The 61,326-nt window shown below is 40.9% G+C and overlaps 1 protein-coding gene across 3 annotated transcripts; it reads left to right on the plus strand.

Annotated features, from left to right (window-relative positions):
* The first annotated feature begins 24,689 nt into the window (after positions 1–24,689).
* On the plus strand, positions 24,690–45,486 carry MMAA (metabolism of cobalamin associated A). 3 transcript variants are annotated; one of them, XM_060147709.1, is made up of 7 exons: positions 24,690–24,714; positions 32,672–33,175; positions 35,796–35,918; positions 38,714–38,884; positions 41,645–41,730; positions 43,924–44,073; positions 45,100–45,486. In XM_060147709.1, exons 2-7 carry the CDS (start codon positions 32,731–32,733, stop codon positions 45,385–45,387), a joined length of 1,263 nt encoding a protein of 420 aa, XP_060003692.1. In that variant the 5' UTR covers positions 24,690–24,714; positions 32,672–32,730; the 3' UTR covers positions 45,388–45,486. The 3 variants fall into 3 exon arrangements, with proteins under 3 accessions (XP_060003692.1, XP_060003691.1, XP_060003693.1); XM_060147708.1 differs by lacking the exon at positions 24,690–24,714 and adding an exon at positions 24,747–24,919; XM_060147710.1 differs by lacking the exons at positions 24,690–24,714; positions 32,672–33,175 and adding an exon at positions 24,753–24,919.
* Positions 45,487–61,326: the final 15,840 nt, after the last annotated feature.

Genomic DNA, 61,326 nt, shown 5'->3' on the forward strand with positions numbered 1-61,326 from the left:
CCTGTTACTAAGTCCAAGCTTGTACTGCTCGCCCACACGACAGGCTGATAAATTGAGAGACAAGTTGCTGGGGCAAGGAATAGCAACATTATTGGGAAAGCCAGCAGACCGAGAACATGGTGGAATAGTGTCCCAAAGAACCATCTCGACCAGGTTTGGCTACTAGTTTTTCTTATAGAGCAAAGAGAGGGAAGTGAGGAGGTAAAGTAAACAAGGTGATAAGCTGTTGCAAATGTTTCCTGGCTCTGGTCAGACTCAGGAGGGGATGTGTTAATTTCTTCTTTCCTGCAGCCGTTCCAAGGTGAGCCTGGTGAGGATGTTTCCTGTGAGCTTAAACAAAGATATTTTAGCTTAATGCTCAGGCACGGGGAGGAAGGGTTCCAGGAGATGGGCCATTATGTATACTTTAAATTATAGGCAACATCCACTTAGTGATTAACTTGTAGCAAAAGCAATAGAATACAAAGGTTAAAGTAAAAGAAATGGATCCAATATGGAGTCAGATTTGTTCTTCCCTGTTACAGTCCCAGTGTAGAAATTTCACAATTCTTGTTTCCTTCACTTTGCACTTAACTTCTCCCAGCCTTGTTACCTGAACCTCTGTTGGTAAAATGTCAAGGTTGATGGCATTTACACTGTGTTCCTTAAACAGAGTCCAGTCTCCTGTGATTTGCCCACAGGTTGATTCTATATGTTCCAAGCTAATAAACAATGTTTACTATCATAACTAGGTAAATAGTATCCATGCAGAGACAAGTGGTGAGCCTAGATCACCAGGCTTCCTCCAATATCACAACACCTGTGCCCCTGAATGGAAAATGTTTCTACAGTCAAGTTCAAATGGATTTTCCTTTTCTGTGTTCTACCATGTAATCAAAATAACAGTTAATATTAGTTTGCTTTTTACTTGGACCATAACTTTCTTTGTTTTTTTTTAGATAATCAAAATTTTATTTTATTTTTAAATTTTTATTGGAGTATAGTTGATTTACAATGATGTGTTCGTTTCAGGTGCACAGCAAAGCGATTCAGTTTTATATATATACATACATCCCTTCTTTTTTAGAGTCTTTTCCCATATAGGTTAATATAGAAAATTGAGTGTAGTTCCCTGTGCTGTCCAGTAGTAGACCATAACTTTCTGATGATGTGAATTTTTTTCTTGTAGTGTCTGATTCCTTTCCTTCTCTTTTATTTTGCCTACATGGAATGAGGTTTTTGATATGTCAGCTTGTCTAGGCTAGGGTTCTGTTATTCAGACTCTAATCTAGGTGTTGCTCTGAAGGGATTTTGATCATTAAAGTCCCCAATTAGTTGATTCTAAGTAAGGGAGGTTAAAGTGGGTGGGGTGACGTTTCCCTCAGAGAAAAAGAATTTCTTTGGACCTATGGACAACAGGTTCAGTCTGTGCCTATGGTTTCGAGCCTGCCATGATATCTTCTTCCCGATAACCTGGCCTATGGATTTGAGACTTCTGTAACCAGCCCCCGCAATCATGTAAGCCAATTCCTTTGTAATCAGTCTATCTATCCATCTCTCTACCTCTTTATCTCTCTATCTATCCATCTCTATCTGTCATCTATCTATCTATCTATCTGTCTAATCTGTCATCTGTCAATCTTCTATCATCTCAAACTGGTTCTGCTTTTCTACTTGAACCCTTCTGTTCCTTTATCACAACTTCAAAATTTACCAGTGTTTTCATCAGACTGTTTAGTCCACCAAATGCCGTGTTTGCTGGAGCCCTCCCTCCTGGAGCTGTTTCGCTCCCCTTCCAATCCACAGACATCACTCTCTAGCTCCTAAGGGACAGTCGCTTTCTCAGGACTTCCCTTCACTGCTCTCTCAAGTTGAACTTACGTTTCCTGGACTCATATCATCCCGTCTATTGGTTTATTTCCTCAATTTGTTGGAGTTCTACTACAAGTTATTTCCTTTTAAAAAAATGAAGGTAAACTTTGAGAAAATGTTTTACATTTTGCTCTCCCCCTTGATGGACAGTTTGGGTACAGAATTCCAGGTTGAAAATAATGTCCCCCTAAAAACTTTGAAAGCACTGATAGAGTTTTTCCGTGTTATCTAGGACTGCAGGTGAGAAACTGGTACCAGCCTGATTATCAATCTTTTTTAGATGACCTGTTATTTTTCGCCACTGGAAGCCTTTGGAATCTTTGTTTTTTTTTTTTTGCGGTACGCGGGCCTCTCACTGCTGTGCCCTCTCCCGTCGCGGAGCACAGGCTCCGGACACGCAGGCTCAGCGACCATGGCTCACGGGCCCAGCCGCTCCGCGGCATGTGGGATCTTCCCGGACTGGGGTACGAACCCATGTCCCCTGCATCGGCAGGCGGACTCTCAACCACTGCGCCATCAGGGAAGCCCTGATCTTATCATTTTGAGGCCTTATTACATAGGCAGGGTTGATTAAATCATTGGCCATTGACAACTGATGCAATCTCTAGAAGTCAAGGGGTGGGCCTGAAAAAAATGATATACTGCCATTTGCAGCCACGTGGATGGACCTAGAGAATGAGGTGAAGTGAGTAAGGGAAAGGCAAATACTATATGGTATCACTTACATGTGGACTCTAAAAAAATAATACAAATGAATGGTTCTACAAAACAGAAACAGACTCACAGCTACAGGAAACCAATTTGTGGTTACCAAAGGGGAGAGAGAAGGTGGAGAGGGACAAATTAGGGGTATGGGATTAACAGGTGCAAACTACTGTATATAAAATAAATAAAATAGGTAAGTAACAAGGATATACTGTATAGCACAGGGAATTATACCCATTATCTTATGATAACCTATAATGGAGTATAATCTGCAAAAAAACTGAATCACTGTGCTGTACACCTGAAACTAACACAACATTGTACATCAACTGCACTTAAATTTTTAAAAAGACACCTTTATCATTCTTATCACTTAGAAAATACCAGGGGCTTTAAGAGCTCTCTGCCAGAAATGGGGAGGAAAGCCAAATACGTATTTCTGATCACAGTATCACAATTCCTTAGGGCCAACCTTCCCCAGGGTGTGTTCCCCAGAACACACGTGCCACAAAATACCCTGTGAAAAAAATAAAGGAGGTCGACTTTAAGACCTACCACAATGTCAGCAACATTTAAGAAAGGACTAACCTGGAGTGGGAGGTACAAACTATCGGGTGTAAGATAGTCTCAAGGATGTATTGTACAACATGGGGAATAGAGCTAATATTTTGTAAAACTGTAAATGGAAAGTAACCTTTAAAAATTGTATAAAAATTTTAAAAACAAAAAGAAAGGACTAACCCTTTTGTCAATTCAAAGACCACTTTGGAAAGTTCTGCAGTGGAGAAACCTGCAGCAGCAATTCCTTACTGGACCACAGATACCTTTTCTCATGGAACACTTATTAGCATTCCATGGCTCACTCTAGGAGCCTGTCTTCCAGTAAAGGCCTAGGAGATGCTCCTCTTTAAGTCTCAAAGGCCTCTTGTTTCCATTACTGCAGTTGCCTAAAGAAGAAATTCCACAGCCAAAGGCGTTCAGTTGAATATGCTTAATGAGTTAAAGTGCAAAATAAACTATCAAACAAACAGCAACAAGTGTGCTTCTGTTGCCTGACATTGCACAGAATTCTCAGTGGGGAGGAAACCAAACGTTTAGCTTCTCTTTGGACTCCAGAGGAGAGTGGATTCTCCACAGCAAACTACCCGGGGCTCCAACTTTCACCTCCGGGCCTTCATTCTTCAAGGCCGCCTCCTCTTGGCCTTTGTCGATCAGTTCTCACTTCCTTTAGACTGTAGCATTGATGCTTCAAAAGGCATCAATAGTGGGAATGTCCAGAGCTGGCTTCCGGCATGTACGGGCTGCTCGTTGGGCGTTTGCTCCTCGCAAGACTAACCATGTGCGGTATGTTGAAATGCATTTTTATTCCAGTTTTAAAATAGGAATAAGGGAATTCCCTGGTGGTCCAGTGGTCTGACTCTGTGCTCTCACTGCAGGGGCTGCGGGTTCGATCCCTGGTCGGGGACCTAAGATCCCACAAGCCGTGCAGTGTGGCAAAAAAAAAAAAAAAAAAAAAAAAAAGATCTAAAATAGTAATAAACCATTGTTTTTCACTGTGGTAAAATACACACAACATAATATTTACCATTTTAACCATTTCAAGTGTACAGTTCAGTGGTATTAAGTACATTCACTTTGTTATGCAACCATCGTTCCCATCCGCTTCTAGAACTTTTCAATCACCCAACACAGAAACTCTGAAACCTTAAACACGAGCTCTCCACTGCCGTCCCCCCACCCCTGCATCCCTGGTAACTTCTAGTTTACCTTCTGTCTCTATAAATTATTCTAGGTACTTCATATAAATGGAATCATACAATATTTGTCCTTTTGGCGTCTGGCTTATTTCACTTCACACAATGTTTGCAAGGTTCATCTGAAACAAAATAGTTTCAGCGAACAATAATAATTATTGTATCAGGGAAAGGGACAATACTGTTTGTAATCTTTCACCAAGGTTTCGTTAACCCTCTAAAAGAGGGAGCACGGGAGGCACAGGTTAGAGTCCACATCCAGTCAGATTCTTTTTTTTTTTTGGCCACACTGTGAGGCTTGCAAGATCTCAGTTCCCTAGTCAGGGATTGAGCCCCGGGCCACGGAAGTGAAAGCCCAGAATCCTAACCACGAGGCCACCAGGGAACGCTCCAGATTTTTTTCTTACTCATTTCTACTGAAATAGAAAATCCTAACCATAATTACTGGTCATCAGAATTTGCAAAATTGTTCACGACCTCTGTCTGATACTTCTAAATCTACGGCTCAACCATATACCCAGAAAGTATGTTGTGGTTTCTCTCTCAGCAGTAAGTCAGTCATCAGGATAAAAAAAATTTTTAGGATAAAAAAACAACACCACCACATGTAATACCTGGAACGTTCTCTGTTGCAACGTCAGAGATGATGATAAATGGAGTAGGTCTCCACTTTGATTTCATTTGGTTCTGCAAAGTGTTTCACCAGGCTTGGGGACAGCAATTGAATTAGTTTCTTTTATTTATCTTATTTTTACGGATATAACACAGAAGCACATCCCATAATGTCTTGGATTTCTCCAATGAATGAAAAAATCACGTGTTAAAATCAAACTTGTTGATTAAGATATTTATACCATAGTTTGATCTTCTTAAGACATCCTGAGCGCCACAATATTTAAAATGATAAAAATTTATACTCTGACATGATAGACTAAGGGTCTTAAAAACAGAATATATCGTTGAAATATACTACTTGAAAAAACTACTTTAAAAAATGGCATTACTAGTGTCATGAAGAAATGCTTTTATTGCCTCCCTGATTTTAAAAGCTCGTTTAAACACCTTCATCTTGATAAACAGTTTATTTCTGTGTGGAAAAGAAGGCTTGTACTTACTGCCAATTTCTTCACAAAGCATGCTTAAAAGATAAACACTTGGTGACCACAGTTTAAACGTATTAACCAACTATGTTCTGGGGAGGAAACAAGGGATAGGGATACAAGCATTTTATCCAAATAGGTAAGCACTTCCTCCTTGAATTCATAACTGGCGCTGGCAGTATCCTTCCAGCCTACATCATGATTCACAAAATAATTGTCAACTACATGAAAAAATCTCTAGCATGGGGTGGAGCAATAAACTAACCAGTAGGTCACTGAGCACTTCCCTTTTATATATTTCTGCACATTTCTGCCAAGCATTGACTGATACTCAGGACATCTGATTCTTCCCAAATGTAGGCCAAATATCTACCAGCATGCACTCATGATAGACATGACCCTTCTTTGCTGAATGCCATTAATATTATACAATGTTCAACAGTCCACTTGGATTATGAAATTCCCAGTAGCTAATTAAAATTTCTTCCTGAGCATGGTAATTATCATTAGCCTTCTAGCTGGATTTGTAAACTTTTTAGCAATATGTGACTTCTATATTTGTTTTTTTGTTTGTTGGTTGGTTGGTGTGTTTTGTGTTGTTTGGTGTACAACTTTGATGAATGTTTCTTTAGTTTTGGTCTCTTCTCCACCTTTAAATGACAAAATTTATCAATTTCACATTAGAAAGCATTATTTTGTGCTTGTTCAGGAAAAACTCAATTGGTTTATCAGAAAGGTCATGATACTTTGAAAGCAATGCAAAAGCCTCTGTGGCTTCTTGCCATTCTTTAACAAAGTTTTGTAAGAGACAATGTAATAGAAACTAGAGGCAAATTGATTGCTGGTCTGATAAAATCCAATTTTCACATATTCATCAAGATTCACTTGTTCTAACGTATACAGCCTCACATTCGATATTTGCATTGGACTCCTGTTCACTGTTTACATTTACACTGTTTTTCTATTACATTACCGTTTTTATCACTACCTTTATATCTTACTTAACTACCTCTAAGCACGTGATTTATTTCAGTGAATTGCCTATCCTAACACACAATAAAAATGTAAAGTTAGATGTAAATAGCATTTAAATATATAAAATTTAATAGTCAAGGCAAAAGTGCACTATTAACTGAATGTTAGTTGAGATGAACAAATTTTAGTGATGATTAAGCATGCAGCTAGATTCCTATCCAAATGCTAAATTAATCTTAACTTTCAGATTTACAAAATGAACATGAACTAAATTGTTTCCTTGCTCTTTCCTTCTATAGAAAGCCTGGGAACACTGATGACCCACAGTCCGCCTATGACCAGCAGTTCCCTGTGGGGTGGGATTTCGGGGTGTTGGGAGGGCTGCCTGCCTTCCAGAATAGCTCATCCTCCAACTAGACTGATATCCAAAGTCCTCACGTCATTAGTGATTTCTCCTAGGAGCAAGATAGATGCAGCTCATAAAATTCAAGGCGATTTTTATTAAATATCATGAAGCCCACGGCATACAGGTGGGCTACAGGTACAGGTGGGCTATAGATACAGGCGATATATGAAACGGACACAGTCCCTGCCTTCTGTAGCTTACGATTCAGACCTTAAAGAAATAAACACACATAAATTGCAAACTACGGATTACGGTAAGTGCTGAAGGAAAAGAAGGATGAGAGAGAGAATAATAAAGGAGTGGGGGGGGGACGGGAAGTCTAATTTAAATTGATTGTTCAAGGGCAAATGCTCTGAGTTATTCTCTTTGAGATCCTCAAAAAGCAGAATAATCCACGGGTACTTAGTATATCCTCTTTTTTCTAACAACATTTGTGTAGTGTAAGAACACCTCAGGGACAACAGGCTTTGCTCTTTCAATTATTATTATCATTGTTAGTGTTTACTATGTTCCAGGCACTGTTCTAGGCTCTGGGTGTAGAGTTGTGACTGAGACAGACAAGGTTTCTGTTCTCATGTGGCTTAGAGTCGAGATGCTCCTCAGAATATGAAAAGATAAAAATATAGCTAAACTCTGGAGTAAACTATTGGGTTGGCCAAAAAGTTCGTTTGGGTTTTTCCATAAGATATTATGAGAGAACCGAACGAACTTTTTTTTTTTTTTTTGTGATACGCGGGCCTCTCACTGCTGTGGTCTCTCCCGTTGCGGAGCACAGGCTCCGGACACGCAGGCTCAGCGGCCACGGCTCACGGGCCCAGCCGCTCCACGGCATGTGGGATCTTCCCGGACCGGGGCACGAACCCGTGTCCCCTGCATCGGCAGGCAGACTCTCAACCACTGTGCCACCAGGGAAGTCCCTATGTTATATTTTTATAACCGATCAATAAATTGGCTTTCTGGTCACACACATTAATCTGTAAGAGTGTGTTTAACCTGAGTCTTTACCTGAGAGATTATAAATCAAGTCTGTGAGGTCAAGGGCTGGCTCTGGATGGAGTGTTGAGCACTCATCCCAGGTGGTGCCCCAGTACCTACCCGTCAGGGTGGCCCCAGGCTTTTTCCATGAGACCACCAGTTTTAGGGTAAGTTCTCTTTCCAAACCGCAGTTTGCATTAACCAATGATCATGAGATATTTGGAAGACACCTCATCAACTATCCCTAGGGAGGAAATAATGATTTAGGATGTGAGATAGGAAGTGGTTATTTCAAGGTTTATAATAAACCATTTTCAACAAAATTGACTGATATTCCCAAGAACTGTCAATAGACTAGAAAACGAAGGAGCAATTGAACTCACAACTTTTGATCCTTTTGTAAGTGTAGTTGCCTACACTTAGCAGTAGGAAGACAGGCTAACACAGACAATGGAATGCAGACGTTTCTTATTTATTCCAACAAGCTGAAATAGTACATAAGATCCAAAAAGAAACATTCAGCAGTTCAGTCTTGTCTCCCTTTCTTGTGAAATTGAAAGGAAAAAAAATAAGCACGCTTGAATTTTGTGTAAATGGGACTAAGAATATTTATCATAGACAGTTGAATATTAGTCATGAGACCAAAGCTACTCTTTCCAAGCTCAGCAGAAATAAACAAAGAATTTGATAAATATTGAATTATGCTAGAAGGCAAGGGCTCATACTTTTTTTTTTTTTTTTTTTTTTTTTTTTTTTGCGGTATGCGGGCCTCTCACTGTTGTGGTCTCTCCCATTGCGGAGCACAGACTCCGGACGCGCAGGCTCAGCGGCCATGGCTCACGGGCCCAGCCACTCCGCGGCATGTGGGATCTTCCTGGACCAGGGCACGAACCCGCGTCCCCTAGCATCAGCAGGCGGACTCTCAACCACTGCGCCACCAGGGAAGCCCCATCATACTTTTAACATAATCTGCTTTTTATAAATTTCTTTCCTTCTCCTTTGAAATAAAAGTCCGTCACCAAATACAAGTTAAAAAATACTACATTGAATTGCTTTTCGTCTCCGCTTAGGGAAGAGTTTTTACTTGCTTTCATACCATCATCTTTAGAAAGTTTTCTCCGAAATGAGAGGGGAAAAAAACTTGAAATTTCCAGAGAAATGTAGTGAAAAACAGGCTGCCTATACAGTGATGTGGTCATGTCACATATATCACTGTCCAGTTAAGACAATGTATTTAAAGACATCAGATTAGATTACGGTAATTATCTTGGAAATTTGATTTTTCATAACTTTCTGTAAGCTAGAGAATATTTAAGCACCTGAAAACATTGATCAGTTTTTCTAAGCTTTGCACATTAGGATCACTTGGTTGGGAGAGAGGTGGATGGTGGAGAGGGTGGGGAAGGGTCAGTTTTAAAATTACTGATACCCTGTTCCCCCCCGCCCCCCCCCCGCCCCGAGACTCTAGCTCCCTAGTTGATTATAATCTGACATCAAAGTTAAGAACTACTGTCCTAAGAAATAATTGTGGTAACGTAACCATCAAAATTCTATAAATTCAAAATGCGTTTAAGTTTAGGTTAGGTTGCCAGATAAAATAGAGGATGCTTAGTTAAATTTGAATTTCAGATAAACAACAAATACTGAATCTGGCAACCCTAATTTAGGCTTTGGTTTTTTTTTTTAGCTTAAAAATTCTTTGCAGTAAAGTTGTTTACCTGCTCTTAGGGCTACTTAGAAACAGACTTCTCTGATTTAAAACAAAACAAAGAAAAACTGGGGAAAGGTGTTAGATGTCCTCCTTTCCTGGGTCCTAAATCAGCTCATCTCCTCTTTACATTTCCAGAGTTTTCCTTTGGTTGTGTCTTGCCTTGTGTCTGGGGTTTATAGTTGTCCTTAGCAGGGAGGGGCAGGGAGAAACAAGGCTACATCATCATCTTGTTGAAACCAGAAGCAGAGTATGTCTCTGCTGTCATTATTAAATGTTACTTTTCATTGAAAAAAGTAAAAAAGTGCTCTTTGCTTATTAACTGAAAACATTATGAAACTGGGAGATAGCCACTGCTAACACTGTGTATTCCCTTCCAACCTTTAAATAACTAAACCAGATAGATGTAGATCTAGGAATCACACATTACTGGGAGATTTGATAACTGAGGCAGAAGACTCTCAAATCTGCCGTGCTTGGGAATGTAAATTGATACAGCCACTATGGAGAACAATATGGAGTTTCCTTAACTAAAAATAGAACTACCATATGACTCAGCAATCCGACTCCTGGGCACATACCCTGAGAAAACCATAATTCAAAAAGATACATGCACCCCAATGTTCATTGCAGCACTATTTACAATAGCCAGGACATGGAATCAACCTAAGTGTCCATCAACAGAGGAATGGATAAAGAAGTTGTGGTACATATATACAGTGGAATGTTACTTAGCCATAAAAAAGAACAAAATAATGCCATTTGCAGCAACATGGATGGACCTAGAGATTGTCATACTGAGTGAAGTAAGTCAGACACAGAAAGACCAAAATCATAGGATATTGCTTATATGTGGAATCTAAAAAAAAAGGGTACAAATGAATTTATTTACAAAAGAGAAGTAGAGTCATGGATGTAGAAAACAAACTTATGGTTAGCAGGGGATAAGGGGGGGAGGGATAAATTGGGAGATTGGGACTGACATATACACACTATTATATGTAAAATAGATAACAAATAAGAACCTGCTGTATAGTACAGGGAACTCTACTCAATACTCTGTAATGGCCTATATGGGGAAAGAATCTAAAAAAAGAGTGGATATATGTATATGTATAACTGATTCACTTTGCTGTACACCTGAAACTAACATAACATTGTAAATCAACTATATTCCAATAAAAATTAAAACAAAAAATCTGCCGTCTTCTCTGTTTTCTCCCGCGGACCAGCAGTGACAACCCAGCTTCACATAATGCCTTGCTGTTTCTTCCTTTCCTAATTAACCAATTTTCCCTAAACCATTGATTACTTAATGCTTCCTTTCCCCATTTATTTGTGATGCCATCTTTATTATGGACAAATTTTTTTTGATATTGTGAATAAGGCATTTTTTATTGTGCCTAATAACTAGTTTTGCTGTTATAAAGGAAAGTTATCAATGTTTATCAATTTGTTTTATTTTGGCTTTCTTAGTAAAGTTTCTATGTAAAAAGCTTGTCAGACTTACCAACTGCTACCCCTTCTTTGGTGAGGCCTTACTCCAGCTCTAAAATCTGGTCACAGTGTGTGGAAATTTTATGACACCAAGAAATGGAGACCAATCAAGGGATTCTGGTCCCCTTTTGTTCCTCATCAAATACGATCAGCACGTTCAGACAATCCCCTTCTTGCTTCCAGTCCTCTTGTGAAGAAGCGGTTTCTTAGGACCACTGCCTTACTCATCACAAAAAGGGGTTGTGCCGACCCCTGTTACTACGTCCTCTGGGTCACAACCTGTATGCTCAAGGTATCCTTCAGTCTCAAGACTTTTACCAGTGAAACGTGTTCAGCGGTGATTTCCAAAAACAACTTTAACCTCATTAGGGCTCTAACTTGCATACCTAAACTATAAGTGTTAAATAGCAAGAAGCATAATTTCTAGACAAATGAAATCTTTAACAAGAATATTTTAAACATTAAATGATCTTCTCGTGTTGCATTATGTATAATTTATTTTCTGGGAAGGAACATGCAAATCTTAGTGTGACTTAAGAATGTGTCACAGTTTATTAACTCCATGTGTTCCTGTGGGAAAGAATGAAGACTAACCTGATGTTGTTAAGGTTTATCAAGAGTCTCAGATGATACTCTCTAACTAATGGTTAGTTTTAAAATTAATTTTCTTGGTAGACAATAATACCATCAGGAAATAAAAATAGTTTGGTCACACCTTGTCAGTATTTATACCTTATAAATATAATGTAAGATGTTAAATCAAATAGATCATTGGAGAAAAACCATATGACCATCTGTTTAGATAAAAAATAAGACATTTGATAACATTTATCATTCATTCTTGATTATATTTTTAAACTTATAGTAAACAAGGAATAAGATGCTTCCCTAACATGACCAAGCTAATGTAGCTTTAATAGTCAACATTAAAATATCTTTGTATTTCTGGAATAAGCCTTAAGTTTTATGTTGGCTTTCAGTATCTCTCTTATGAATTGTGAATGTGGTGAATTACAATAATTGACTTTCCAATTAAAAGCAAATCTACATTCTGAGAGAACCTCAACTTGGTCTTGAATTACTGTACTTTTTATACATTGCTGTATTTGATGTTAGTTTCAATTACGATTGATGCATTTAAATTCATGTTTCAGACCGGCCTGTAAATACATTTCTTGAAAAGTTTTTGGTAGATTTTCATATCCAAGTTATGGTAGCCTATTAAAATTAGTATGGGGGTTTTCCCTCTTTCTATTCTCTGGGAATGTTTGTGTGAAATTGGATTTTTTTTTTCTGATTGTTTGCTGAAACTCACTGATGAAAACATCTGGGCTTGAAGGTTTGTTTTTTTTTAAATGGGAATATATATGACTTCTGGTTCAGTTTTTTCAATGGTTATAGGACTATTCACGTTTTCTATTTCTTCTTGTGTAAGTTGTGGTTATATTTTTAAAGTATTCATCTATTTCATTTAAATTTTCAAATCTGTTGACGTAACAGATAAAATGTTCACAATACCCTCTAATTATTATGTATAGTATCTTTAACCTCCTTTATATTCTATTTTATATTATTTGTATTGATCATTTGTGCCATATCTATTTGCTTTTGATCACTCTCCTCAGAGGTTTAGAATTTTATTAATCGTTTCAAAGATCCAACTTTTGCCTTTGTTGTTTCTCTTCATTGTATGTTTGTTTTCTATTTCTTATTTATGCTTGTCTTCTTACTATTTCCTTCTACTTTCTGTGAATTTATTTTGTTAGTATTGTTCTGCCTTCTTGAGGTGATGTATATAACTCATTAATCTTCACCCTTTCTTCATTTCTTATACTGAGTATTTAAGGCAGTACATTTCCTTCTATGTACAGCTTATCTGCATCCCATCACTTTTTGTTATGTACTATTTTGAGTATTATTCACTTCAAAGTATATTCTAATTTTCACTATAACGTTTTCTCCAGTGATTTTTTTGCAAACATATGGGAATTTTCTACTACTTTCTTTCCTTTTTTTTGGCTGTGCTGTGTGGTTTGTGGGATCTTAGTTCCCCAACCAGGGATAAAACCTATGCCCCTGCAGTGTAAGCGTGGAGTCCTAACCACTGGACCACCAGGGAATTCCCTCTACTACTTTCTTATTGCCTTCTCAGCTTAACTGAATTGAAATGTCAGAGGAACATGACCTGTATAGTAAGAAATATTTTTATTGTGAAATATAATATAAACATAGAAAAGTACATGAAATATATGTGTACTGATTAATAAATAATAAAAAGTGATGTAACTACTCATATAACCACCACTTAGGTCAAGAAATAGAATGCTCTCAGATTCCCAGAAGCCTTCCTCATTCCTCTTCCCAAACACAAACCCCTCCAACTCCTAAAGGCAACCATAATAAAGTTGTCCCTAAGTATTCACAGGGGATTGGTTCTAGGACCCCTACACATACCAAAATACTCAGATACTCAAGTCCTTTATATAAAATGGGGTAGTACTTGCACATTAACCTACACACATCCTCCTGTATGCCTTAAATCACCCCTAGGCTACTTATAATACCTAATACAATGTAAATGCTAGGTAAATAGTTGTATGGCTAATTCAAGTTTTGCTTTTTGAAACTTTCTGGAATTTTTTTCCAAGTATTTTTGATCTGAGATTGGTTGAATCCAAATATTGGAAATCCATGGATATGGAGGGCAGACTGTACTGACTTTAAAAAAATCACCTTTCTACTTTTTTTCTTAAATAGTTTTCCCACCCAAGTAATATCCATAAATTATAGTTTAATTTGCTTATTTTTGAACTTTATATAAATGAAATCATATAGCATAAAGTATTTTATATCTAGATTCTTTCACAAATATTACGTTTTCGTGATCCATCAGTGTAGATCTGAAGCATTCTTATGGTTACAACTTTTCAGAAATGGTTTTTATTTCCCATCCCTGCTCTGGTCAGAGCCAAGGCAACTTTCCTTGCAGAAGTGGGCATGTTCACTGCTGGCTCGTCCTTCCCTTTGGTATCTTGGCTTTATGGGGTAAGGATCTCCTTTTAGATCTTCACCTTGGGTAAACCCTTGGCTTTCATTTCTTTTTCCATGCTCTACAAAGCTACTAAAGCCAAAATTTCCCTGGTTTAGCAGATGTTCCTAAAGCAAAAGCAGGTCAAGTGCTCTGCTTATATTTCCGGGGTCCCTTCTCTATTTAGATTTTGGCCTGGAAATTTCTTATGATCCCATCAAATACCTGTTGCTTTAAAGAACTTGCTTTTATGTGCTATCCATCATTTTAAGTTGTTCTTCCCTCCAGCTGGGAGGGTTGGTCTAAGTAATGTAGCCTTCCACATTATGGGAAATGGAGGTCTTTTATAATTAAAAAAAAGATTATATTCAACCTGTGTTTCTATTCCCTTTCTCATTCCTAATATATTAATGTGTGCTTGCATGTGTGTGTTCCTTAATTAGAAATTCCCAGGGTATTTTTGTATTATTTTTCCTCCAAATATATAACTCTTGGTCTATTTATAATTCTACTAGTTTTTATTTCATAATTCTTTAATTTCTGGTTTTACCTTTATTTCCTTTCTCATTTAAAAAAAATTCTTTCTAACTTATTGATTTGAATGCTTAGTTCATTTACTTTTAGGCTTTTTTTTTAATATTGAAAATATTTAATAATGAATTTGTTTTTGAGTTCATTTTGTATGCATCCTATTAGTTTAATTATTTCATATCTTTCTTTTGTAAAGGATCTATGTAGTTTTGATTTCATTTTTGTTCTAAGACTTATTTGGAATAATTTCCTTCCTCAGTTTCCAAAGGATTGCTTTTTTCCTTCTTGTTTGACCATTTATTATTATTATTATTATTTTTAAACATGTGCTCTCTGAATCCATTTTTTTTTTTTCTTTTTTTTGGCTGTGTTGGGCCTTTGTTGCTGTGTGCTGGCTTTCTCTAGTTGTGGCGAGCAGGGGCTGCTCTTTGTTGAGGTGCACAGGCTTCCCACTGCAGTGGCTTCTCTTGTGGAGCACCGGCTTTAGGTGCACGGGCTTCAGTAGTTGTGGCACGCTGGTTCAGTAGTTGTGGCTCACGGGCTTAGTTGCTCTGCGGCATGTGGAATCTTCCCGGACCAGGGCTCGAACCCTTGTCCCCTGTACTGGCAGGCAGATTATTAACCACCGTGCCACCAGGAAAGTCCCTGACCATTTATTATTAATTTTGATTGTATTTTATTATTTTTAGAGAATGTGACCTGTTTAGTTTCAGATTTTTAAAAAATTTACTGAGTTTTTTGTGGCTTAATGTATATCAATTTTAACATATATTTTATAGATCCTTGTCAAAAAGAAGTAGTGATACATCGGGTCTAACATTCAAGATACACATAAACAGAGAGTTGGCAGGTAGATAGATAGATACCAATCTTTAAAATTATAGTCATCTGAGGGTTTTTTTTCCTACTTGATTTGTCAGGTCATTAATTCAAATGACACAGGTAATCTGCTTAGGGATAACATGTTTAAGCCTATGCTTTTCTAAATTTGAAGACATTTTCCTTTACATTACTTTAGAATACTTAATATTTTCATTAATGATACTGGAAAGAGTAAAGCACATGGTTAGTGTCTATAACAAGATTATTTTCTCTGTCAAATTTTTATTCCCTGTACCTCTTTCAAACTAAATACATATCAACTTTGCCACAGTTGAATACATGTCACCTATAGTCTTTCTGTGTCTTGTCTCTCCAGTAGGTAACATGACGACTGTGTTTTTTCTTTATGCCTTGGATGGTCACTGTGTCCATCTTTTCCTAGCAACCGTATGTTTAGGGGAAAAAATGGGCAAGAATGGTATCTCTAACTAGTATTTTGACTTCGGAAAGTCCCCCCTCTCTATTTCTTCCTTAATCATTATATTGATAAAATATAGGAATAAAATAGGAATTTAATAGGAATAACATGGTTTCTCATAGAAAATTTGAAAACAGCATCTGCAATATTAAGAAGCAGGAAAAAAAAAGGTACATATAATCCCATCACTCCAATGCAACCACTATTAAGTAGTTTTGCCTGTTTCCTTCTATTTTTTTCAAGAATTGTTTTTACACAATTGAGATCGATTTTGTATTCTGATTTTTCCAGTATTATATCATAGGCATTTTCCATTCTTAAAAACTATCCATCAAGCTCATGTTTAAATGCCTCGATAACATTCTACTGTTTACTAAATATTCCTTTAATGATAGACTATCATTTTCAGTATCTTTGTATTGTTAATAATGCTTTGATGAATTTCTTTTCTTTTTTTCCAGTAATACAGTGGACCTTGAACCTTCAGGTGCATCAGAAGCACTTGGAGAGCCCCTTGCCCAGAGTTACTGATTCAGTAAGTCTGGGGCAGGGCAAAGAATTCATATTTCTAATAACTTCAGGTAATGCTGATGGTGCCAGACCACATTTTGAGAGTCACTAGAATCACTGTAATTAATAGAATGTATAAGGATTTGCTTTAATACATTTCTGAGAAGCAATGCTTCTTCCTTCCACAGTAGGTTATATCTTTGATATTTCAGGGAAAAAATGGTAATGCTTATCCTGGTTGGAAAAGGAAGTAGTGATGTCTATTTAAAGGTTCTCTAAAATCTTTTAGTCACTGGCTTTTGCTAACCCATTTGCACTTACTGTGGAATCTTACTGGAACAGCCATCCATTTGACCCTGGAGCTCCATCACTATACAGCTGGTCTCTTTCTTTCTTTCTTATTTTTTTTGGTAAGTCACCTGCTCTCATTTAATTCATTTCCTTTTTGTGGGAAGCCTCTGACATCTGTCCCACATACTTCTTTATAAATACAAAGGCTCATCTTTTATCTTTTTATTTTTAACTTTTATGAGTCATTTACTCCTACCCTTTTTATAGTTGTGATCTTTTCATTCCTTATGTTTTAAAAAGACACTTTAGACTAATTCTTTATGGCTGCTTTTTAAAAAAAATTCTTATTTTTTTAACACCTTTAATTACATTCTGTTGACATTTATATTTTGGTCTGAGCCTAGTGTCAAATATTAGGATCACATGGCTTCTCACTTCATTGGCACCATCATGTGGTGAAATTGTGTATCACATTGGAAAATCTGCCACATATAGTGAGACAGGATGCCATATCACATCTTACATAGAGATAACACTGAAATTAGAGAGGTCATGATAAGTTGGGGGATCTGGAATAATTCTGTTAGTTTAGTAAATACACAGCAAAATGGGAGCTAATAAACACCAATGATTAAGCATGCGGATACTGGAGTCAAGGACATGAGCTCAAACCCTGGTTCAAACCATTTATAATGATATGACCTTGTGTGCCAGGTTAATCGCCTTGAACCTCAGTTTACTCCTGAGTATGGGGATACCAGGAGCATCTACCTCACAGGGATGTTGAGAGAAGCAGTTATTGTTATGATAATAGCACAATGGCCATCAAACAGTTCAATAAGATCATTAGCTGTTAACAAACCGTCACATTTGGTTTTCCTTTTACATTCTGACCCAGGATAGAAAGAGTATCAGGAAAGAATAATTCCCCTGAGATTTTTAGAACGTTATACCAAAATGGCATAATTATTTTTAGAATGATCAGAAGTAGCATGAAGGTAAAAGCCACAAAATGTTGATGTTGAAAGAAACATTTAAATAAAAATGCTTTTATAGAAAAAAGGAAGGGAACTTGTGAAAAAAAAGTCTTCTAAACTCTACCTACAAAGTGAAATTTGAAAATTATCTGTCTAAATTAACCATAATTTACAGTCAAAATAAACAATTGGCGGGGGGAGTGACTTAAAATCCTTTTTAAGGGTGGAAAAAAACTTTTAAATATTAAAAATGATTTATAGCCCCAAATCCTTTCAAAGTTCTATTAAAGAGAAATGTTTACTTTTATAAATCCTTGGAAAAGATACACTTAGGACAAACCTGGATGTTGGACATTTTTCTAGTAAAAATGAATTTTAATTATTTGATTAGAAAAATAGGATGAAAAGATACTTAAGATCAGTGAGAATAAAGTATGTGGGGTATTCCGCCCTCCACCTTAAAACAATGCATCATGATTGAATAGAATGGGAAATCTTGCCAGAACCAGAATCTTTTTTTTTTTAAATAAATTTTATTTATTTATTTATTTTTGGCTGCGTTGGGTCTTCGTTGTTGCTGTTTCACACGGGCTTTCTCTAGTTGCGGCGACAGGGGGCTACTCTTCATTGCAGAGCACCGGCTTCTCATTGCAGTGGCTTCTCTTGTTGCGGAGCATCCTCTAGGCACACGGGCTTCAGTAGTTGTGGGCTCATGGGCTCAGTAGTTGTGGCACGCGGGCTCAGTAGCTGTGGCGCACGGGCTTAGTTGCTCCGCAGCATGTGGGATCTTCCGGGATCAGGGCTTGAACCCATGTCCCCTGCACTGGCAGGCGGACTCTTAACCACTGTGCCCCAGGAAGTCCCCAGAACCATAATCTTACATTCAGTTTTCAAACTGTAGTTTCCTCAGACACCCTCATTCAATAAGTTTTTGTTATGCCATTATGCAAATGTAGTCTATGTTCATTATCTTTCTACTTATTAAATTCATCAAAAGCTGTCCAGGAACAGATTTTCTGTTTTGTCAACTACACCCACAGTCTTGTTCCCAGATTTGTCATCAGCATTTCCAGACTGTGAGGGAAAGAAAACAAGAAATGGAACACTTTTATGAATTTTAAGTATGCTGTAACTCTGTTTCAGTGCAGTATTCTAGTGTGCAACAGCCGTCTGCTGCTGCTCCCAGCATACCCAGTCTCAGGGCGGTGCCAGGTTAGTGCAGTTGGTTAGAATGTGGCATTAATATGTTCGTAATCAATTCCTATGTCATTCAACTGGCTGTGCAAAGCAGAAAAATATCTTCAGTGTCAACCTGAACTTCTGAGGCAAGCAGTCTCGAAAATGTATGCCTTTGTTTATTGAGATTTGGGAATTTTCCAGAAATCTACTATTGACTTCTATTTTTATTTCATTGTGGACAGAGAGCAAATTTTGCATGATTTGAATCCTTATGAATGAATTGAGACGTGTTTTTGCCCAGAATGTGGTATATGTTTTGTGTGCACGAATATGGTATATATCCCCATTTACTTAGATCTTCTTTCATTTCAGCAATGTTTTGTAGTTTCAGAGCATAGCTCTTGCATACCTTTCATTGAATTTATTCCTAGGTATTTATAATACTATTATAAATGGTACATTTTAAAATTTCATTTTTTAATTGCTGCTTGCTAATATATAGAAATGTTGATTTTCATATACTCATCTTTTATCCTATGAGCTCACTAATTTCAATTATTAATTCTACTAGATTTTTTTTTTTTTTTTGCGGTAGGCGGGCCTCTCACTGCTGTGGCCTCTCCTGTTGCGGAGCACAGGATCCAGACGCGCAGGCTCAGCGGCCATGGCTCACGGGCCCAGCGGCTCCGCGGCATGTGGGATCTTCCCGGACCGGGGCACGAACCCGCATCTCCTGCATCGGCAGGCGGACTCTCAACCACTGCACCACCAGGGAAGCCCAATTCTAGTAGATTTAAAAGATTTTCTACATGGACAACTTATTAATCTAAAGACAATTAATTAGGGACTTCCCTGGTGGTCCAGTGGTTAAGAACCCGCCTTCCAACGCAGGGGACTCGGGTTCGATCCCTGGTGGGGGAACTAAGATCCCACATGCCATGGGGCAACTAAGCCTGCGCGCCATAACTACAGAGCCCATGCGCTCTGGAGACCGCGCACTGCAACTAGAGAGAAGCCCACGTGCCGCAACTAAGACCCGATGCAGCCAAAAAATAAAATAAAATAAATAAATGTAAAAAATAATATTAAACAATAAAGACAATCTAGATAAATCTATTAATCTAAAGGCAATTAATAGTTTAAAAATTAGACTTTTTATGTAGACCACTGTAAATAGAAAGTTTTACTCTTTTCTAATCTTTATACCTTCTATTATTTTTGTTAATTTTTGCTATTGTACCACCTAGGACCTCTGATACACCGTCGAATAGAAGTGGTGAGAGTAGACATTCTCACCTTCCTAATCCTAGGATTGACTAATTCACCACCAAGCATGATAGTAGCTATTGGTCTTATAGTAGCTGTAGATATCTTCATAATACGAACTCAGTTCTAATTTCTAATTTTGTGACTGTTTCTGTCATTAAATGGAAATAGTATCAAATTGCTTTTCCTGAATCCACTGAGATGATCACATTTTTTTCCTCCTTTATTAATGTCATTAAATTACATTGTTTGATTTGGTAAACCTTGCATGCTGGGAAAAACCCTGCCATTGTATTTTATCCTTTTTCTATATTGCTGTGTCCAATTTACTAGTGTTTTGTATAGGATTTTTGCATTTATATTCATAGATGTGATAGTGGTCTGTGATTTTTTTCTTCTAATGTCTTGGTCAGATATTTCTATCAGGGTTATGCAGTCATTATAACATTTGGTGGATAGTATTCTCTCTATTTTCTCAGAGTTTATAAAAGATTGACATTATGTGTTCTTTAAACGTGGAAAGAACTCACCATTGAAGTCATCTGGGCCTGGAGTTTTCTTTGTTAAGTGGTTTTTAATTATGAATTCAGATTCTGTAGTAAATGTACAACTACTCAGCTTTTCTATTTATTCTTAGCCAGTTTTGGTAAATTTTGTTCTTCAAGGAATTTGTTCATTTATTCTAACTTATCATATTATACTGACCTAAATTTGTTTATAATAGTCCCCTTTTATGATTTTAATTAGACTTTTCCAACCTCGGTACTATTGATATTTAGGGCAAGAAAATTGCTGTGGGAGACTGTTCTGTGCATTGTAGAATGTGGAGCACCATGCCCGGCCTCTACCCACTGAATGCTGATAGTGTGACAACCAAAAATGTCTCTAGACACTGCCAGATGTTCCTTGGGGACAAAACAGCTCTGATAGAGAATCAGAGTTTTAATGTCTATAGAATCTTTAGGGATCTTTCATTCCATGTACTGGTAATTTGTCTCTTTATTTTTTGATTAATTTTGTTAAGAGCTTTGTAGGGTGTGCAAAAGCAGGCTCTGCCCCAGATCTGGACCATGGATCATTTTGCTGACCTCAGCTTAGATCACTAACTCTTCTTTTCTAATAAAGGAATGAAAATGCTATAAACTTTTCTTCTAAGAATACTTTATCTGTATCCCATAAATTTTAAAATCCTATGCTGTGTTGATGGATATCAGCCAATTAATAGCTCTAAACAATTAGTATTGTTTATCTATGGAGATAACATATGGGCATTACTGAGTATTATTCCAACAAAACTGCTTACAAATGGATTTTTGGTTCTGTGAGAGACAAGGGATAATATTAATATAACAATCTAAGAAAAATGTAGTCACATAAATATACTGTCCCAACTAGTTGATAAACTGATATAAATTCTTACAATTTGGCAATATTCTTTTTGCTCTTCTAGCTAGGAAAAGCCAGTCTGCAACATCGAAAAATGTTTACCAGGATGAGAAAATTACAGTGATTTTACAGCACCTTATCAAGTATTGAGTTGGTGCCACCTGCTGGGAGGCAGAAACGGGTTTCCAGCATCCTCAAAGGGTGAGAATTATGACCTTAGAAGCTGTAAAACTTTGCCTATAGCATAAAATGAAACATAATATAGGTACCTTTGGGCCTGTAAGAAATCAATAATTCTAGAATAAATTAACCGCATATAAAAATATGATCTATGTATTAAATAGTGTATTCTTTAATAGTGTATTAAAAGTGTATTCTTTTCCATCTAAGAGAAATCAGATGGCATATTTGCATTTACCATGAAATGATATACAATAAAGTTCCTTAAAATGGTGAGCTCCTCAGGTACTGATTGTGTATTTCTGTAAAGGTAATTCATCACTTGACTGGGGCTAGTGGAGGAGCTTAAGATGTGAAGAACCACTGCTAAATGAAGATTAGTAAAAAAAAATAAAACTAAATCTAATGATAACGTTGATTGTCATTGATTGTACATTTGATATGTATTTACTTGTTTACTCGGTTTTTTCTTGCTCCCTAAATATAAGCTCTATGTGGCCAGGGGCTTTATCTGTATTGACGACAGTTGTATCTCCAGAACCTAATACAGCGCCTGGTACATAGTAGTCACTCAATAAATATTTGTAGGACTAAAGGAACATTTTCAAAACAACTGACAGATTACAAGAATTCATTTATGCTAAAATTCTAACGCAGAATACACATCATGGAGCAGGGCAGATACACGTTAACATTACTTTGGTTGGCAAATGGACCTCAGTGTACAGATTCAATATCATGCCTTGAAGAATGAGATCATTTCTCAAATGACTTCCTACAGTTTATAAGATTTATAATCCTACAGATTATAAGAAAACTAGTATATGAATGAATTTTGCATTTTCCTATAAATAAGCATAACCAAAACATTTTAAAAAGATAATTACTAGCTACATTTTCCCCAACTTTTTAATCTTGAAAAATTTCAAACCTATAGAAAATCTGAAAGAAAGAACCACAATTAACACAGTGCCATATTTTCTCTCTGCACACACACTTTTTGTTTTTTGGCCTGGACTATGTGAAAGTAGTTTGCAGATATCATGACCTCATCCCTAAATACTTCAGCATGCATCTCCTAAGAACAAAGGCCGTTTTCTAATAATCACAATATTATTATGCCTGAGAAATCTAAGTTAACAACGTATCTGTTATGCTTCCATGTTCAAATTTCCCCAACTGTCCACAAAATGTCCTATATAACTTTTTAAAAATCCATATTCCTATCCAAATCATGGTTGCCCATTAATGGAGATCAGTCCTTCTGTCTTTCGTTGTCTTTCATGATATTGACATTATCGAAAAGTCCAAACAAATCACATTCTTAACTTAACTGAGTGTTTCCTCACAGACTCAGGCTAAACGTTTTGGCAAGAATGCTACATCAGTGTACTTCCAATAATTTGTGTTTTCCTCAGTATTGATGCTAGAAATTTTTTCCTCGAAGCAACTATTAACTTTTTGCAAAGTACTAATGTTCCAAGGAACATGCTTTAGAGAACACTTGGATAAGGAAAAAAAAGTGAAATGCACAAAAATGTTTAAGAGTTTGAAGTTAAAAAGCAGGTAAGGATTGTAAATCATTTTTAAATTACAAACTTCATTTCCTTAGGTAATGCAAACTCAGCTTTCATCAAGTTTAACACATACCAAAAAAACCGCACAAAACATTGTACAGGTGAGCAGCACCAAGCTTAAAGAAAGGAAATAACTTCTCCCAAGTTCTATCCTTTTTCTATTTACTGTGTTCAGGAGCTGAGACCTAAAACCAGGTCTGAGTGCTTACATGTTCCTTCCACCAGACCCCCTGCTTCACTTAGCCTGTTTTACTTTCTGTAATTGACTATTCTTGGGTCTACAATTACTCTGGGATATAAGTGGTGGGCGGTCTTTTAGTCTAAATAATAATAATAAAGATGCTAAGGAAGACGAATCCATTTTTTATTGTTCCATATTCAGTAAGAACCAATTCATGGCAAGTAATTGAGGAATGCCTAACTCCTCCCAAATGCATGCAATTATGCAAATCATATGTGGGGACTGGGGGCTTGGCTCCAGGCACTAATTATAATACAGCCCCCATTTATGACTATTTCTATTCGCCGTAATTTGATCCTTTGCTATTGCCTTATGATGCTGTCTTTATTACACTACAGCAAACATTTGGGAGACATCCGTTTTTCCTAAAAGTCCTGGAACGCAAACTCAGGTTTTTCTACTTATTACAGGATTCAACAGCTTTTCAAAAAAAATGAGTTACCATTCTTAGCCGCAGTGAGGTAGCAAATATTAAGCATGTTCGTTTTCACCTCCATTTCAGGCGAAAGTCTCTCCCCCTCTGACGACTTTCCAAGGGCGGTGAGCGTGAGTCCTTGCTTTTGGTACAACTCACGAAATATTAATCAATACAAATGTGTAACTTTTAAGAGAAAAAACTGCGAGCCCTTCCGCCGTTTAAAACCACGCCATGCTTTAAAAGCTTGAGTTGTACAGAACGTTGAGCATTTACTCCCACAGGTTGGAAATTGCTTTGCGGAGTTTGAGTTCCCTTAATTTCACCAGACTGTCAAACGTCCCCATGTCCCGCCCTTCATCCCATACTTCTTAGCTTCCAGGGAGAGTTAGGAAGAGGTCTGCGTCTCTGGACCGCCGCAGGATGCGGGGACTGGGCTGGACTCGGGCTCCATCTCCCGGGCTTCGCGGAGCGCCAAGCCCGGGAGAGGATGGACATTACCCTCGACCTTCGGAGGCGATCTGGAGCTAGAGGAGAGCAAAAGCTCCCCGTGAACACAGTCAAGCGCCCTCCCCAGCTGCACTTCCTTGACGGCTGCCCGGCGCCCAGCGGACCTCCCTACGCTCCGCGGGCCCGCAGGCCTTCAAGGCTCACAGGCCCTCCGCCACATAACTCGCGGCCAAGTCCGCCGGGACCCAGGCCACACCCCACGCCGCCACCCGGTCCCCGGCTGCTCCTCTTGCCCCACGCGCCGGCAGTGGGCACTGCGCCTGCGCGCCCGCGAGCGCGGGGCGGGGCGAATCGGCCCGGCGGAAGGGGCGGGGCGGAAGGGGCTGGGCTGTACTTCCGTGGTCGCGGGTGGGTGAGTAGGGGCTGGGGGTAGCGCGCGGCGTCCGGAGTCCGGCGGGGTTCCCGCCTCGGGTCGTCGGGGAGCCCATGTCGGCGTCGCGGCGCCCCCTGGAGGATTTGGGGAGGGGGGAAGGAAGAAGAGACTATTATTGAGTTGGATGATGTCGGGGGTGCGGGAAGTGTGTGGACAAGCAGGCGTTGGCAAAATGGGTTCAGAGGTTGGTTTTCTCCTTAGAAAGGAAATTCTCTTTAAACAGCGTTTTAAAATTTTCATCATTTTGGACAGGCTTGTGAGTTTACCGTTGTGCCTCAGTAAGGCAGTTTTGGTAAGGTGGTTGGTCCCTTGCCGCTGCCAAACCTAATGGTTAACCAGAGGATGGGTCGGAAAAAGGCACAATAGTCCAGGTTAGCTACTACCAAAGAGGGAAATTAAAACTCATCTTTTATGGAATAAAATCCAGGATATAAAAATAGGGTGCAAAAAAAAATAGGGTTCAAACCGAAAGCCACAAACAGCATCTAGGTTCTGTCAAATACTGTGCCGGGCGCGGACTAGGTCTCTTCCAGCAGACATACTGTATTCAGATAATTTGTTTTTATCATTAGAAAATGAAAGACAATCTAAGCCAGAATGACCTGAAAAAATTTAATTATCTTGAGAGTTGTGCCTTAATACATATAGTTTGGAAAACAAACACTACTATAGCTTTTCCAAGTTGGTAGAAAACCAAAAGTTTCCCGAAAGCCTGTGCAGATTCCTAATCATTTTGGGGTCTACAATGTCCAGAATTCTTTTATGTAGTAAAAACTTCATATCGTTTTGTGTGCAAGGTAATAAGAACCAGACAGTTCAGTTCCTTTAAGGGCTGTATTCTATTAGGAGAGACAAAGAAACGTGAAAAGTTATATAATGGTAAGAAATGTAAGTTACAGCTTGAGATATTTGAAGATATCGAAAATCCTTTATTTGGCATGGAAAGTGCTGGTGAATGCTTGAAATGAGTACCCCTCAGCTGATTGTTGCCATGTGGGAATGTGGGTCCCTCATACACAGATATGATTTTCTCCAACACAGGCCAAAAATCTCTCTCTTTGTGCTTTTTCTTGATTTTTAATATTGTTGGCAACCTGCAGTTATGCACTCACACACCCTCTGTGGGCCAGGAACAGGGAGTTTGTGACATCTGCAGATTATCACTTGAGTACTCAGAAATAATTGGAATCAAAAGAGCAAGAAGTTCCTGGAAACTGATAGGAAGGGATTTAAGAAAACTGGGGTTTAAGCTGGGTTGAAATGGAGAGGTGTCATGGAGGGGAAGGATGTAACCAGTGAGTAAAATCTCAGTGGGGAAAGCGAACAGCAGGTTTGGAAGATAATTAGTTAACTCTCCTTAGGAGAGGTCTGAGAAGGCAAGTGCAGTAAATGGAGGAAAACTGGTTTGGGAAACCCTTCAATACCAGACTGGACTTTATCCTCCGGCACTGGTTCTCAAATTTGAGCTTACATCAGAATCACCTGGCAGGCTTGTGAGACGGTGGCAGGCTTGGCTTCCTCCTTCAGAGTTCCTGATTCCGAAGGTCTGGGGTGGGGCTTGAGAATATCCCCTTCTTACTAGTTCTCAGTTGATGGAGATGCTACTGGTCTTGGGAGCACACTTTAAGAACTACTGTCCTAGGGTGTGGGAAACTATTGGAGGAATTTGAGGTGGATCAGTAAGGAGATCACATTCATGGTTCAGTATGAGTCTTGCTGTGACGTCCAAGATGGAGGACTGGGGAAGAGAGAAAAGAAGGTTCCTTAGAGTTGATTAACACCTGTCGATGCCAGGCCCGCTCATGCACGCAATTTCATTTCATGCTCACTTTGACCTTGATGTGTAAGTCTTAATATTTTCATATGGAGAATAGTAGAGACTGCCCAGGTCCCATAGCTAGTCTCAGAGCCCCTTAAGACTAGTTCAGGTTTGAACTAGGGTAGTAGCAGTGGAAATGAATCAGGACATTGACTGGTGATGGAATTTAGAAAAATCAAGACTTCCTCAGAAGATTGAAACCTGAAAGTAGAAATTGGGAAATAGTCTTAACAGAGAGTGATAAAAGGTAAAGTGGACAGAGAACTTTAGAATATTCCCTGCATGAATTAAGTATGTGTTCTGTATTACTCTGCTATAACAGCGACCTATTTAAAAGCTGCTTGTTTAAAAAGTCATTCTGTTCTACCAAAATTTCCTGAAATTATTTGAAAAGAAGAAAGTAAAGCCTCCTGTGGGGACGATGGGAGATGGTAACCAGATTAATGGCATCTGACAACTTATCTTCACATCAAAAGTGATTAGCATTGAGGAATAGAAACACATGGTATAAACACTGCTTCGCCTGTATGAACTGTGCTGTGCCGCAGACACTGACCTAATGTATTGATTTTGGAAATCCTGGATGCTTTTTCTTGCCAGAGTAGTTATTGAAATTGAGAATATTCATTGGATCAATTTCAAGACAAATATTCCAAGTCAGACTGGCTGCTGCCGAGCAAATTTTTAATGAAGGAAAACATCCATATACTGAAATAGATTTTAAGAAGGAAGTCCTAAAAATATATTTATACTGTGAAATCTAGAAAAATGTAAGTTTTCAAACACTGATCAACTGAGTAATCAGCATAATGGAGTTATTGACCCATACAAAACTATAGCATACATTCATTCATTTATTCTGTGAGCCCTAAACTGTGAGCCATAAACTGTGGATCCAACGATAACTCGGTCTAGGCAAGACTGACATCTTAAAAAATGGTCACAAAACGATGTGATTAGCACTGTAATAGAGGGATGTGACCAGTACATGATGACAGGAGATAGAAATGCTGACTGAAGGGGTATAGAAAGGAGGCCAGGGAGCTGTCTATAGAGGAGGAGACTCTTGAGTTGGTCTTGACAGCTGAGGAGGAATTTGTGAGATGATTAAGGCATTCCAATCAGAAGGAACATCACGGACAATGACCAAGATGTATAAAAGAGTGTGGGTTTTTCTGGAACCTTTGTGCAGATCAGAATAGTTACAGCGATATGGTAAAAGTGGAGGAGGGGGATGAGTTAAGTTGGAGAAGTAGATAAGAGCACTCATAGAGAGTACGAAAGATTTATGTAATGACTGGCTTGGCTGGATTGTAAACTTCATGATGTTGGGAGCCATGTTGGACCTGTACACGAGTGTATTCCAAGGCCTTAGCAGAGTGCCTAGCATATGGTAGGTTCTCAATAAATAGTTGCTGAATGAATGAACAGGTAAATCATAGAAAACAGTTTTTTAAGATAAGATAGAGGGAACTTTTAAAGTGTTTTAAGCAGTGGAGTAATATCGTCAGATTTACATTTTATGAGGATAAGTGGCAGTATGGAAGGAAGATGGTTAATAACGACCATAGAAATGGCTATAGTAGTTTCTGCCTATTGGTAGATTGCAATCTGCATTTTAAGAAAAAATAGAAAAGAGTATTAGAGGATATCACATGTAATAGGGTTAAATAATATTTTATGAAACTTTTATTTTAGTTATATGTATGCCTGTGTGTTGACTGATGTAAGTGTATTTTTTCCTATGGACTTTGATGCGAGTTTGAAAGTCATTATAGTAATGTGGACATGATGGTGGAGAGAATGGAATGGATATAAAAGATATTTTGGAGGAAAACAAATGTGGAAAACTAGCACCTTAAAATGCTGCTGTCCATATGAACCCTCTTGCAGGGAAGGGGATGCACTTACCCAACCTATTTCAGTATTTTTGCTTACTTGATGTTTTTCATTATATATTAATAAGTTGACATTCTGGTTTATTAGGAATGGCGGTGCTTTGAAGCATCTTACTGTGTGTTGTAAATGCTGCAAAATTTCTCTTATTTTGGTAGTGCTCAGTTTAAAATTGTAGGATGAAGCCATACTCTTAAGAGTTGTGAAAATTCATTGAAACAGTTTGATTTGATTATTGGCCAGGTTATTAGATTTCTTTCCATAAGAAAGCAGGAAAAGCTGCTTAGTTACATGAGCGGGTGGGAAGGCCTTCTCCCTACCTGCATGACTTTGCCACTCCAGTAGACTTAGTCTGTTCTGCCTGCGACATGTAAATAAGGGCAGAAAGGTGTTCATACAAGGCAGTTATATTGGCTTTTAAAAAATTTACGAACTCCTTTAAAATCTGGTTGATGTGGTTAAAATGAGTTTATGTTGTGCACTTCGTTGTCAGGTGTGAATTATTCTGTGGAGCAAGGAAACATTTAAAAGTTTTAGAAATTTGGTCTGTTCTGTCACCTAATACATTATTGGGATCTCCTACTGATAAGGTTTGCACAGAAAATGTAAACTAATTTTTCATCTTGGCCTAAGAGGGGAAAAAAGAGAGAGAAAGAAAAAGAAACAAAATGAAGATAAACAGCCTGCCATAATCATTCCATACTCAAATGTGGAGGGTTATTTGGTGTTCCCTTAATGTGGCATGACTCCACTCCTCTTTTTATACGAGAATCTAGAGTTGACACCAAGATCTGGAATTAATAAAAGGGCATATTTTAAATCGAATCCATTCTTTGCTCCACTTGGGGAGGGGCAGAGTTACTAATATCTATTTCCCTCTTAGCCAAAGGAGCTTTCCTTTATTCTAAAGCAATTTATTAAGACAAAATGCCACAGAGAGTCAAAAGACCAGTGTTTGAGTCCTGGCCCTACCACTGGTTATGACTGTAGTCACCTAACTCACTCTTGGTTTCCCTTTATTAAATGAGAATAGTAACAACTGTCCAACTGTCCTCATGGAATTGTCTGGGAGAATAAAGTGAAATAAAGTATTTGAAAATGGTTCATAAACTCTTGAGTGACAAGCAAGTGGGAAACGAAATAAGTTCACATTAGCATTTTTTTGAACCATTGCAATGCGCCAGGTTCCATGGCAAGCTTTGGGGATCCTAATGTGGACAAGAGGGTCTTGAATCCGGCTTCTCCTCTCCGTCCCTTAATGCCTTGCCTTGGCCCAGGTCCCCATCATCTCTTTTGGGTCTTTGCTAGGCTGGGCTGTATGTTACCAGGATCTGGTCACTCGACTTCTTGCCGCTGCTCCTAGTGTTATCTCCTAAACACCAAAGTTGATTAGGTCACTGCCGTCCCTGAAGATCTCTGTTGTTTCTCCTCCACCAAGACAACATCTACTTCCTTGGCCTCAGTTTACATCCTGATTGGGCTTCATTTTTTATCACTAGTTCCATATGTATGTATGCCAGGTTTCTGCTTCACTGAATTACTCAGTCTTCTCTGATATGGCAGGGAAGAGACCAGGTCCCAGCTCGGCCTCTGTACAAGTATGTCCTCAGCCTAGAAGGCCTGCCTCATCCTTCTTCAGCTTTGCTTAACCTTTCGGACCCAGCCCTGACATAGTCTCCTCCATGACTTGAACCCTCTCCTCCCACAGGAGAGTTAGTTTCTGTAACCTTGTCTGTTCCCACAGCACATTGTTCTTTCTTTGGACACGGTGTTTATTACTCTGTGAGCTGTTGAAGTGCTGGGATTATGTCATTTAGGGTAAGATAAGGAGGCTGTCCACCTAAGGAGGTGTAGTGGATTGACTGGTGGCCTCCAGAAAGATATGTCCACGTGCTAATCCCTGGAACTTGAGAATGTGACTTTATTTGGAAAAAGGGTCTTTGCAGATGTAATTAAGTTAAGGATCTTGAGGTGAGATCATCTTGGATTATCTGAATGGTCCCAATCCAACAACAGATGTCTGCACAGAGGAGAGACACAAAGAGTAAGCCGTGTGAAGACAGAGGCAGAGATTGGAGTGTTGCAGCCGTGAGCTGAGGACCCCTGCAGGGAAGAGTCCCCTTCTAGAACCTTTGGAGGGAGTGACATCCTGCTAACACACTGATTTCTGACTTCCAGCCTCCAGAACCATGAGAGGATAAATTTCTGTTGTTTTAATCCACCGAGTTTGTGGTTAATTTTTTACAGCAGCCTTAGAATACTAATACAGAAGTTTATAGTACAGTGACTGGAACATAATAAAATATCACTGTCACCACCCTCAAAGACACTATTATCGCTATTATTTTTGTAACCAACCTAGCCTGGGACCTGGAAGGTAGTACCTGCTCAGAAAATAGCCTTGCCTGTTCACTTTCTAGTCTGGTGGCAGTGGTGGTGGTATGTATGAGAAAGAAGTGTGTTTAAAGGTGGTATCGAGAGAGAGCCAGAATAGAGCACCTCTTAATTTTTTTTTGTTTGTTTTAAATGTCTTTTTGTGTGTTTATGTGAAGGGCGGTAGTGGATGTTTTTAAGTTGTTTTCTAGAAACATTTTTACACATTTTAAAATAAATTGTCCTTTTAGAAGACTAACAGTAAAATGATGAGCAGTTATATTTCTAACAATAAAAAAATCTTAAAATGTTTCTTCTTTTTCCTAATAAAACATTATTTAGCTAAAATTAATTTTGTGCTGGCCTTGGAACACAATTTAGAGAGGGACTTGGGAGCCACAAGGTAATTTATTTCATGTGCTACAAGGTACTTGAAAACCAAAAAATTCAAATAATCATAAATGCAGACTTGGTAGGTGTTATGTATTGTTTGTCTGTAAATTTTAGTTTGCCACTGGAAGCTAGGTCTATGACCTAATTTTTACTAAAGTTTTATAAATTGGTGTCGTAGTAGTAAGAGCTAATGTTTATTGAGCTCTTACTATGTTCTAGGCACTGTTCCCAGCTTTTTATATGAATTAACTCATTTTGTTCTAGCTTTCCTAGTCTCTTCTCTATTCTCTTAACTCAAGAGGAAGCTGAGGCACAGAGTGGTTAAGTAACTTGCCCAAGGACATGATAGCTTAAGTGGCAGAGACGCAGAGTGGCCCTGGCTCATAACCTCCACACTCTCCTGACTCTCAGTGGACCCTGTCAGCCTTCATTGTCTAATACAGTCTGAAGCGGAGAATATCAGTAGATCTAAGTGAAGGGTCCTTATCCAATCCCATAGTGGCTCAAACTTTAGTGTGCTTACCCACGGAGATTCTGATTCCTAGGGATGGGGATAAGCATTTTTTTTTTTTTTTTTTGCGGTACGCGGGCCTCTCACTGTTGTGGCCTCTCCCGTTGCAGAGCACAGGCTCCAGACGCGCAGGCTCATCGGCCATGGCTCACGGGTCCAGCCGCTCCGCGGCATGTGGGATCTTCCCGGACTGGGGCACGAACCCTTGTAACCCCCGCATCAGCAGGCGGACTCCCAACCACTGCGCCACCAGGGAAGCCCCGGGATAAGCATTTTTAATACGCACCAAGGTGGTTCTGACCGTACTTTGAGATGCCCTGGATCAGGTTCCAGACAGTCCTCACGGTTCATTTCACACGAAGGCTTGTGGTGGTGGCTTGTGTGCTTATGTTAGGCCATTCTTTGTGTATTATCTGTGTGCCAGGTGAGTCTATTGAATACATACATGGATCTAAACTTTTGCCTGAATGCCTGCCTTACTAATCACCTTTCTTTTATGGAGATGAATAAAAGGCCAGCATCAGAGGGATTTTTTTTTAACCTTTTGAATGAGTTTGTAATAGGGTATATTCGATCTGAGGAAATCGTTATGATGGATGTAAGGTTTGTAGATGGAAGAAAATAATCATGACATAGAATTTCTACTCTATTGGGTGTTTTTTTTTTTTGGTATGTTTGTTTTTTGTTTAAAAGAAAATTTTACTGTGTACTGGACTTCACAGCAGAGCAGTAGTTTCATGATTTGGGTTACTCTGAATATTAACTGTGGACAAGGAAGGAGTCCTTGCTCTTAAGTTTGGGAAGAAACTTTCATGCCTCTGTACAACCCAAACCCCTGATTATGTGTGTTTTAGAATCTAGGGAGAACACTAAGCTTGCAGTTTTACTACTTCCGTATCTTAGTTGCATGTTGAACTGGCAAAATATGTTTTTCTTTCTCTTAGGGAGTCTCGAATCGCACTGAACCAAAAAACGTCCAGCCATTTCTTCAGTTACAAGCAAAATGAATATTCCCATGGTGCTCCAACATCCTCATCGGGACTTCCTTAAAGTCCTTTTAAGAACACTTTACCGACGTTACCACTTCATCTTACCCTCAAGTACTCACCTCAGATCAGGAATCCCATGTGCTCGGCCATTCAGTTATCTTGGACTCCATCATGCAAAGTGGATGCTGCTGTCAAATGGTTTAACAAGAAAATTATGTCTACAAACAACCTTAAAGGAACAGACAGAAGGACTTTCTGATAAAGAACAAAGGCTTGTGGATGAGCTTTATACTGGTTTAATCCAAGGGCAAAGGGCCTGCTTGGCAGAGGCCATAACTCTTATAGAATCAACTCACAACAGGAAGAAAGAGCTAGCCCAGGTGCTTCTTCAGAAAGTGTTAGTCCGCCACAGAGAACAAGAGAAATTAAATAAAGGAAAACCACTAGCATTTCGAGTGGGTCAGTCTTTGTTTTTTTTTGTTTTGTTTTTTGTCCAGTAAATATTTTTCTAAATTCTCTCTTCTTTTAAAATAAGTCTAAATAGCTTATGATCTAATGGGGATTTTTTTGCCCTTGCAGAATTTTGGAATGAATTTTGAATGCCTTTTCTTTGTAAATATTAGTCTTGTTACGTGGTGGGAAATGCAATGGCCATTTGAACGAAGGCTCTGTATTTTAAGAGAATAAGGTGAGATTCCTCTTTTGGCAGGGATCTCGCTGTGGCTCCCAGAACAGAAACGTGCGCAGGAAGAACTGTTCACCAGTTTACTCCTTTCTCTCAGTAGAACTTCTGCTTAATAGTCTAAAGTGACTTCCCTGCTGTTGTGGTTATAGCAACCATAATTATCCTTATCACATTTCAGAATTCTACTTCTTAGGTGTTTCGTTAGTCTTTTCTCTAAGCAAGTCTCACTTCTTTCAGATACTTTTAAAAAAAAAAATTTATTTATTTATTTATTTATTTTTGGCTGCGTTGGGTCTTCGTTGCTGCGCGCGGGGTTTCTCTAGTTGCAGCGAGTAGGGGCTCCTCTTCGTTGCAGTGCGTGGGCTTCTCATTGCGGTGACTTCTCATTGCGGTGGCTTCTCTTGTTGTGGAGCACGGCTCTAGGCATGCGGGCTCAGTAGTTGTGGCACGCAGGCTCAGTAGTTGTGGCTCGCGGGCCCTAGAGCGCAGGCTTAGTAGTTGTGGCGCACGGGCTTAGTTGCTCTGCGGCATGTGTGATCTTCCCGGACCAGGACACGAACCCGTGTACCCTGCATTGGCAGGTGGATTCTTAACCACTGTGCCACTAGGGAGGTACCTCAGATACTTGTTTATTAGAGTTTCTGGAAATGGCTTGGCTCTAAGCACAGCCAGCTCAATACCAAAATGCCTTTTAAAGGAGGCACCATGTTCATTTGCTGTCTAAAAATATTAGGTGTTCACTTCTTGAACAGTTGACCTGTTTCTGTAATTGCAAATAAGCTTGTTATATTTTCGAAGCTGTGCATTATAGAACAATCTAGACGTGTTTGACCAGAAGGAATTAAGCAAGTTTTGGGTGGAGTGAGCGCCTTTCATGATGGCAAACTAGGTGATTCCAACCAACCCTCGCACTACAAACAACTTAAAATGGTGGACAAAGTGCATAAATTGTGTGAGGAATGGGTAAATATACTTAAAAGTGGATTGGCATTACTTACGTCTCAGTTTATTTGCAGTATGGGGCCTAAAACCTCCTAGATTTTAGGGTAATGGGGCCTAATGCTTTAAAGATAATTTCCAAAAGAGCTCACCAACTGCTGTTTGTACTAGTCCACATTTCCCCCTCACCTTATTCTTCTGCCCTCACTGCGGGGACTCTTTCTGAGAGTACTGCGCTGGGTGTTAATACTCTTTATGTATTGTGGACAAAATAGCAAATTCCCAAAGAGAAATTCCAGTTATGACAGAGTGTTTACTTATTAGGCTGTAGAGAATCTTTGAAGAGAAAATGTCCAGAAATACCTAGAGTTAACCAGCAACTCATACATAACTAGCAACTCATAAATTTGCAGCACTATTCTGCTTCTTCCATCCGGACCTTATGAGGCCAGATAAACCTGAGTCTTTGTTGCAGTTGTTTTATCACCATGGTAAAGAAAAGCAACAAATGTTTATTCAGCACCCATTAAGACAGAGACCTGCCCTGAAGATTGTGGTATGTCGCCAAGCATACCATATGCCATACCTACTTTATGTAGTTACAATTAAGTGCTTATGTTTTATAGATTTTATTGAACATATATATCTCCTGATGCCATGTGCTATTCTAAACATATCGCAAAATTAACTCATCTGATCCTCACAATAACCTGAAGAAATAGGTGCTCTTATATCCATTTTATGGCAGAGTGTACTCAGGTACGGAATGATTACGTGACTTGCCCAAGATTACACAGCTCATAAGAGGTAGAGCTAGAAATAGACCTGGCCGACTGGCTCCTGAGTTTGTGTTCTCGCCTGCCATGCTCTGCTAACTCTCCAAGTAGGGGAATTTCCTGCCTTTCTTAAGATTTAAAAAAAAAAAAAGTTTTTTTTTCAGGATTCAGTTTATATTATTTTCTTTGAGTTATGAGTGAGATGAAAAAATTGTATTTCATAAGTAGAAAATTATTTTCTCAATCACTGGGAATTTCTGGAGTAATGAGTTGTTCTTCCAGTGGAAACATAGCATGGACAGAATCGGGGTGGGTGGAATAATCATTGATCATGATGAGAGGTGGGCAAATGTTGGAGAAATTCAGCACATTAACAACACAGGCAATGAAGTCTGCCCCAAAAGCTCTACGTTATACTAAAAAGGCAAGTCACATTTTGTCATTTTTAAAAGTGAATCTGGTGAACATATGGAACTCTGACTTCTCTCCCTCCTGTGTCCCTATTACTCAGGGACTAGATAAATAGGTAGATTTTCGTTTACTGCTTTAGGAAGCGTTAAACTACATTAATGACGGTTTTAATAAGGAGAAGTAGAAGGTAGTCTGGTATTTGAATAGAACTCATCATGGTGCTGATTTCATTTATTTCATTAAATTACAAAGTCTGTCTCCACCATAGGATTGTCTGGGCCTCCTGGTGCTGGGAAGTCAACCTTTATAGAATATTTTGGAAAAATGCTTACTGAGAGAGGGCACAAATTATCTGTGCTGGCTGTGGACCCTTCTTCTTGTACTAGCGGTGGTGAGTATGGCTGCTGCTTCGTAACTTGCAGAGGAGGGGCTTGTGGAGTGGAGTCAGCGCTCTGTTGCAGTTTAGGGGGAATCTGCACAGATGGGTGTCTTCTAACCTCTGGCTGAGTTTGGTCTCAGTGAAGGAAGGGAGGTGGTGGGTGTGAGGTGGAGGCTGAGGGAGGTGTTTGGGGCATCGGGTTCTCCAGGGGAGGTTAGCTTACGGGTAACCTAGGAGTAGCCTGGGTAGGTAGAGAACTAGGAGAACAGGTGCCAGAAGTTGGAGATGATCAAAAGTCAGTTTCACCCCTTTGTCTATCATACCTGAGGCTCAGCCCCTTTTCCTTCTATTGTTTTTCCTGCCTCCATCAGCCCCTACGCAGTTCAGAAAATGGCTTCTTAGTAATTTCCCCATATTGTAACGTCTCTTCTCAAGCTTAAAAAAAATCTTCATGCTCTGTTTAACTTGTCACCTGTTTATATTACATGTTCAGTTAAACAGAAAGCTCTTAGAGGGACCATGTGATATACTCTGTTCCTGGCAGCACTTAGCCTAGTACATTGCACACAGTGCTCGGCAATTACTGATTTGAGGTCATGCAGTCACTCAAAGTTTAACTCGCAGCTCATCAGAGATAAAATGAATAAACTAAGTTCCCCAAAGGATCATTTAAGGGAAACATAAATCATACTATATAAATACTCAGGAAAGCCTTTTCTTCCCTTACCCCTCTTGATGATTGAAGCATTCTCACATGACAGTTATTCATTTAACAAGTATTTCAGCACCTATCGTAGGCGAGGCCCTGTACAAAAAAGGTACTGTGTTGTTTAATGTTGAATAAGATGCCATTCTCTTGGCCTTATGGAGCTCTATATCTCACGAGGGAAACAGACAGGTGCACGCAGGCCATTACAATGTAATGTGTGTTGCGAAGGGGGAAATACAGGGTGTTTTGTGGAAGGGTTTGGTTTATATCCTGTGGGTTTAATGCTAAAAAATAAATACAGTATCATATTTCAGGGGCTTTAGGTCAATAGAGAGGTGGACAACAATTCCTGTTACCATCCATTGAGAAATTTAGCTGAGAACATTCACAGTTTTTGATTCACTATAATGAAAGGGTTAACCGTAAAGTAAAATTTATACTCGCAAAGTTCAAGATTAAATCCATGTCAGTGTATTATCCTTTTTTATAGTCTAAGAACTTTGTGAAAGGTAAGCACTTGAACAAAGAATTTATTTATAGTGGCCTTCATTTTCACACAGGTGCAGAGACTTTCCTCCCACCTTCATAATACTCTAGAATACTTGCAATAGCAAAAGAAAACAATAGTTTGAGATAAGAGTAGCGGAAATGGTGACATGAGATAACCTGATGGAAGTTACATAGCTATGTGGTTCCTCACCTTTCTCAGACCAAAAATGAAGGTCCTTTTCTCAGGTAAAAATACAAAGACTCTGAAAGAAAAAACTGTGCAAGGATAAACAGGACACTCTTACCTTTTCATTGTAACAGTAGATACATTTGAAAATAGCATTCCATTGAAGTTTGAGAAGCCTGTAGTCAATCCTTGTTGTGCTTTGGACTCACGGGCCCCCTGCAGTGGGAGCTCGGAGACCTCCCTAAGGCTCTGCAGTCACCAGTTTTAGATTCACTGGCAAAGACAATTATATGGGAGAGTAATTTCATAAATGTTTTAGTTCGGTGTGTTAGGATCTATAGGATAATAATTTAAAGTGTAGCTTCGGCAGACTGTTGACTTACACAGAGATGATTTCACCCAGAAAATTACTTTAGAACAAAGTTTTATGTACAGTAAATAAGGTAGTCGAGCTCTGTTGGTAGGTGTGTGCTGGGGCATTAGAACCTATGAGAAGTCAAAACGAATCATCAAGGAAAAGGTCATATCTTTAAGGGACTCCTCAGTGTTTAGCAGCAGCTTTGGAAAGGTGAGCTCTTGAGCAGAAATTAAAATTCAGGTTAGAACAGCACTACACTTTCAGATGTTACTACGTGGCTAAAGGAGAGAAGGTAAAGGTAATTTCACTAATTCCGGGGCTTTCAGTCTTCTAGAATTTGCAGGTACTGGTGTTTGCCAGAAAACTGCAGTACACACAGAAACAGCAACGGTTCTATTCCACAGGCATTACATTAATTGCCTACTGTGAACAAGCATTCAGTGTACAAGATATGTAAGACATGGTCCTATAGACAAGCAACTCAGTGAAAGCAGAGTTTCTCAACCTTGGCACTGATGACATTCTTTGTTGTGGGCAGCTGTCCTGCACATGGAAGGATGCTTAGCAGTATCCTTGATCTCTACCTACCAGATGCCAGGAACACCCTTCCCTCCAGTTGTGACAAGTACAGATATCTCTACACATTGCTAAGTGTCCTCTGGGGGAAAAAAATCACTCCCAGCTGAGAACCATAAACACAGCAACGTTAAGAGGACAGTAAAGAAACCACCCCAACTGGAATGGAAGATTGATTTGGGGATTAGTGAAGCTGAAATTGGACAGGTAAGGTAGGCTACATTCTGAGGGCCTCCAATGCAAGACTGAAGAATCTAGATTTGAACCTCTAGTCAGTGGGAGCCATTATAGGTGTTGAGGGGCTTAAAACATTAAATAGATTAATTTGGCATTGTTACATACATGGTGTTGGAAAAAAGCTTAATAATATGAAATACAATTTGAGGTTTGGGGAGAAATGTCCTGAAGCACTTCCCCTAGGAATTGGCTGATTGATAATTGGCCCTTATAGGTGTTCCATGATTATAAAATGTAACTGTGTGTTTTAGGATCACTCTTAGGTGATAAAACCCGAATGACTGAGTTATCAAGAGATATGAATGCATACATCAGGCCATCTCCTACTAGAGGTACTTTAGGAGGTGTGACAAGGACCACAAACGAAGCTATTCTGTTGTGCGAAGGAGGTGGATATGACATAATTCTTATTGAAACCGTGGGTGAGTGTGATTTTCTATTCTATAACAATAAAATACTATTAAAATGAATGCTGTATAAAGATGAATGACGGCTAATTTCATTTTGTTCATTCAACAGATACTTACTAAAGAGGTAATTAAATATAAGCTATCTCAGACTCTGTAGGAGATATGAGTATATAGACTATAATCCTTACCCTTAAAGAAAAGAAAGGTGAGCCCTGTGTCTGGATAACTGTTACACAAGGTGGTATGTTTTCAGTGCTGGAGAAACTGTCAGCATTAGGATGACCTATGGAAACACTAACATAACACCCATTTTATTTAAGCAGAGTCATATGTCTGCAGTATTCACTGAGAAGATTAGCGTAGTTGGGCACCTCATGTTTTATTTCACCTTTATATCCCTAGCACGTGGTTACACACAATGAAAATACTGAAAAGGAAACCCCAAGAACTTCACATTCCCGTGGAGAGACAATTTGTTATATTACTGTGTGATCAATGTTTGTGACACAACCTGATTCAGATTTGGGGGATCAGGGAAGACTTCAGGGAGGAGGTGACAGTTGAACTCAGTTTTTTTGTTTTTTTTTTTTGGCTGCGTTGGGTCTTTGTTGCTGCGCACGGGCTTTCTCTAGTATGTGGCGAGCGGGGGCTACTCTTCGTTGCGGTGAGCAGGCTTCTCATTTCAGTGGCTTCTCGTTGCGGAGCACGGGCTCTAGGTGCGCAGGCTTCAGTAGTTGTGGCGTACGGGCTTAGTTGCTCCACGGCATGTGGGATGTTCCCGGACCAGGGCTCGAACCTGTGTCCCCTGCATTGGCAGTCGGATTCTTAACCACTGCGCCACCAGGGAAGCCCCTGAACTCAGTTTTGAAGGGAGGGTTGGAGTTAAGTAAAGTATGGGCTAAGGGGCCTTGACCGAAACACACAGGAGTGAGCGAATGTGGCCCAGTCAGGGCACTGCATTTTGCGCAGGATCCTTAGAGCATGGAGCACGAAGGCAGGGAGTGAAGACATGGGCTAGAGTCCAGGAGTCCATCGTCTAAGGGCAGATGGAGGAAAAGTTGCCTGAGTAGTGGTAGGAGAATCAAGGGGGAAGAAGACCATAAAATCACACATGTTCATGGAAAGTTGTGTTTGGCTGCATGTTTCAGAGACTCAGACTATCTCTGACTCAAACAAGGAAGAGGGTGGGTTTTGTTTGTTTGTGTATTTGTGTTTTTTGTAAATAAAAGAAGCCTGGAGGCAGGCAGGCCCAGAGGTCCTGGTGGTTCTACAGCGCCCCGGGGTGGGGGGGGGCTCTCCCTGCTCTCCATTCTTAGCACTTAGTTTCCAGCCTCAAGGTTGCCCATGGATAAAAGACGGCTGATGAAGCTCTAACTCACCTCCCTGTTCCAGGTAGAAGGAAGGAGGAAGGGGGAATAAGGAAGGGGAAGGGGTCGGAAGCGGTATACCTCCTGGCTGGCTTTGCCCTCTTGAGAGAACTCTCCTGGAAATGCCATCTAGTGACTTTTGCTTTCACACATTAACATCTCTGGCTGACTGGTGATGTGGGGGGTCTCTGGGGGGTCTGGTGATGTGGTCTTTCACCTGGGACACTGATGCCCCTGGTGAACCTGGGGGAAGGAAATAGGGAAGGATGAACATTGCGTGGGCGACCAGAAGTCTCTGCCCCACCAAGGAAGGAGAGAGTTGGAGAGGAGGTTTAGTGGAGTGGGGCACGTGGAAGTCAGATTTAAGTGGATTGCGGTTAATGTGAAGTAGTCGCGTGAGGACAGTGGGCATAAGTTGCCTTTTTCCAGACATTTAGCTATCAAGAGGAAGTGAGAAACGCGGTGATGAGGGCAGGAGGTTGGGAGTTTTTGTCTTCTTATTTTCTGGTCGTGTTTGGTTTTCAGATGAGAAAGACTTGAGCCCAACTCATGGAATGTTTGAGGGACTGGAGCCTGTAGACAACGGGAGGTTGGAGATAAAGCAGAGCCGGTGCCCAGGGGAGGTGGGAAGGAAGGAGAGGCTTCTGACACTGGGCCCGGCGAGGAGGCAGCAGGGCGGAGTGTGTGTTGTTTCTGCTTCTCTGTGGGGTTGTGGGGGAGGCTGAGGACGTCCTTGCCTCTGTTTGGTCGTGAAGCAGGTGCCACGGTCATCAATCATCGTCATGTGGGGAGATTATGGGACAGTGAACGTCTGTAGTAGCCACTGTGGGAAACAGGAAGGAAGCTGCCCGAGGGCATTCAGGGGCATCGCTTTTCCTGTACCAAGAGGAAGATGTAGCCGATGTTGGAGCCCATGACCCTCTGGTGGCGCCTGTCCACACAGCTGAGGGATTTCTCCAGGACACTTAATGGAGGAGAGACACGGGCAGTAGGACTGATCCACGGGTGGGCTTTGCAGGGTGATAGAGGGATAAGGAGGCAAGGAAGCTGCCAGACATGGGCTAAGGTTAGAATCAGGCGCTCAAGCTGCTCCCCCACGAAAGGGGAGCCGAGAAAGAGCAGCGAGAGCGAGGGGAGGGCGCAGGTCTTCGCCTTCTCCATCCAGTCAGAGACCACGCTGGTGGGAGCGGGGCTGGACAGAGGTGGGGAGGACCCCAGCTTTGCTCTTCGGGCGAGGCAGCGGCGTTTAATACATTGTTCAGAGGTGGCGGTTAGAGCGGGGTCAGGTTGAGTGCGTGATGGCGAGTATGAGCAGATGAACTGGAGCGGAGGTGGTGGTCAGGGGAGTCGAGGAGGTCAGATTCCCGTGAATGTTTCAATATACACGCGTGATTTAAAATTCCAGGTGTGGGGCAGTCGGAGTTTGCTGTTGCCGACATGGTTGACATGTTTGTTTTACTACTGCCACCAGCAGGAGGAGATGAATTGCAGGTAATTATTTTGACTTTTTCACCCCCCGAAACACAAAGTGTACATCTCTGAAAGTACAAATTCCCCATGTTGTGGGTTTTTTGTAAATTAAGTTGATATTAGCGTAGGGAAAGAAACATCATTCACGTTGGCTAAAACACCCGAGTCAAAGGCAAACTCTGTATTTTTTTTTTCCAACTTATAGTAGTAGAACTTATGACCTTGAGCTAATGACACAACTTAGTCTTTCCACCTGTAACGTGGGGGATAGCTCCAGCCAAGAGACCACTGTTACATGGGTGTTTGTGCTACAGCTGGTTGAAAGGTCCTCATGAGATATTCCTTTGCTTTTAACTGGGATCCCACTGTCCTAGTTTATATACCGTAGAAAGGGTTCTTCCTTTCCTCCTGCAGCAGTCTGGCATTAACTCCCTGGACTTAGCACAGCCTGCACAGGCTGAGGGCATCATCCTCCCAAGACTGCTTTCACTCCGGACGCAAGCAGCAGGCCCGGGGGTTCCCAAGTCACCCATGCCTCTGTGGGAACCCGCAGATGTGCGGGTTCCCACTTACCCCTCAGGTGCGACAGTTCACTAGGATGACTCACGGAATTCAGGAAAGCACTGCGGTACCAGCTAGAGTTTTATTATGAAGGATGAAAATCAGGACCAGCCAAATGAAGAGACACAGAGAGAGAGGTCTGGAAGGGTCCCAAACTCGAAACTTCTGTGTCCTCAGGACACATTTCCCTTCTGTCACATGCATGTGTTTCACCAGCCAAGGAGTGCTCCTGAGCTTCAGTGTCTGCCGTTTTTGTTGGGGTTTTATTATGCAGGCCTGATTGACCAAATCACTATCCACGTGATTGAAGTCAGTCTCCAGCCCCGCCCTCCCCAGAGGAGGCCAGGCTGCTAGTGCATGGCTCAAAGCCCCAACCCTCTAATCACGTGGTTGGTTCTACTGGTGTGCTCAGCCCCCATTCTGAGTGATCTTGCATAAACCCAGGTATGGTCCCAGGCATGGTCCCAGGTACCCATGGCAAACAACAAAGTCACTCCTATCACTCAGGAAACTCCAAGGATTTAGCAGTTTCCTCCCAGGAACCTTGGGACAAAGACCAGATAAATGATTTTTTTTTTTTAATTTTTATATTTATTTATTCATTTTTGGCTGCGTTGGGTCTTCATTGCTGCACACGGGCTTTCTCTAGTTGTGACGAGCGGGGGCTACTCTTCATTGTGGTGTGCGGGCGTCTCATTGTGGTGGCTTCTCTTGTTGCTGAACACAGGCTCTAGGCTTCCGTAGTTGTGGCACACAGGCTCTAGAGCGCAGGCTCAGTAGTTGTGGTGCACGGGCTTAGTGGCTCCGCGGCATGAGGGGCCTTCCCAGACCAGGGCTTGAACCCGTGTCGCCTGCATTGGCAGGCGGATTCTTAACCACCGCGCCACCAGGGAAGTCCCCAAATTCTATATTACACAACACCTCCCCTTCAGCTGAAAAATTCTGAAAAACTAGTGACATCAGACTCTGGATGCTGCAGTTTAGAAACATTAACTATTAGAATTTAACCACTGAAAGTTACGTTTTAAAATATTTGAAAAGAAATTTTAATCTTAGATAGCAAAATCTTCATTTTCCAGATAAGGTTTGGCCTTAGGATTTTTCTGTGTTTTCACGCAACATAATTTAAATCAAGAGATTGAGGCGTTTTTAGCCATCAGGTTATTTTTTCCTCAAATGCAAATCAAAACAAAAATGCTACATACATTTAAGGAAAACTTCAAAGACTCTTTCTGGAAATGAACATGTTAGTGACGTAGGTGTTTTCTTTTTTAAGCACCTGAATGATGGATGGTTTTGCATCCTGCAGGGCTAGCTCCCGAGAAGTGGAATCTGTCATGAGGCAGTGTGAACTGTCTCCTGCCATTCAATCATATTGTGTCTGGATGATATATTTACTCTAATTCTGAATGTATTTCAGCGTGTTACTCTCCAAATTTGAAAGAGATATTACAGATGACTTCCATAATCCCAAGAGTCGGTGCTTTTGAGTAATTTCTGTCAATAATTGTGATTCCTAGGACCCAGGGCTTGGGAGGGTGCAGAGGAAAAGTTAGAGTGTATGACTCTCCAAACCTTAGCGGTAACTGGTGTCCCATTTTTGATGGCATGAAATATTTTAGATGAATCACTCTCTTTTCTTTTTCTCACCAGGGTATTAAAAGAGGTATAATTGAGATGGCAGATCTGGTGGCTATAACCAAATCTGACGGAGACTTGGTCGTGCCAGCTCGAAGGATACAAGCAGAGTATGTGAGCGCGCTGCAATTGCTCCGCAGGCGTTCAGGAGTCTGGAGACCAAAGGTCAGCTTGCATTCTGTTCTGCAGTTTTCACCCTGAGTGGACTGTGCCCGTTAGAAGAGAGGATGTGAGTCCCAAGCTAGACATATGATCAGTCTTTGCTTGTAGATGAGATTATAATTTTAAAAACTGTGGCGAAGCCACAGAGTGTGTAGTTACGATTTTAAGTATAATCCTTCAACCACCAGAGGCCAAAAACTAGATGTGAGGCGATAAATTTGATAGCTTAATGCTTGGCTCAAGCCATTTGGATGTGATGACAAATCCATTCTGCAAGGAACCATCCTGAAGATTATGGCGCAATTAATGACTTGAGTATCTAGTTAGAGTTTGAGTAGGAAAGAACAGGCTTTTGATGTGGTAACTTTCCTTCCCATTATGGTTGTCGGGTGATGTTTTCGATAAGGAAAAAAAAAACCCGTAGTAAGTGATGCAGAAATACTGATGCGGACACTTTATCTGTAGCAGGGCCCTGTGTTATTAAAGAGTAACCTATAATCACTATAACGAGAGCAACGGTGACACTTCTTGCTGTCGGCTCCCGGCACGTTGTCTGTGCTGCGTCTGGAGCTGTCTAGTCTGTGCAGATACCCATGCTCGTAGCACCTGCTGAACCAGGCAATTTGACGGAGGGAACGGGGCTATTCTCTCAGCTCGGTTTCATTTTCTGGCTCTCAGCCCTCAGGGAAACCTACGCAGCATTGCCCTTCTCATCCTAGTGACCATTTCCCAGTTCATCCCTGTGGTCTCTGAAGACCATTCGAGCAATCCCCAGTCAAAATAAACCTCTGAGCTAAAAAATACGACCTTGGATCAGTGTCTTATTTCTGCTTCGCACTTAGTAACCTTAGTAAGTTACCTTAGTGTATTTCTCAGCGTGTCTACTTTGACACGATGATAAAATGTCTCATTTTTGTCGCCTACCTGTTGCCATAGACTGTAAGACTTAATTGGCAAATGCCAGAGTCCCCATGACAATGTTTTCTATCGTTTTAAGTAAAATAGTTCTGGTTCTTCCCTTTTCAACAGGTAATTCGTATTTCTGCCAGAAGTGGAGAGGGGATCACTGAAATGTGGGATACAATGAAAGAATTCCAGGATGTGATGCTTGCCAGTGGGGAGCTGACTGCCAAGAGACAGAAGCAGCAGAAAGTTTGGATGTGGAACCTCATTCGGGAAAATGTGGTAGAACATTTCAGGACCCACCCCACAGTCCGGGAACAGATTCCTCTTCTGGAAAAAAGGGTTCTCAGTGGGGCCCTGTCCCCAGGACTAGCAGCAGACCTGTTGTTGAAAGCTTTTAAAAGCAGAGACTAATGAAATACATCCTATCCAATAACTTTATATATCTTTTCATACATGTAAAGTTATTGGATAGGATGCACTTCATTTTAATAAAGTATTTTAATATTAAAAGTCACTTGCACGCTTATATTTTCAGTAATTCTCTTGTGGTGCCCTCGGCCTCCTTACCTGTGAACTGCGCTTGGAAAGTGGAAGAGCGTTAGATACGGATGGCAAAGGTCAGGCAGTCAGCAGCATTTGTAAGGTAACTGCTGTACATTACTCAGCTCCATTACTTTCTGTTCTTATACACGGTGGCCTGTAGGATGGTGTCTTCTCATCAGTCACGAGCAGAGAAAGCTGAGGAGGACAGAAAAAGATCATGTACCTTAAAACGCTTTCTTTGATCCTCTATTCTCTGGGTTTCCAGAGAAAATGTAAGCAAGAGTGACCACATTTTTGAAGTCTTACTTGAGGCTAGAATAATACACAGTGGGTTTCTAAGAGCTGAAAATCGTGATCGACATTTAGTATGCCAGACTACCTAGGAATTTCTGAAATGGCCATGTACACGAGTAACAAAACAGTTGGAATGTGTAGGGATGTGAACACAGTTTTACAGCCTGTCGTCTAGACTTGCGGACTCCCCACGGTAGGTAGGAGAGCCCAAAGGGAACTGGGGAAATCAGCCACGAATAAGGTGGGTTGTAATCAAAGGTTTTTGCTTCTCTTCCTTCTTGGCCATTTGACTTCCTATTAGCATCTTAAAAATCTACTTTATTCTTGATGGTGAGGAACAAGTTTTGTCCTCTGGAGGAAGCATGGCACAGTGATTGAGGGCTTGGGTTCTGGCGTTGGGACTGGTGGGTTTAAACTTTAAACCCAGACCAAGCACTTATCGGCTGTGTGAGTTTGGACGAATAACCTACCTTTCTCAGTTTGAGTTTCGTCCCTGGTAAAATGGAATTGACATACTAACTTTATAGGGTTGATGAGGATAAATGAGATAACTCAGGAAACTCGTTTTGCTGTCATGATGGTACATGGGAAATACTGAGAGTCCTCTTGCCATTATTATTATTATGTTAAAGTTATGAGTATGTGAAGCTGTACAGACCTTATAAAAGGTTCAGTTTTCTCCCATGATCTTATTACTACCATCATGCTCTTGTGATATTTTATGATAGTCTTTAAAGCACCCATTCTAGTTAATTCTTTGAGTATATTTTACACTATTTGATGGTAGTTATAACTGTGTACGTTTGAATAAAATCATTTCTAACCATAAAATTTCTCCATTGCACAAAATGTCATTCTAGAACTTTCAAACATATTCTATTCTGAGAATATTTGACACAGTATGTCCGCTTTCATTGTGACTTACCCTCCTACCTAGAATCGAATTTCTTGATTATTATTTTAGCAAGCATTCCTTTACGTTTTTTTTTTTAAGGTTTGTGTTATTGGCATACCTACCTCATATTTGAGGATTAGGAGAAACTTGGAAAGGTCATCCAGCCAATTCATCTAATTTCAGAAAGGACCACTATTAAGCCACCCTATCAGATGAAAAACTGTTTGTAGAATCAGAGAAGGAATTCCATAACTTCCCTTAGTAAGCCGTTACAGGGAATGACAAGCCTGTCATTTGTGGTACAGTGGAAGCCACAGCGGGGCACACGCGCACTGTATTACAAACAAGGCAGAGAAAGGGTGGCATTTGTTAGCCCTAAATTTTTCTATGCATTTCATCTTAGTTTGAACTGCTTTTAAGTGTTATAAATATAGTCATAAAAAGCATTAGAAAACCTCCCTTGTGTTTCTTATGTTGTTGTACCATTGGCTATGATACAGAGACCAATTTCCAAGGTATTATTTACCTTTATTTCTGTTATTTGCTACACTGGAAGCTGTATAATATAGTAAAAGATTTGTGGCCTTAAAAAAAAAATTAATGCTCCCTTTTATTAAGCTCAAAAATGCCATCGCTCCTTCCCACCTGTAATTCTACTGTGCTGGACCCCTAACCTGGTCAAAAGTACAGGTTTAGATACCCGCAGAGTCAAATCTCAGCTTTGTCACTAACCAGCCATATGATTGGGGCGCAGGTTATTTCTCCTCTGTATGCACCAGTTTCCTCATCTGTAAAATTAGGGTAAGAATAGCTGCTTTACAGAGTTGTTGAAATAATTAAATGAGATACTGTATTTAAATTGCTTGGCACTCAGTAATTGGTAGGTGTTGTTAGAAATGTTACAGTAGGCACTCTTTGTTTTGCAAAACAGATTCTCGTCATTTAATTTTAGTTTGGCCAGACTACTTAGTCTCCCTGTGCCTCAGTTTCCTTATTATTAAAGGGGTTGACAATGGTGTTCACCCAGAGTTCCTGAAATGACTGGGTTAGTTAATACACAGAGTACCTGAACGTAGTAAGTGCTAAATAAATATTTAACGATGGAGAGTTGCTACCTCTTAGAGTTGTTGTAAGGATTAAATGAGTTCATCTTCCTCTGTCTTAAAAGGGTAATTCTTTTCTGAAAATAAACCTGACTTCGCTTTTGTCAAAAGCATAATTACCATTAATTTCCGTAGGTGGGTAAAAATGTGCTGTGTTCCAAACTGAGCTCCAAAATTGACAGACATTTTGCTAAAACAATACCAAATTTCAATAAAATGACTGCACTTTCTTGTACAGGTACAGCCGCAGTTAACAGTAGCTATCACAGTGCAACCTAGCAGGGAATTGTCTCTTCATAATCACCAGGATGGCTATTACCTCTTTCCCTAAGCTCTTGTGGCTATTACCCAGTATACACTGAGGACAAAAGCTCATGAACCACATACATGTGATCCTCAGTGTTTATGTTACTAAGTCTTTAATGCAGGAAGAAAACAAAACAGGAAGAATCAGTGACAACAATTCTAACATGGCACTCATCCAGTAGATTGCCATCATAGAAGTCACGATGCTACTGCCAAGAACTGGTAAACTGCAAGGGCTTCGAGAAGAGAAGCAACTCCTGTGGTCTATACGTCCATGCAGACGGTGGAGCTCAGCTGCTCCTGGGCAGTCCACGTGGGGCTTCACAAGCACAAATGCTTCCTAAGGCAAACTTTATGACACTCCTCATAAAGTCCAGTTCTCCTCACCTAAGGGGTACATCTTGGGGTGCCACTGTGACCCATGTAGTGTGTTAGAAAACTCACTAAATGTCAGTGTCATTATTCAGGGAAGACTTGGAAAATGATGAGCAAGTCGAAATTGTCCTTGAAAAAGAACCTTCAGAATGAGACTCTAGACTGTTTGGCTTTCTTTCCTTCGTTGTAGTATTTTGGTTACTTGGTTACTAAATTTATGAACTTTTAAAACCCATGCAACATGAATTTGTAATTCCTGCCCCATGAGGTTTATGTAAGTACACTTTTTGGTCATTAGTGGTATGTTTGATAACAGAATATTAGAATGGCACAAAAGCTGTTATACAATATTGGATGCTTTTTTTTGATTCCAGAAAAAATTCAACTTGGTCATGTAAAATGTAGATGATGCTATTGTGAGTCAAAGTACATTAATATTTACCTGAAAATTGATGCATAGAGGTGCCCTGGGGGCAGATAATTTTGCTGAGCCCCCTCAGCTTCTTGACAGAACGAGGTGAGGGCACATCTAAGTCGGTAAACTCTTCTACTCTCAGCAAGTCTAAATGCTTAATCAGTTAATGTTGCTTTTAACCAACACAGAGGCAATCATGCAACCTCGTCCTCAAAGCTCTGTACCGTCCACCTGGCTGATCTGAGGTGTGGTTAGAATTCTACAGAGGGATATCTTAGGATGATATCTTAAAGCCATTTATTGGGCCCATGTTTTGGTGGCAAATCTTGTTACATATGGAACCTAACTATTCAAGGATCAACACTGCCGTCTTATGAGTAGAGTCACTTTTACACCCAAATTTTGCTGACTCAGGATTCCGTCACATCAGGCAGGACCACAGACCCCTCAAGTACTTTTGGAAGTTCTAGGGGTTCCTCACTGATTCACCAACAAGCTTAATTCTTGGGTACAGCTCACTCCCCGCAGGCTTCTGTTGGGCTCCACTGTTGTAGCTGCCGCTGTTCCTGTAGGAGAACGCTGCCCTGCTTAGATGGTCCCAAACTGTGAAACTCCTAAGTTGCCGAAATAGTGCTGTGTTCACAGAGCACAGGATCCCTGCCTCTCCTCTCACAGGGGCTGGTCCATAGGGCTGGGGTCGGGACCCACTACCACAGCATCTCTCATTGAGCTCAGCTCTCCTGTCTCTTCCCCCAGCATACAAGCCCACAATCTCTGCAGAAAACTTCCCCCACACAAGCCCCCTTTTCAAAATGTCTGTCAACCCCTGCAAAGATGCCTGGGTAGTTGGCAGTCTCTCCTTGTCTGGCAGTATCATCTTCAGTTGAGTCGTGATCTCCCAGCTTCACATATATATGATTGCTAATATTCTATCAACAACCCCTTAAAGGTATTATGACTCCCATTTTACAGGAAAAGGAATTGAGCAATAGGAATATTAAGAAATTTGTCTAAATTCACTGAGCCTAAATGTGATACATTATATACATTAGATTTTAAAAAATACTATTTGCCAGTTGCTCAGAGTACTTTATGAACCTTATTTCATACTTTCCATAAGATAGTTCAGGTATTATCTTTATTTATGGACGCCTCTGTGGTATAGAATAGGTAAGGGATTTGTACCTAATTCAGATGGTAAGCTCCTGCTCAGTATGTTATCTTTAAGGCCTTTCTTCTCTGTAACCTCATATATCTTAGATTTTGCTCTTTTGGAGAATGGTGCCTCAAGGTATTTCTTTTCCAGTAGGCTTTTCTGCTTATGGTTGAAGATAATATTTTAGACATTACAAAACAAAACTTAACGTCAGCTCTGTATTAGCCAGGACTCTTGTCCAGAAATGACAGAAACCTACTAGCTTGGGCAAAAAGAGGAATTTATTGGCTCATCTAATCATTCGGGGAGAAGCATAGGGGTGCAGCAAGCTTCAGGGCTGCAAACAAAGCTAGGATTCTCCATCGCTTCCTCTCTGTGTTTTGACATTCTCCACGTAGCGGGAGAACTAGCAACCAGCGGCACTCAGGTCCAGGGGAAGGGCTTCCCCTGTCTCCAGAGATCCAGCTCTGAGAGTCTTGGGGAAACACTCAGACTGGCCTGCCCGACAAGTCATAGGTCTGTCTCCGTGGCCAGTGGTGTGGGGTGTTGTGATGTTATGACTGACTGGAAACTTCTGGAGTCAGGGGAAGACCCATTCTCCAAGATAAGTGAGTTGCTAGTCACAGAATAAAGTAGAATGCCAGGCAGACAAAACAAATGTCTGCTAAACATGCTTTAATCTGTTTTGGAATAAAGTGAGATATAAATAAATGAGTGTTATTGATGTATTATTGTAAAGTGTGATCTTCATGAAAAGGTTTAATTACTTAATTATTAATATACCACCAGAACACACAAGTGAAGTTCATATAGCCAGCTGTCACTTATCTTCAAACTTATGTGAGTACTCTAACACTCTTATTTATTGAAAATATCTTTCCCTAATCCAGTTTTCCAAATATTTCCCCTAGGTTATTTTTACCCTTCCTTATAGTGAAGATGCATCTGAAAACAGGAAAAGATCAGTAGCCTAAACAGGAATGGTTAAACAAAGTATGGTATTGTTTAGGTATTATTTCCCTTTTATGTCTAGCTGATTAATAGGATATTTTAGAGTTATTTTAACCTAACCACCCCCTTTATACAGAAAAAGAAGAGGAAGGAGGGGGAGAGAGAGGGGGTAAGAGGAGGAGGAGGGGCTGTGACAGAGGTCTTTTTTTTTATTTTTATTTTTTGCGGTACGCAGACCTCTCACTGTCGTGGCCTCTCCCGTTGCGGAGCACAGGCTCCGGACGCGCAGGCTCAGCGGCCATGGCTCACGGGCCCAGCCGCTCCGCGGCATGTGGGATCTTCCCGGACCGGGGCACGAACCCATATCCCCTGCATCAGCAGGCGGACTCCCAACCACTGCGCCACCAGGGAAGCCCAACAGAGGTCTTTTGATTGCATGGTTGACCTACTCAAGACAAACTCAAGAGAAGACAGACTTATTTGAAATGTAGAGGTCTCCTGAAAATCCAAAGACAGGAGTCAAACTTCAGGCTTCAAGAATGGAGGCAATAAAGACTCTGATTTTAAACTCTGACATGTAAAGAACTCGGGAATCTCTACTCCCATCCTTCCAACTTAGAAAAAGCCAGTCAAATTGAGAGTCAATGACTTTTCTTGGACCTGTAGAGAAACCACAACCCCAAAGTCTGGACAGACACGTGCATCCAGAGAGTCGGTCGAGATCTGCCTGCCTGGAGCAGAGACCTTTGGGGCCGTAAACTGGTAGAGACACTAAAGTGGTTATTTTGTAGAACTACTGAAGTCTGAGTGTGAACTAATAGGAGAGTGAGAAACTCCTGAGGGCCGCGGTCTTACGGGAGCCCCCCACTTGCGTGGGCTTTTACTTCCAGAAACCGTGTTGTCATGAAGCGAAGATGTGAGAAAAACCCCTCATGACCCCAGCAGGAGCCGGTGAAGAGTAATCCTGTGTAAAACTCCAGAGCCTTCTCCGTAAGACCTACTCTGCAGGACAAAGGACGTTGCTAGCGCCTTATCCCAGCTGGGGCAAGGGCATTCCTCCCACTCCATCCCGCCTAGTGCTTTTTTTCCTCACCTAAAGTGGGGAGGGGGACATCGTCAACAGGGGTCGGGGTTTTAAGGAAATATTGAACAGATTGGAAACTCTGTAGCCAGTGAATGGAATAAGAAGTAGGGGTGGGAGAAGCTACAAAGCCCAGGGATGCAGGACCACTTAACAGACTGACATTTAATCAGAAGATTATGAAATGCTCCTTCCCCAACACGTGACCAGCACACTAACAGGGCTCCAATATAATGACAAGATTACAGCTGAAAGTCGCAAGACACAGACTCTCTGAGGAGGGCTACTCAGGGAAGCCCAAAGTCGAGGCGGGGAGACAAAAGCAGGGATGCTAGAGGGATTTGAAGCCTCTGGCACTTCCAGCAACCATTACGTGTACCCCAACCCTTAGATTAGCAAACATCCTCACGCTAAAGGCCTATTTACCTCAGTTCCTGCTACTTGATACGTCATGTCTGGATTTCAGCCAAAAATTACAAGGGAGGCCAAAAGGCAAGACAAAAAATTGTCTTTTTTGTTTTTAATGATGTCTTATCTTATTTTTAAAATTTTCTTTTATTTATTTATTTTTTGTCTGTGCCATGTGGGATCTTAGTTCCCTGACCAAGGATCAAACCCAGTCCCCCTGCATTGGGAGCACAGAGTCTTACCCACTGGACCGCCAGGGAAGTCCCGAGAAAACATAGTCTTAATCATCAAAACCAGAGTCAGAGATGCACAGATGTTGGAATGATCAAACAAGGAATTTAAAATAACTATGATTAATATATTAAAGGCCCTAAAGAAAAAAATAGATGACAGGCAAGAACAGATGGGTGATGTAAGTGGAGAGATGGAAACTCTGAAAGAATCTAGCAAAGAATTTTGCTAGAAATCAAAACACTGTAACAGACACGAAGAGTGCATTCAATGGGCTCATCTGTAGTTTTGACACAGCCAAGAAAAAGGATCAGTGAGCTTGGAAATAGGCCATTAGACACTTCACAAACTGAAATTCAAGATAAAAAAAGAATGAAGAAATAAAACAGAACATCCAAGGACTGTGGACCAATTTCAAAAGATGAAACATACAAGTCATCGGAATACTGGAAGAAGAGAGAGAAGAGTTATTTCAAGTAATAATGCCTGAGGGCTGTCCAAAATTAATGACAAAAGCCAAACCACAGATCTGGGAAGCTTAGACAACACCAAAGAGGAGGAATACCAAAAACAAAAAGAAAAACCCACACGTTACCATATCATATTCAAACTGCAGAAAACCAAAGAGAAAAAGAATGGAGTCAACTCACATATGAACCAGGAAATTTCAGTCATGACAGTTCTGCTTTTCTCTGCACCATTCTAGACTTTATGATTGTTTTCCATGAAGACCATCAAGGGCCTTTCTAGCTCCAGTCTTATCTCATTATTTTACAGCTCTAGTTCTTCCTTTAACACTTCCTAGTTTCTTGTTTCCCAGTTTCAAATTCTTGACAGAATTATGATTGGCCTGTTCATCTTTTGGAGGCAGTAGAAGTCACTGAAGGAAGTCTCTGGGTGGGTTTCCCAGAATCAGTTACCCACCTCAATCTGTGTTTCAGAGGGTGGAATAACGTATAAATGTGGTTCCTTCTTACTCAGCAAGGACAGTTTGTAAGGCACTGTTTCTTGGTGCTTGTGGGTGGGGTAGGCAATGATGTATACTTCCACTATAGAACAAATTACTAGGTGGATAAAGGAGTTTCAGAGGGGTGAGGTGATTTGCTGAATCAGCCAGTATGACTCAAGACTCAAACCTACCTCTTACTAACTCTTTACTCAGTGATCTATTACATGGATTAGAAGCAAGTGATTAAGAAAAATATATTGCCTATTGACCATAATCTTTTAAATTATTCCTGCTCTTCCTTAGAATGTTATCAGTCTTTTTAATTCTAGAAATGTCATTATTTACTAACAATCTGCTGCAATACTACATCTTTATTTAGGATAAACATCTAAGAAGTCACACCACCTCTTTTTAAGACCAGTGCCGTTGCTGGTTCCAGAAATTTTCGTCCCACTAGCTCCAGTCACTTGGGGCCCTTGGCATAATAGAGGACACAGACACCATTTTACTCAGTGACTCTCAGAACATTTTATTGCCCCTGTGGTATCTATCATACACCCTCATTGTTGTTATGATTTGAATCGTGTCCTCCTAAAAAGGTATTTGGAAGGCCTAACCCCCAGCATCTCAGAATGTGATCTTATTTGGAAATAAGATTGTTGCAGGCGTGATTAGCCAAGAGGAGGTCATGTTGGAGGTGGATGGGCCCCAATCCAATGTGACTGGTGTCCTCCTAGGAAGACAGTCATGTGGAGGCAGAGACACACAGGGCGAGTGCTGTGTGACAAGGAAGGCAGAGACTGGAGAGACGCAGCTGCGAGCCAAAGGATGCCAGAGATCCCCGGGAAGCCACCGGAAGCTAGAAGAGGCAAGGAAGGATCCTCCTATGTGTTCCAGAAGCAGAAGGAGCCTGAGTCCTGCTGACACCTTGATTTCAGACTCAGCCTCCAGGCCTGAGACATTACATTTCTGTTGTTTTAAGTCACCGGGTTTGTGGTACTTTATTAAGGCAGCCCCAGCAAACTGATATAATCGTCAACTGCTGTCCGAGCCTAACACAAAGAGGGAAAGTTCTGCAAAGCTTGTACTGCACTCCCCCTCCACCTCAGCTAAGAATATAGTCTTCACCTTCCAATTCTGCCTTCCCTCAGTACAATGAAAATGCATAAAAGGAAAGGAACACAAAAGATTCCTAGTGTTTCTCTTGTCAAGATACCTTGCTTCGGTTTACGTTCCACAGTTTCTACCATATCTTGGCATTGAACTCGGTATCCAGCTTTGACTATCCCAGAGGACCTAGAGTGTACAAGTCTGTGAGGCGGGCTTCCTGTAAGAGGGAGCGGGGATATTACAGAGGCATCCTAAAACACTTAGCCATGAGCAACGGTAAAGTGATCGTGAAATGTCTGGCTGCTCCAGGGTATTCTGCCTGGAGGAGAGAATGTGTGAAACCCCCCAGGAAGTGTGGGAGGTCTGGAGCATATAAAAGCGTTGTGCTCTTATAAACTCACTCTGGTTCTATTCAAATTTTTATCATGTGCATTAAGCTTCTAGCATCATACCCTATCATATGGTATTTGCAATATGAATTTTTAGCTCAAAATAATTTCACCTGAATAATCTGCTGAAAAATTGTACTGGGTATTTGCATCTCAGAACAACAACAAGAGTCAGTTCACTGTATGTGGTTTGCGTGCTTCCCAATATTTATGAAGTGTACCCAATTAAACTTGTATGCTGTTTATGCTGCCTTTTTACACAGTTCTCTACTTAAATAGCTCTTGATTAGTGAACGAATCCCAATCAGGGTGGCAGGAAAAATGCCATCGGTATATCATACATCATTGTATTTGTAGGAAGTAGGCTAATATGGCGCAAAATAACAAGTGCTGTTGTTCAGTGGCCCAGAGTAGATGCACAATAAATATTAATTGAATGAATGGATGAGTGAACAGATTCTGAGCAAAGCTCATACGTAGCCACAGGGACAAAGAGACATAGCTACATATTGAACAGTCCTTACAAAGAACGGCACGTGAAAGGGCATGAATACATTGAATTAATCCAATTCTCCGGAGCACCCTAAAATTGCATTTATTGGGATACCTACAATTTTGTAAGACAAAATGTGGTTGACTGTCTCTTAGCTCAAGGCATAACCCCGGAAATGCAGAAACAGGGCTATAAATGCCTGTGCACGTTATAAATGTGCCGCTGTTCAGATTAAGTGTCCAAAGGAGGTGGGGTGGAGTATTAACCTTGATCATTCTAGGGCTAGGGTAGCCTTTTCCCAGGTCTTGTGCACATTCATTCCTGTGCATCCCTAAACCTGTGGACCCCAAATCAGCATGTGGTGTGATTCAGTAACAGAAAAAAGGAAGCAGAACTTAGATTCCTATTTGACTTAGCCAACAACACAGGCAAATAACCCCCCCTTGGAGACCAGAGAGAGAATGAAGGGTCTGGCAGTTAAATCCTAGGATTTCTCTTCTGGTCTTTGCTCACCGAAAAAACATGCATTAACTGATCATTTTAGCAACTTTATTTCATGCCTTCCACCCACTCCTGCCATGACCTCCAGGTAGGATTCAACTTGTTTAAAGCTATGAGGAGTTCATCTACCTATTATTTGTCTTCAAGCATTTAGAAACTCTAATCCACTAAGATTAATCTCTTTTGGGGGAATTCCCTGGTGGTCCAGTGGTTAGGACACTGCACTTTCACTGCTGAGGGCGCAGGTTCAATCCCTGGTCAGGGAACTAAGATCCCGTAAGCTGCGCAGCACCGCCAAAAATAAAATAAAATAAAATACAAAAAAAAGAGGACTTCCCTGGTGGTGCAGTGGTTAAGAATCCACCTGCTAATGCAGGGGACATGGGTTTGAGCCCTGGTCCGGGAAGATCCCACATGCCGCAGAGCAACTAAGCCTGTGAGCCACAACTACTGAGCTCACATGCCACAACTACTGAAGCCCGCGCACCTAGAGCCCGTGCTCTGCAACAAGAGAAACCACCGCAATGAGAAGCCTGTGCACCACAATGAAGAGTAGCCCCTGCTCGCTGCAACTAGAGAAAGCCCACGCGCAGCAACGAAGACCCAACCCAGCAAACAATAAATAAATTAAAAAAAAAAAGAGATTGATCTCTTTTTAACAGAGAATTTTTTTTAGAATCCCAGTTAGGAACTATGCGTGGGTAATAGGCTTCCTAGAATCTCTCTTCTCATCTTGGAAAATTTCGGGGGTTGCAAGGGTTTTTCATATTAATATTTAATTGACAATATTTGATGCATCATTCTCAAACTTGATCTCAGAATCTTCAAAGTATTAAATTATGTGTGTAACAGGAGGCCCGTATACCTCTTTCCTCATAAACAAGTCTATGGACCTCAGCTTGGGAACACAAAGTAGTTGTTCATTTAGAAAAATAAGAACTTGGGCTTCCCTGGTGGCGCAGTGGTTGAGAGTCCGCCTGCCGATGCAGGGGACACGGGTTCGTGCCCCGGTCCGGGAAGATCCCACATGCTGCGGAACGGCTGGGCCCGTGAGCCATGGCCGCTGAGCCTGTGCGTCCGGAGCCTGTGCTGCGCAATGGAAGAGGCCACAACAGTGAGAGGCCCGAGTACCACAGAAAAAAAAAAACAAAAAAACCCCCTAAAACTCATTGGTCTTTTCTGCAGGGCACATTTATTAGGTCATCGATTAGAAGCTTCTCTGAATATGAAGATTATTACTATGTAAGTTGTTGGGGATGCTTTTGGACTGGGTTGATGGGGAAGGCAGTAGTCAGCAGGTGCGGGACCAGACAAAGGGTGCGGGGTGGGCACTGGGGAGAGATGGGGGAAGGTGACAGATAAGGAGAGTAAAGCAAGTTAAAGATGCAGTAGTTTTAATAGTCTAAAGAGTCCAGCCTCTGCAGTCACACTGCCTGAGTTTCAACACCAGTTTTCCCTCTTCCTGGCAGTGTGATGTTGGGCAGACATTTGGTGGATCACTTTCTTCCTCTGTAAAATGGGGATAAAAACAGTACCTTCGGGGCTTCCCTGGTGGCGCAGTGGCTGAGAGTCCGCCTGCCGATGCAGGGGACACGGGTTCGTGCCCCAGCCCGGGAAGATCCCACATGCCGCGGAGCAGCTGGGCCCGTGAGCCATGACTGCTGAGCCTGCGTGTCCAGAGCCTGTGCTCCTCAATGGGAGAGGCCACAACAGTGAGAGGCCCGCGTACCAAAAAAAAAACAAAAACAAAAAAAACAAAAAACCCAGTACCTTCCTCATAGGGTTGTTGTTGTGAGGATTAAATGAGTTATTGTATATAAAGGGCTTAGAAGAGTATCTAGAACATATAAATACTTGCTTCTGTTGTCACCAATTATTATTATCCTAAACATGAGACTCTCCCAAGATTCAAGTTACTTGAGTAGGACTTTGAAATACCTTTTAGGATATTCTTCTAAATGACTTTTGATTATCCTAATAATGGTTCTATCTGAGATTAAGAGTGTTGTCCAAGCAGAATGGTACGGCGATGGCTTAATTTTATAATAGAGGAAAGATGGGCCTGTTCAGCTTGTGGGCCTACTTCCCGCAACACTCACCTTGAGTGAATCGAAGAAATCAGCTATCGCTTGCTATATGCTGTTTATCCCAGGACGTACCCGCTATGAGATCTCAAAAGCCTCGACCATTATTATGGCTCATTTTTTCAGTTACAATTATTGTGAGTCTTTTTGTTTGTTTCTTTGAGAGTGTGAGACACAATTTGTGGATTACTTCCTTTATCAATTGAGACAGGGCTTCCTTGGAAAACAGCATCCATTAACTCAAGTTTCCTCACTTTGGGGTCCACAATATACCTGATCTATTTCTATTTCCCTATTCTCTATTCCCCACCAACACACACACACACACGCACACACACACACACCCCTGAAGACCTTGTGCTTTATTTTCTCCTTTCCCTTGACTATGCACCCAGAACTAGAGGGAAAGAAAGTCTAAGAAGCATCATATTTGATTGAACTGACTCCAGTCTTTCTGCCATAGAGTTTCTTGTTTTTGTTTTTTGTTTGCTTTTGTTTTTATGGCCTAGACTCCAGAGAGAACTGGAAGAGAAAAATAAATGTAAACTCAAAAGAGACTCTTTGTAAGATTAGGGAGATTGATTATATATGGATGCATTCCATTTGTTTTCATTTTTGTAAAATAGCGTATTGGCTCTGATTATGAGTTACATATATTCATTGTAAAACACTTGGAAAATAAAGAAAGGAATGTAAAATATACAAATCACATGCAATCCTCCTACTCAGCTATAAGTACTAACATCTCTGTATAGAGCCCACTAGGCCTTTTCTTATAAATACATACACATACATATATTTTTTTTTTTTTTTGCGGTACGCGGGCCTCTCACTGTTGTGGCCTCTCCCGTTGCGGAGCACAGGCTCCGGACGCGCAGGCTCAGCGGCCATGGCTCATGGGCCTAGCCGCTCCGCGGCATGTGGGATCTTCCCGGACCGGGGCACGAACCCGTGTCCCCTGCATCGGCAGGTGGACTCTCAACCACTGCGCCACCAGGGAAGCCCCATACATATAATTTTTATTAAACAAAATTTGGGTCACAGTGTCTACGCTTTATAAGCAGTTTCAGTTTTCATATAGTAAACATAACCAAAAATAAATTTCAGGAAAGGAAAGAAAAATGATCCTTCCCTTAGGCTCCTCTTCCCTAATTTTATCAATTTCCTTTTCCTGTTCCTTTGCACTTCACCCTTCTTTTTTTTTTTTTTTTTTTTTTTTGCGGTACGTGGGCCTCTCACTGTTGTGGCCTCTCCCATTGAGGAGCACAGGCTCCGGACATGCAGGCTCAGCGGCCATGGCTCACGGGCCCAACCGCTCTGCGGCAAGTGGGATCTCCCTGGACCGGGGCACGATCCCATGTCCCCTGCATCAGCAGGCGGACTGTCAACCACTGCGCCACCAGGGAAGCCCTGCCCTTCATTTATTTCCATCCAGTTCTGGTTGCAGCTGGCTCCTTGTTTTCTGTGTCTTGTAGACCATGTAGACTGTAGACCACAGTTTTTGACAAGTTACTAAAATTTCCAAATGCTACACTTGATAAGCATGAAGAAATTATTGCAAGATCAAGGACTGAGAATTAATATTATTATAACCGACAAGCAGTTATTAACTATAAAGCATTACGTACGCTCAGTCAGCTGCTGGCCACGCTTATCCGAATGCCGGAATTTGGCACCTTATGGGCAGGAGACAGATTCTTGTTGAGATGGAAGCTTAAGTTTCAAATGGGATCTTTTTTCTCAAGAGAATTCTGCTTGTTTTTGGTCTTTCTATTACTTGGTTTCTCCCTGGGTTTTGTCTTGGAATGGCATCAGTAAGTTTCTGCCTGACGTATCTAGTCTCTTGTGATAAAAATCGAAATAGTAGTTACCTGTGTGTGTGTGTGTGTGTGTGTGTGTGTGTGTGTGTGTGTATGTGCTGTTTTGACTGGACACAGAGTGGTGCATCTGGGTGGTAGTTACATAGATGTACACGTATGTCAAGTATATCTGTGTACTTTACTGTTTGATGTTACGTCTCAATTTAAAAAAAAATACTGCTTGAGTCACCCTCTTGCCAGGCTGTCATTGGTTTAGGCTGGAGATCTAGTCAAGATGTAGTAAATTCCAGAGACTTATAGACCAGCCGTTGTCTTAGCTATAGAGACCTCTGCCTTTTTACTTCCTGGACTGTTCCACAAAACAGCAATACCCAGAGACGCTCCCCGCCCCATAAAGGGAGTTCTGTGGTCAAATAAGTTTAGGAAATGCTGCCCCCTGGGAAAGATTCACGATGCACATTGAAATGTTAAAGGCCCTAAAGTCCTAGAGCAAAGAAACATGTTTATCCCAACTTGTCCTAAACTTACTTAACCATGAAATTCTTTTAATTAATACCTATTAATACCTCATTAGAATAATCAGCCCGTGTTTAGACAAAAGGCTGGTCAAGACCTGCCCATTAATACCCACCCCCTGGACCTCGCCACTTATCAGGGGCAGCTGAAGGGCAGCCAGGTGCAGGGGGCAGCTCTGGGCACTGGGCTGCCTTGGCCCCTGTCGCCTGCAGCCTCCAGCCAGGGCAGAATCTTTCAGCTGCAGCCAGACCATCCCAGGGGATTCCAGCAGAGCCTTATGTCCCAGTGACAGTGGCCCATACGGCCAGAGGGGAGGTGGGCTGAGCAGAGGCCTTCACTCCTGCATTCCCACTTCCAGGGAAGCCCTGACTGCAAAGCTGGAGGGCGGATGCTCTGGGAATTAAACCAAGGTGCTAGTTTTCCCTCCAGGACTCTGGCTCACTGAGAGTGAAGTGACCAAGCTTGAAGTGTCTCCCTCTGTTGTGAGGGCAGGTGCAGAGGCAGCTCTCCTGTTCAGCTGAGGCATAGGATGGTGACAACTGCTGTGTGGGTGCTGTGAGGACGAGTGTGACATGGGATGTGCTCTGGGCTGGCTCTTCAGGGTACTCAGGTCCACGTTCTCCCTCACCTGGTGCTGAGGAACAGCTGGGCGTGTCTCACAGGTGCCCTTCCCTGGAGTGGGTGGGCTGGGTCCTGACATAGCTGGGTCCTCTGACACAGACAGCACTTG

This window comes from Lagenorhynchus albirostris, chromosome 4, assembly GCF_949774975.1.
Source record: "Lagenorhynchus albirostris chromosome 4, mLagAlb1.1, whole genome shotgun sequence".
Taxonomy (NCBI): Eukaryota; Metazoa; Chordata; class Mammalia; order Artiodactyla; family Delphinidae; genus Lagenorhynchus; species Lagenorhynchus albirostris.

Bases quoted from the DNA above. Each gene is read 5' to 3' on its own strand.
- MMAA (XM_060147709.1), top strand. From the start codon at position 32,731: ATGAATATTCCCATGGTGCTCCAACATCCTCATCGGGACTTCCTTAAA. The intron at 35,919-38,713 runs GTGAGTATGGCT...TGTGTGTTTTAG, and splicing joins TTCTTCTTGTACTAGCGGTG to GATCACTCTTAGGTGATAAA. The intron at 38,885-41,644 runs GTGAGTGTGATT...TTAAAATTCCAG, and splicing joins AATTCTTATTGAAACCGTGG to GTGTGGGGCAGTCGGAGTTT.